The sequence below is a fragment of the Pan paniscus genome, chromosome 13 (genome assembly GCF_029289425.2).
Source record: "Pan paniscus chromosome 13, NHGRI_mPanPan1-v2.0_pri, whole genome shotgun sequence".
Classification (NCBI taxonomy): Eukaryota; Metazoa; Chordata; class Mammalia; order Primates; family Hominidae; genus Pan; species Pan paniscus.
This window is the reverse complement of record NC_073262.2, coordinates 118,212,964-118,285,052: the sequence shown is the minus strand read 5'-3', so window position 1 is coordinate 118,285,052 and position 72,089 is coordinate 118,212,964. Positions and strand designations below refer to the sequence as shown.

The window sequence follows — 72,089 nt, the reverse complement described above, 5'->3', positions numbered from 1 at the left end:
TTCTCTCTCCCTGCCCAAATTTCTGAACGTCTATTTCAGGTCAGCCTACTGGTAAGCTGCATGAACGTCACAACATTCTTTCACAGGTTTCTCTTGCATTAGAAAGAACAAGTAGTTTGAGTCACAGGTCATTTAAATCACCAGTATGTCTTAGAGCATCCATTTCCTCAAGTGTAATGGAGATGATAATAATACTTATCCTATTGACCTCAGAGTGTTGCTTAGAGAAGCCAATGGTTATAGTGAAATTGTCTGTAAATGCTACTGTGATATTCACATTCTCAGTTATATTACTATATTACCGCTATTAATAATGAAACAATGACTGAAACCTCATTTATTTCAGTTAGCGTTGCAATATGTGGTCCTGCGTTGCTCTGTCCAATATGGTAGCCACTAGCCAGTGTGGCTATTGAAATTAAAATGATCTTAAATTAATATTAAATGATATAAAAGACAATACCACAGTCACACTAGCTACATTTTAAGTGGTAATAACTACATGTGTCTAGTGGCTACTTTATCAGACAACATAAATATTAGAACATTTCCATCAATGCAGAAAGTTCTACTAAATAGCACTGGTCTGAAGTTTTAAGGGATGGAATTTCAATCTGCTAAAATACAGTATTATATACAAATGACTTTCCTAACTAGTAGTCTGTACTTGTGCATTAAAGGGGATTCAAATTCTTTTTACTAAGTTTGAAACTCAGCTGTGGTCCATGTAAGAGCAATCAAAAGCTCATGTAATTATTTTTTTAAAAAGTCAGTTTTCTATTAGCTCAATGCAACAAATTCTGAAGTAATTAAATGTTCTATACACCGTAAAATGTTATTCTCTAGCTTTGTTCAGTGGAAACTCATTTAAATCTAATTTACTGTGACTTGGAATTTAAGACTTAGGATGAGATTAATGAGCTGCTTTTGGTTACATCATCTTCATGAATTGTCCAGTGGAGTCTACACTGAAGTCACTCAGGACAGGTCAGCTTTATTCCCTTGTTGGCATAATGGAATGCTTGCTCTTTCCAAGTAACTTACCATATAACATAACAGATCACATGAGGCATGCAGCTGGCATTTCTCACCCACTGCCTTGGCCAGCTAGCATGACTGTTCAGATACAGTGTTTTATGTAGCACAGGATGCCTGAAGGAGAATTTAAGAACCAATGGGAATCAGACTCAGGTCATAAGGCTGATACGCAGAGATAGTCTCCTTTGCCTCATACTTATGTGCTGTTTAATACTTCCTTATTACCTGTTTAGATTATAAGTATATGAGGTGTCAGACATTTGTGAACATCGTTTCGGGTTACAAATTAGTGTCTTTGGTAACAACGCATGCTTTAATATTTCATATATATATATATATACACACACACACACATTTAAAATCCATAAATACCAATGCAAGATTTCTGACCTTTATGTTTTGACTGTATAACAGAAAACTGACTTCTACCAGAAGGGAGACTCAGATAATGTCCCTATCCATTTGTAGACCTCACGCTAGAGGTCCCGTTCCATTGAGTCTATGATCTGAGAGATCAGTGAGGGCCGAGCAGAATACTGGGTTCAGAAGGTGGAATACAAAAGGGACTTGATGTTGACTTGAAACAGGAGGTCCTGTTCTTATAGGGGCCAGGGAACCGAAGAATTCAATCAGGGGGCTTCAGGAGACGTTTGAACTAAAGAGGATATGGTGGAGAAACACAAGTAATAGGGTATTATTACAGAAGACTCTGCCTTATGAGCGAGGAAGAGGAAATGATGTGAGGAGATCAATGCAGCCTATGATGATGGTCTTGGCTATTACCTTTTGCTAAAGAAGAAAGAAGCATGAGAAAGGTATAGACAAAGCAGAGGAATCTGGCGGGATTCCATGAGAACCTGAGATGATCGTTCACTGGTGGAAAGAGAAGCCAGCACCAGAGAAAGAAATTTGAGGTTGGCAAATCTGGAGGCCAAAGAAGATAACTAGAAAGAAGTAATCTCAGAAAACTGACTAATACCAATGACAGTTCGCACTCTGAATACTGATGAGGAAAGGCCAGAGGTTAAAATCAGGGATAATTTCAGCTCTCTCATTCTTTCTTTCCCTTCCCTTCCTTTTCCTTTCCCACCTTCCTTTCCCTCCTTCGTTCCTTCCTCCCTCCCTCCCTTCCTTCCTTCTTTTCTTCCTTCCTTCCTTCCTCCTTCCCTCCCTCCCTTCCTTCCTCCTTCCCTCCCTCCCTTCCTTCCTTCCTCCCTTCCTCCCTTCCTTCCTTTCCTGCCTTCCTTCCTCCTTCCTTTCTTCCTTCCCTCTTTCCTTTCTTTCTTTATATATTTAGATCTACCGGATATTATACGTCATGGAGACATAATGATGTGAAAGTCATGAGAAGGAATAATACAAACAGTCCACCGTTAAGCTGGTAGAACAGCAGTTTTACACCGCTAGCCGGTTAGACCTCAAAGATTGTTGACTAAGTCAACAAGGGAAGGAAAGAAAATGTCATGAGAAACACGGATTCATATTTTTTGCAGTTCTATTCATCAGCAAAGGACTAAAAATACTGTGTTAGCCAGGATGGTCTCGATCTCCTGACTTCGTGATCTGCCCACCTCGGCCTCCCAAAGTGCTGGGATTACAGGCGTGAGCCACCGCGCCCGGTGGGCGCCTGTAGTCCCAGCTACTCAGGAAGCCGAGGCAGGAGAATGGCGTGAATCCCGCGGGGCGGAGCCTGCAGTGAGCCGAGATCGCGCCACTGCACTCCAGCCTGGGCGACAGCGAGACTCCGGCTCAAAAAAAAAAAAAAAAAAAAAAAAAGGGACTAAAAATACATTCTAAATTCTGCATAAATAGTTAACAATTGATTTTGTTCCCAGGTTGACCAGATTTAAAGAAAGAAGAAAAATCAACTTTAAAAAAACAAAACAAAACACCAGACCTCCTAAGGAATCACTTAAGCATTTTTGTTTTGAAGGAAAGATTCAATAGAGATGAATTTCTCCTAGTTAATAAGACACCTTGACCCAGAAAGAAAATTTTAATGAAGGCAAAAGCAAAACCACTCTGTCATAAAGAATACTACTAAACATTTAACGAAGTGTTATCTTGACAAATGTTATAAAGATTTGAGTATTCACTTAAAAAAAGCTGGGTATATTCAATTACATGTATACATTTCTTAAATAATTTTAGTTTTAAAGAAGCTGTGATGGTGATGTGAGATATCAAAAAATTATTAAGATTGTAGGATATATCTTGCTTGAAAGTAGAGTTTCTGAGATGCTCCTTTTAATTACAGAGCATGAAGTATTTTAAACACTGAGAAAAGTTCCAAGAATAATATAATGAACACCAAAGTAACCACAACCCAGATTATCCTTTTAAAAATAAAATGTGGCACAGTATGGAGATTTCTTAAAGAACTAAAAGTAGATCTACCATTGGATCCAGCAAAATCCATGGCTGGGTACCTACCCAAAGGAAAAGAAGTCATTATATCAAAAAGACACCTGCACACATATGTTTATCACAGCACAACTTACAATTGCAAATATACAGAACCAAGAGCAACATAAGTACCATCAACCCATGAATGGATGAAGAAAATAATAATGTTGTGTATAAAAAACTGCATGTGATATAGTGCTCCTGGTACAATGCTTTTTGTATAAAGTTCAAAAGCACATAAAACAAAACTTAATATACGTGTATGTGTGTATATATATAACAAAAAGCACCTAAAACAAATATATATAATATATAACAAAAGCACATAAAACAACATATGTAAGTTACATATGTATATATTAAGTTTTATGTATGTAATATATGCATATATAACATATAATTTTATGTACATGTGCATACATTTATATATATATATATACACACACACCCACACATCATGGAATACTACTCAGCCACAAAAAAGAATGAAATAATGTCTTTAGCAGCAACTTGGATGGAGCTGGAGGCCATTATTCTAAGGGAAGTAACTCAGGAAGAGAAAACCAAAAATCATGTGTTCTCACTTCTAAGTGGGAGCTAAGCTATGAATTTGCAAAGGCATACAGCATGGTATAATGGACACTGGAGACTCAGAAGAGGAAGGATGAGAGGTGAGTGAGGGATTTAAAAACTACGTATTATGTACAATGTGTACTACTGGGATAATGGGTGCACTAAAATCTCAGGCTTCCCCACTCTAAAATTTATCCGGGTAACCAAAAACCACTTTTATCCTAAAAACTATTGAAATAAAAAATATATAAAATAAAAATAAATAAAACATGGCAGATACAGTTGAAGCCCCTTCATCACCCTTACTGGTTCCATTCCTCTCTCTTCCTCCTTAGAGACAATTCTGTCCTGACATTGAATATCCTTCCTTTGTATCTTTATATTTTTACCACACATATTTTTAAAAAATCTATAAACAATATTAAGTTTTGTTTTATGTGCTTTTGAACTTTATACAAAAAGTATTGTACCAGGAGCACTATTTCACATGAAATTTTTTAATACACCACATTTTCTTTTCTTTAAGCTCGACATCTATGTATCATCTCTAGTTCATTTGTTTTAATTGCTAAATCATATCTCCTTTTGTATAAATCGACAACTCCTTCAACAACATACTTATTGAGCATTGTTGTAGGTACTTAGGATACAGCAATAATCAAAACGAAGATCCCTGTCCTGGAGGAACTTACATTCTAGTGAGGGAATTTAAGACAATTTTTACAATTAACCTAATAAGCAAATTATATAGCATGTTAGATGTTGTAAATTGCCATAAGAAAATACAGAGCTGATTAGTATGGTTTGGGGTGTAGAGGGTGGGATGAGAAAAAGTTGCAATTCTCAACAAGGAAGTTCAACATGGGCCTTGTATTGTTTTGTCTGGGACCATGTTTATTGGTAGAGGTGAGAGCAGGCATTGTTTTTGTTTTATTTCTGAGTTCTGTGAAATGCCCCTGAATTTTCACCTTTATATATGTTAGCTATAATGTTTAGATAATTCCATTTCTTAAAGGAAATTTTTCTTTGTTCTTTGTTTGCTGAGCATTTTTTAAAAAATTATAAACAAGTTCTTAATGTTACCAAATCATTTTTCCCCTCCAATTGAGATAATCACAAAATGTCTTTCCTTTCCTTTAATCTGTTACTGTAGTTGATACATACCTAGAGTTTCAGCTAGTAAGCTATTTTATCACTTCTGGAATAAACTTCTCTTTGTCATAATGATATTTTAAAATACACTGATGAATTTATTTTACATGACAATTAACATGATATTTAGATATTTTTAAATCTTTTTTCTTCTTTTGAGACAAAGTCTCGCTCTGTCGCCCAGGTTGGAGTGCAGTGGCATAATCTTGGCTCACTGTTACCTCCACCTCCCTGGCTCAAGTGCCTCAGCCTCCTAAGTAGCTGGGATTACAGGCATGTGCCACCATGCCCAGCTAATTTTTGTGTTCTTAGTAGAGACGGGATTTCACCATGTTCTCCAGGCTGATCTCGAACTCCTGACTTCAAGTGATCTGCCTGCCTCGGCCTTGCAAAGTGCTAGGATTACAGGCATGAGCCCCTGCGACCAGCCAACTTAAAAATCTATGCTTATGTATGAGATTGTTCCATAGATTTTGTGTGTGTATGCTGTTTGTGGTCAGTTTTTTTGTTTGTTTGTTTTTGTTTTGTTTTTTTGAGATGGAATTTTGCTCTCGTTGCCCAGGCTGGAGTGCAATGTTGCGATCTTGGCTCACTGCAACCTCCGCCTCCTGGGTTCAAGCAATTCTCCTGCCTCAGCCTCCCGAGTAGCTGGGATTATAGGCGTGTGTCACCACTCCCAGCTATTTTTGTATTTTTAGTAGAGATGGGGTTTCACCATATTGGCCGGGCTGGTCTCGAACTCCTGACCTCATGATACACCCACCTCGGCCTCCCAAAGTGCTGGGATTACAGGCATGAGCCACTGCTCCTGGCCTGTGGTCAGTTTTTACGTGAAAGTCATTAAAGACAAAATGAGTTGGGTAGTTTCTCACAGGAATTATCTGTTTATTAAAGGTCTTGGAAAACTTCCTCCAAAACAACCTGGGCCTTGTTTCATTTGATATGGATGAAGGAAAATATTTGGGTTACTGGTTTGATTTTTGTTCAACAGAGTATTAATTTCCTAGGGATGCTGTGACAAAGCACCACAAATTAGGCAGCTCAACACAACAGATGGTTCGTATCTTACAGTTCTAGAGACCGCAAGTCTGAAATCAAGGTGTGGGCAGGTCCATGTGTTCTCTGAAGTCTCTAAGAGAGAATCCTGCCTTACTCTTCTAGCTTCTGTGTCTGCCAGCATCCTTCAGGCTCCTTGGCCTGTAGCCGCATCACTCCAGCTGCACAGCTGTCTACTCCCTGTGTGTCTTCACACAGTCTTTGCTCTGTGTGTGTCTGCCCTCTGTTTCCCCTTTTTATAAGGACACCAGTCATATAATTAGGGCTCACATTAATAACCTATTACCTCTAAAAGACTTCATTTCCAAATAAGGTTACATTCTGGGGTACTGGGGATTCATATTTCAATATATCTTTTTGGGGGAACACAATTCAACCCATAGCAAATAGGCAAATAATTACTTAATTACTTCTTCTTTTTTTTATTTTTATTTTTGAGATTGAATCTAGCTCTGTCACCCAGGCTAGAGTGAAGTGGCATGATCTTGGCTCACTGCAACCTCTGCCTCCCAGTTTCAAGTGATTCTCCTGTCTCAGCCTCCTGAGTAGCAGGGATTACAGGTATGAACCACCACACCCACCTAATTTTTGTATTTTTAGTAGAGACGGGGTTTCACCATGTTGGCCAGGCTGATCTCGAACTCCCGGCCTCAGGTGATCGCCTGCCTTGTCCTCCCAAAGTGCTGGGATTACAAGTGTAAGCCACCATGTCTGGCTAGTTTTTGTATTTTTAGTAGAGACGGGGGTTTCACTATATTGGCCAGGCTGGTCTCGAACTCCTGACCTCAGGTGATCCTCCCGCCTTGGTGTCCTGAAGTGCTGGGATTACAGACATGAGCAACTACACCCAGCCGCAAGTGGTTACTTCTTTATTCTTACTTTCTGCTTCCTCTTTACTCAATTTGATGGTTTATACTTCTCTGGAAATTGGTTCTTTTCATCTAAGTTTCCATATTATTGGCATAAAATTGTAATTTTTAAAATCTTGAATTCAAATATTAGACTTTATTTGTTTTTCCTTTGGTTTTTGTTGATTGATCTTGCCAGAAGTGTGTTTAATTTGTCTTCTCAAAGAATCATTTTTAGATATTCTTAATTTCCTTTAGTATTTTTTGATTCCTTTTTCTTTTTTTAGAAAAAAAAACTTGTCAAAATGGCTTTATTTTGGTAGAAATGATATTCAATAAACTATACATGTTTAAGGTGTACAATTGGATATGTTTTGATCTATGTATTTGTGAACCTATGAAATCATCACCACAATCAAGATAACGAACTTACTCATCACTCCCAAAAGTTGCTCCCTGCTCTTTTGTAATTCTTCTTTCCTGCCGTTCCCCTCTCCACCCTCCCAGGCAGCCACTGATCTGCTTTTGGTCATTTAGAATACTATAAATTGAATTGTATTAATGTTTACTCATTTTGTCTAGCAGATTTCAAACAGTATAATAATTTGAGATTAATCATGTTGAATCTCTGTGTCTTTAACTTCTTTTTCATAATTTTAAGCTACTTGTTCCTTCATGCTTTATTCCTGGTGAATTCCTCAAGACAACTTTCCAGTTCACAAAATTGTCACCTGTGTGTAGATCTTTGTCCGTCTATTAACTGTTTTAAATCTTAACTATGTTTTTCATTTTAAAGATTTCTAGTTGGCTCTTTTCTCATCTACCTATTATTGTTTTATTTCTGCCTATTTGGTTTCATTATTTCTTGTTATTTTTTATTTTTTTGCATAATTTATCACTCTGAAGAGTCTAAGCATATGCATTTTCAGATGTTTTAATCATTTCTCCACTATTTTAATTTTACCTGAATTGAATTAATCTCCCAATAGTTGATGTCGTTGGCTATCTTTCTCGGCATTTTATTTCTTTTCATATATGAGCACTTTGGTTTGCCAAGTCTTCTCATATTACAAGTTCTTTCTCCTCTTATCCCGCTCCCAACATCCTCTTCCTATTTAGGAGTTTAGTACCAGCTTTCAAATGGTCATCTAAGACCTTTTAATCCAGAACCAGTTTAAGGAATGTTGGCAAGTCAGTTACCCAGCCAATGGGTGGCTTGCTTCAATTTCTGTTTGCTAGGCTGTATTTGTGTGTGTGCAAAAGGGAATTTGAAGGCATAATCTTAAAATGCCATATTGACCGAATTGATTTTTTTGTCAAATAAGTGGCCACTTTGAAGATAACTGTTTTGGAGAGGTGATGATATAATTATTTTCAGAATCAAGTCAATATTAGAATTTCTAAAATAAATTATTTCTAGAATTCTATGAAAGTAATTTTCTTTTGCTCATGAACTATCTCCAGAGAACTTCATGTTTTCATTTGCCTCTGTAAGAACAAGATTTCCAATTTCAGTCTTGGTAATTTTGTTTTATAAACCATGGACGAGAGGCCTTATCTATTTCAAGACAATACTGAAACTCATGATATCCAGAAACGTGTAGGGCCTAGTGAGAAGGTCAATTACAAGCATATCTATGTCCACCAGAAATCTATTCGCTGTGAGAATTTTCACTGGAGGATTGCCTGGGCAGGGAAAAGTTTGCTCGGTATTTCTTATTTCTCTAGAATTGTCCTAGAATTAAAGCCAACATGTGATAGACATCACGACGGAGCTCTGAAATGGCAGCACTATACACCCAGGGCTATCTGGGAGTGCAGAACAGGGTGGTAGAATTCTCTTTAAGAGTGGAGGGGCAGGCCTGTTTTAATCCAAGTGCTTCCTTGGAAAAGCAGGTTGCCTGGAATCCAGTACTGTGTCCCTGACTGGGGCGTTTTTCATTGATTCCACAGCTGGAAAACTCCCAGGTATGGGCTTGGGGCCACTGAAATGAACAATTGCACTTAAAGTTTGACTGAGCTTGCCCAGTGATAATTCCCTCTAGACAAGAAAAGTCGTATGAAGACTGCTTGCTAAACCATCCCAAGCTAGGTCCAAAGAAATACAGAAATTTAATTTTTGAACATTTTCATCTGAATTAAAACCTCTTGGGTGATACATTGGAAAACAACATTTCTCTACAGTGAAAATGTGTTTGGCAGCCCCTCTATATACAAAGTTCAACTTTAGGGCAAAGAGAAAAAGATATGATGTAATCAGGTCAAATTATTGGTTACAGAGAAGAGTTCCCTGGTTTGGACCTCGTCTGTTACATGAAATAGATATTAGATCTTTTATACTGCCAGTGCCATTTTAAACACAGCAATTCTTTATTCTAAATGTTTTCACCTTGAAGATCTCTCCCCATGGTTTCTCATTTGTTTAGATATTGCTATGTAAGACACACAATAACATCAGTGAAGGCAAGGTTGACTCCTATTCAAAGGATTCAAAATAAATAAATGAAACTAGTTCTAGAAATATAGGGGTATTTTCTAAATTCCTGGGTAAAGAGGAGTAGGGGTGAGAGGGAAAGAGGTAGAGCAGGGATCCCTCCAAATAAGAGTTTAGGTGACAGAGAGATGAATGTGGAGATTCTACTTTTCCTCTCTTTTCGCATTTTCTCTTCACTTAATTGAAACTTTGTAAATCTCAAAACTCATTCGTTCAGTCTTTCCACCTAGAGCACAAGGCATAGACTAACATTCATGTTTGCTGGGTATGAGCTGCGTATGTTTTTGACAACTTTTGAACCACATGAAAAAATCAGAGCTTTCATTTAAAAATCAAGATTTTTAACTTCTCATAAAAAAAATCAGATCTAGCAGGCCAGGCATGGTGGCTCACACCTGTAATCCCAGCCCTCTGGGAGGTCGAGGCAGGTGGATCAACTGAGGTCAGGAGTTCGAGACCATCCTGGCCAACATGGTGAAACCCCGTCTCTACTAAAAACACAAAAATTAGCCGGGCATGTGGTGGTGGGCACCTGCAATCCCAGCTACTCGGGAGGCTGAGGCACGAGAATCACTTGAAACTGGGAGGCAGAGATTGCACTGAGCCAAGACTCGCCATTGCACTCCAGCCCAGAGTGAAACTCTGCCTCAAAAAAAAAAAAAAAAAAAAAAAATCAGATCTAGCTATGCTGGGTCCATCATTCAAGGCAGCAACTAGTGGCCTTTAGGTAATGGAAGAAGTGCTCCACTTAGCCACAGTTCTAACCTTGCTTGCTTCCCTTGCTATATTAACAGCTGGGTCCTTTAAGCATTTGCACTAGTAATTCCTTGTGTAAAACATAGTATTTTCTGTGTTCTTATTTGTTCATTCAATAAATATTAATCGAGAATCTCTGTTCTAAGAGCTGAGGGTAAAGCAACGAACAAATAGATAAGTTCCCTGCCCTCAGAATGCTTACATTCTAGTAAGGAGGGTCAAATAATAACAAATAAAATATATTAAATGATGTTAGATGAAAAGTGTCATGAAGACAAATAAAGCATGATGTGCCAGACATTCTTACATCCACTTGGACACGTAGGAGGATGACACTTCCCTGCCCACTTGTAGTTTAGTGTGGCTTTGGCCAATGAAATGTAAGTGGAAGTGATCTGTGTCATCTTTGGGTAGAAATCTTTACTTCATGGCCTTGACTGTCCACCACACTTTCACTTGCTATGCAAAGTGTATTGGTTTATACTGATGAGGATTTATGAAGGAGGACTGCCTGGGAGAGTTGCTCAACTTTCGGTAGATTTTTCATAGTGATAAACTTTTTTTTTAAGCCACCAAGATTTGAGGATTAGCTATTATGGCACTATAACACAGATTATTCTGACTGGAAGCACAGTGAGGAGTCAGGAGTGATAGGAATGGGGTGCTGAAATTGTAGATAGAGCAGTCTAGGAGTTCCTCTCTGAAGAGGCAATGTTTGAGAGGTGACTTGATTGAAGCGAATGGATGAGTTCATGGACTGTGTAGAGGAAGACCATTCCGGGCAGAGGAAACAGTACAGAGCTGTGTACATTCTTAGAATATCCACTTGGAAACTCAATGATTTTCAGGTTTTACTCTTCTCCCCAAGGTTTTATTCATACTAGAGTAAATGGGATAGTCAGTAATTAGTATTGCTAGCATTTTGTTCTCCACCTAGAATTTTGTGTTAGCTGTCACCTACTTTCCACCTGATTTCAGCCCATAGTTAGAATTGTGGAATCCATCAACGCATTCGTGTCGATTCTCAGCAGCAGCAAAGGCCATATGGCCTTCATCAGTGTGTTCAGATCTGAGCTTATTCCCAAAGAAAAAAAAGAGGCAGAATAATACGCTCTATTTTATTTTGTTTCCATTGGCCTGTCATGACTCTGTTTCAGAGAAACGTAAAGTAAATCAACTCAAAGATAGACAACTTAATGTGTTCTTCAGCCGTGAAAATTGTCTTGAATGTACACACTTACTTTTCTCTCAATGTGTTATACCAATATTTCAATGATACTACGAATAGGCACTCTGTTTCCTTATTTGTCAGTGCCATTCAGCTATTCAGTTTATAATAATTTAAATTCTAGTTTTTTTATTTAAACACATAAAAGCAAGTGCTTTTTATGTTCTATTATGCAACTCACCGTGATAAACTATGATTTTGCATCCTTTAGTCCCCAAATTAAATATGAACTGATGATCATAATGATTAAGATAAAATGGGTAAATCCTTTTTAGCTTCCTCTTTCTATTATTTACTATTTTCTTCATTCCTGAAAACACCAGAATTTAATCATTTCTTGATTTTACATTTTTTAGTGTTTAATTTGCATTCTTGGAGCCCAGGAATTGTCTTCTACAAACTTTTCTTCCTAGTACCATGTAAACGTACACAGGAAACGTTCAGAAAACATCAGCCAAATAGAAGAATAAGGAAATTCCTTCACTGACTAGATATTGGTGTTTGATTCTGTCCTGCTTTGTACTCAATGGCTATTTCGGGGTTTCCATTGCGGAAAACTATGTGGAAAATTGCAAGCCACGAGACAAGCCTCTAAGCTACTCCAGGATCATTGAGGACTCTCCATGGGTTCTTATTGTTAAGGAGTTTAACCCCTCAAGCCACTGCATTTTTACTATATGCCTTGAACTACAAGATGTGTTAAGATTTATAGGATAAGGTTCTCATCTCTAAAAACTCATGGTCTCGGTGGAGAAGCAGTATTTACACACATGGAGAAGTTGAGAGTGCTTGAATGTGGAGTATAAAGTGCGCGATATTGACAAGAAGCTCTATGAAAGTTCAGGAAGAGGAGGAGCAAGTGAGGATGGAGATGGACTTTGCAGAATGGAGGAGAGGCAAAGAAACGGTTAGAAACAATCTACATAATGAAAAGTCACTTTTGGGGTAAGGAAATGACATGAAGTTACCTTTCTCTTAACTTTTGCCTAACTCTTAATCAATTATATATATTTAAATCTTAAACTGGGCCAGAAAAGGGGCAAAGTTAAGAATCTTTTGAGTTCCTTTATTAATTTCTTGTTAGTGGTCAAAAAATGAAAATAGCCCTAAATAGGGAAAAAGAGGGAGTGAAGCAGGCAAGATGTTAAAATAGCATAAACATGTGAAGCAGATGGAGAAAATGTGGCCCTATACATGCTTATCAATAATGTTTCACCCAAGAGAGGAAAGCAGGGATACAAGAGAATGATGAAGGTAAGTAGACCTGTCTGGATAGTTTTTCCATATGGAAAGTAAGAATACTATGATCTCATTGTCTTATATTTAGATTTCATCCTGGAACGTTAAACAATATTTTGTGAAGCAGAGTACACTAAAATGAATAGCATAGTTAGTGCTAACTTATTTTAGCATTATAATACTACAGACTAAAATAAAGGTTGCACTTTTTCTTCCCCCCTTATCACATGGTCCAGAGGTTCACCTGAGTATACGAGAGTTTAAAAATAAAGCAAATTCTCAGGCTGAGGCTAAGATTCCAATAATGACATTATTATTTAAATTAGGTCAATTAAATTATTTTTCTTCTAACTTTTCCCTGATGTTGGAAATAGTAAGGAAGTTGAAGTTTTCAAAAGTGAGGGGATATACAGAGAGAGGGAAAAAGAAGAAGAGTGAATTATCTGGAGGGCACCAGAGTAGGACACTGGGCAGTGGGAGGACACAGGTCACCTTTGGTAATTGGTCCCCAAATGTGGGAAAGTGTTGAAGAATATCTTTATCTACTTCATAATTCGATTTATAGTAGGACTGACTTCAGGACAGTTAGAAGAAGGGTTAATAAATGAAAACTTAAATATGAGGTAGGCATAAGGCAAATCCCTCCGGTGGTATCTGTCACAGCTTAATGCATAAGTGGTCTCTCCATTGGATAACTGCCAGGGGAGGGAGAAAGGGAGAGAGGGATAGGTAAATTGGAAAGGCTGGCCTCTTGGTTCTTTCTACTAGTCTTATCATTTTTCTGTGTACATAGTGATGGATTCAGAGCATCACAAAATCCAGGAACATAGAGAAGGAAGGGTAAGTGGTAATATGGGCAACAACTAGGCAGCAACTAAAGAATAGTCAGAAACCAGCCTGCCAGTCTGCAGAGCAAAGCAGGTGTGCTTTTGTCTGGCCTGAAGCTCAGAGGCTGCTGGCTTTTGGCCCTACTCCTTTGCTCAGAGATGGGAGGGTGGACCAAAAGACTTTTTGACAAACTATTTTACAAATCTCCTACTCTTCTATAGTTTACATATATTTCTCTTGCTAACAGCTTGAATATATTAAAATTTTTTTCAATATATCATGTAGCAAATGGTGAAAACAAGTCACATAAAACCCATAAATTTTTGAGGACAGACACTGGAATTTGTGTAGGAGAGACCCATACTTTGAATTGCTTGCCATCTGTCTCCACCTATGTGATCTCACCTATACTTCAGACTTGGTAAAACCATAAGTAAACTCACCGTTTTCTTCCCATGGTAGTTCTGTCTACAAAGTTCCCTGTTTCTTTAACGATAATACCAACTTTATCACCGCCTCCCCCCAAAATGGAAGTGCTGTTTAACATCACTGTTATTTTCCCTGTACCACTTCCTATCAGTTTCCAAGTCCTATGGGATCTTCCTCAATACATCCAATATGCTGCTCCTTCTCATCTGTCCTGTGTCATGCTACTGTACGACTTTTCTAAAGGAACAGTTTAAATTGTGTCACTTTGCTGCCCAGTTCTCTGTTCAAAAATTTGCCAAGATTCTCCATTGACCATTAGCTCATTTATATTCTTTTCTGTATTTTTACATGGTATTTAATGACAAACACAGGAATTACTTTTGCACCAAACTAATATTATTGCCATACTTCCAAAAATATTGTAAACCTCAAAATACATTGTTATTTTCCTTTAAACATTTAACTGATTTTTGATAAATTTAAGAAAAAAAGAAAAGTAGTCCTTTATATTTACTACTATTTTAAATATTTTCATCACCTTATATCTTCCTGTAGATCCAAATTCAACCTAGTATTATTCTTCTTCAATCTTAATATCTCTCTTTAGCACTTCTTGTAGTGTTGGTTTGCTTGTGAAAAAATTGTCCTAGTTTTTGTTCATGAAAATGTGTCTATTGCACCCTTATTTTTGGAAGATATTTTATTGATAATAGGCTTTAAAGATAACTTTTCATTGTCTTCTGTCTTCCATTATTTTCTGATGAAAATTCAGCTGATTTTCTTGCCTTTGTTCCCTTGTATATGATAAGTCTCTTTTCCTTCTTCTAACTTCTTTGAAAAATTTGTTTTAACTTTGTTGTGCTTAGTTGCATATCTTGCTGTAGTTCACTGAACTTCTTGGATCTATGGGTAGCTGTTTGTGATCAAATTTGGAAAAAATATTGTCCCACATTTTTCCAAATACTTATTCTATCCTATTCTCCTTCTCTCTTCTTTCTTGTACACCAAATACATGCTTTTATACCATGCGATACTGTCCCACGAGTCACTGAAGCTTTGTTATTTTTGCAAATTTTTTTCATTTTATGCTTCAGATTGAATGATTGTATTGACCTGTCTGCAAGTTCAGTGATCTCTTTTGTCATGTCCACTCTATTGTTAATCACATGCAATGAATTTTTAATGTATGATATTGTATTTTTTTTTAACTCTAGGATTTCTGTTTTGTCCTTTCCATGGTTTTTATACGTCTCCTGAATTTTTCTTCTTTTCACCCATTATATTATTTTTTTCATGTAGTTCCCTTAGCATATTTCTAACACTTTCAAGTCTTTTTCATCTAATTCCAATGACTTTGTCATCTGTGAGTCTGTTAATTTTGACTAATTTTACTTTGACTCTAGATAATATTTTCTTATTGACTTATATGCTTAGTAATTTTTAATTATATACTGAACATTGTGGTTGGAATGTTGTAGAGATATGAATTCTGTCCTCTTCCTCTGCAAAGGAGTTGAGTTTTGTTCCAGTAAGGAGTTAAATTAATGGCATATTATCTTGAACCAATGTTGGTTTGCCCTTCAGTCCTAGAGTGAATTTCTTAGCCTTAGAACATAGTTTTTACTCCTAAGACATGGCTCTTCTGTTTTTTATTGAAAGTTTAAAATTTTTACCAAGCTCCTTTAACCTCAAACTCTGTCTCTCCTGCATTGGGCAGCTACTGAAATATTTCTTAGATCTTCAGCATTTTAAGAGTTGTTTTTCCTGCCAAGTTTCCTGGAGTCTCACCTCTCATATGCATAGTTCAGCAGTCAGCCAAAGATTAAGTGAAGTTTATATTGCAGATTTTGGAATTCCCTTTCTATGACTCTTTTTTCTCTGAGATTTTTTTCCCTTAATTTCCAGCCACTATAGCAGTCCCAACTTTGTTCTGACTTCTATAATAAGGGTGTGGTTTTACTTCTAGTTCAGTGGGGCTAAGGATTGCCCCAGTAAGAAAGCCAAGGGTGGATCTCACCCCTTATGGGTGAGATCCAATCATCTCCATTTTTTAGGATCAAATCATCTCCATTTCGGCCTGCTTTTGACTACTTTCTAGCATCTTCAAAGAATTGTTTTTAATATTTGCTTAGAGTTTATCATTGTTTTCTTGGGAGTGTTAGTCCAATATTAGATACTCTGCAAATACAGGACTCCAGAACCTCTCTATTGGCTATGAAAGAATTCTGAAGCATTAGCCTGGCTTTCTAGATCTTTCAAGAATAGTCATGATGGTTAATTTTATGTGTTAATTTGACTGGGTTAAGGGATGCCCAGATAGCTGGTAAAACATTATTTCTAGGTGCACCTGAGGGCGTTGCTGGAAGAGATTAGCATTTGAATCAGTAGGCAGCATAAAGAAAGATGATTGCTGTTGTCAGCATAGGCAGGCATCAACCAATCCATTGAGGGCCCAAATAGAACAAAAAGGTGAAGAAAGAGCAAACTTGCTCCTTCTGCGTGAGCTGAGATGTCCATCTCCTCCTGCCTTCAGAAATTAGTGCTCCTGGTTCTTGGCCTTTGGAATTAAACTGAGACTTACACCAGTGGCTTCCCTGGCTCTCAGGCTTTCAGTTTTGGACTGGAACTACAGCATCAGCTTTCCTGGGCCTTTCGCTTGCAGACAGCAGATAGTGGGAGTCTTCAGCTTTCGTAACAGCTTGAGCCAGTTCCTCATAATAAATCTCTTTTGGTATATCTCTATATTTATCCTATGGGTTCTGTTTCTCTGGTGAACCCTGACTAATACATTCCCCAATCTTTCTTTTTTACTTCATCTTCTACTTCTCTCTTCATTCATACTTAATTCCTATTTGACATACTCAATGTTCCTCCAAACTTTGTATCTGTGTCTTTGCTTATCTTTTCCCCTCATGTCTTCTATCTCAACACATCCAAAGTCTATTATTAGATTGTTTATGAAATAATAACACCTTTCTTCCTCTTCTATGATAGACTCAGGAGACAGGCACAGGTTATATGGTCTCCTTTATTATTGATAAAGTTAACTGAAGAAAGAGGCATTAAGGATTTTTTTTTATTGCATAACAAAAGATAGATCAAATCAAAGGGTCATGCAGAGAGACTCCTACTCCAAAGGGTCATGCAATAGAAAACAAAATGGGCTAAGCCAAGCATGCTCAGTTTCTGCTCTTGAACTTATTATTTAACTCTCTGTGGAAGGTGAAATGAGTGGGGGGAGTGGTCAGAAGTGTTATTCTAGCTGAAGTTCTTCCACAGAAACATGAAGAAAGGAGAATAAACATTCCACCCAATACCACCAAATATTAAGCAGGATCCAATTTTCAGTTATCTTTTTGCAAATCCTTCCCTGTCCCCTTCTACTTGGATGTAATATCTCCTTGCTGTGAATGTTCATTTTACTTTACTTAAGCTTTTCTTTATTCTATTTTTCTCACTGTCCCCTTTCTTCTTTTCTAAGATCTCCTTAAAATTAGGTGCTATATATTATTATTCATACCTTAATATCCTCAACTATTAACATAGTAATGGAAAGATGGCAAGCCCTCAAAGACTATTTGTAGAATGAGAAATGAGTAAATAAAATGACTCATGAGGAAAAAAAATTGGGGCCAAGATAGTGGACGACAGGCAGCTCTTGTATGCCACTCTCAAGGAGAGGAAACAAATGGGCTAGTGAACACCAATCCTGCAAGCTGAGAAATCATGTTGGGATCTGTCACGGCAGCAGGGGGACATAGAGAGCAGAGAGGAGAGAATCTGGGCACTAGACTGTCTGGGCTCAGTAAGGAGCTAGGAGAATCTGTTAAACATGGGAAAGACTGAGTAAGTGAGAGCCCCTTGGGGGATTCACACTTTCCACAGGGACCTGTGCAAGACTCAGAATGGAAGAATACTCCTGGACCCCCTGAACCCCTCCACCATGCTTCTAGGCTAAGGCAGAGAGTTGCATGTGCAACTCAAGAGTTCAAGGAGACCTCTACAAGCCTTGGGCCCTGGAGCAGACCAGCACTGGTATCGCAGCCCCAGTAGAGGCCATATATTTGTGGCACCTGGGAGCAATAAAATTGCTCCACCTCCTTCACCAGATGGGGCTCAGTGCCAGCTTCTGACTCAGTGGTCCTGCTATGGCCTGAACTTGGCCAGCAGCTGCAGTCACCTGTTGTCCCAGAAAGCACCCAGATGGCAGGGCTGGCAACTCCACCTACCCCCTCCACTGGTAACCAGGTGGGCAATGCCTCCTAGAGCTTCCAGTTCAGCAGTCTCACATCTGTCTGAACTTAGCTGGTGGACACAGACTTCTGCTGTTCCAAGTAATACCTGGATGGCAGGATGGGAGACTCCACTCAATTCCACCTCTCATAAGCAGGCAAGGTACATCTGCTAGAGCTTCCAGCCCAGAAGTTTTACTTATGCCTGAATTTGCCAAGGGGTGCAGCCTCCTGTTGTCCCAGAAACAAGCAGACAGCAAGGCAGGAAACTTCACTGACTCCTGTCTCTCATAGCCAGTATGCCCACACCCACCAGAGCTTTTAGTCCAGCAGTCCTGCTTCTACTTGAACTCTGCAGGCAGGTGCAATCTCACATTTCCTGCAGGAAGCACTCAGACACAAATTAGGGCCAGCCTGGCAAGGATACAACCTGTCTGTCAATTGTGACCCCTGCCTGAGGGAGCCCCATGGACCAGAACACCCAACAAAAGAAATGCGGGCATGAAGACAATAACTGGAGGGGCTCCTCCAAGATCCAGGAGCAGACTAGAACCAAATCCAGTCACTTGAACCCACCTTATACCATAATCAAACCCCCAAAGGCATCAAAGAAGATAAAAGCAAAACAAAACACACAAAGCAAACAAACAAAAAAACAACAGGACAGAAACTTCAAAGATTGAAGGAACATCAGCTCACACATATGTGAAAGAACCAGCTCAATAACTCTGGCAACTCAAAAAGCCAGAGTGTCTTATCTCCTTACAAACAAACAACCCCAGCAATGGCTCTTAATCTGGCTGAAATGGCTGAAACATTTGAAACAGAATTCAAAATATGGATAGGAATGAAGATCATTTACATTCAGAAGAAAATTGAAACCCAATGCAAGGAATCTAAGGAATATAATAAAATGATACAGGAGATGAAAGATGAAACAGCCATTTTAAAGAAGAACCAAACTGAAGTGATAGAGCTGAAAAACTCACTTCCAGAATTTTGTAATAAAATCACAAATATTAACAGCAGAATCAACCAAGCTGAAGAAAGAATCTCAGAGCTGAAGACAAATTCTCTGAAATAACTCAAGCAGACAAAAATAGAGAAAAATCAAAAAAGAAGAATGAACAAAACCTCTTAGAAATATGGGTGTATGTAAAGAGACCAAATTTATGACTTATAAGCCTCCTTGAAAGAGAGGGAGAGAAAGGAAGCAACTTGGAAAACATATTTGAAGATATCATTCACAAGAATTTACCCAATCTTGCTAGAGAGGCCAACATTCAAATCCAGGAAATGCAGAGAACCCTTGTGAGGTAATATACAAGATGACAATCCTCAAAACACAGATATCAGATTATCCATGGTCAAAATAAAAGAAAAAATGTTAAAGACAGCTAGAAAGAAAGGGGCAGGTCACCTACAAAGTGAGCCCCACCAGGCTAACAGCAGACCTTTCAGCAGAAACCCTACAAGCCAGAAGATATTCGGGGCCTATTTTTGGCATTCTTAGAGAACATAAATTTTCACCAAGAATTTCATTTTTAGCCAAACTAATCTTCATAAATGGAGAAGAAATAAGATCCTTTCCAGAAAAACAAATGCTAAGGAAATTTGTTACTAACAGGCCTGTCTTACAATAGGTCCTTGAGGGTGTGCTAAATATGGAAAGACAAGAGTGTTACCAGACACCACAAAAACACACTGAAGTACATAGACCATTGACACTATAAAACAACCACATAGTCAAGTCTGCATAATAGGCATCTAACTACACAATGACAGCACCAAACCTGCACATATCAATATTAACCTTGAATGTAAATGGGTTAAATGTCACAATTAAAAGGCACAGAATGGCAAGTTGGATAAAGAAACAAGACCCAACTATATGCTGTCTACAAGAGACCCATCTCACATGCAGTGACACACATAGGCTCAAAGTAAAGGGATGGAGAAAAATCCACCAAGCAAACAGAAAACAGAAAAAAATAAGGATTGCTATTCTAATTTCAGACAAAACAGACTTTAAACCAACAACAATAAAAAAAGACAAAGAAGGACATTACATAATGGTAAGGGTTCAATTCAACAAGAAGATCTAACTATCTTAAATACATGTACACCCAACACAGAAGCATCCAGATTCATAAAGCAAGTTCTTAGAGATCTGCAAAAAGACTTAGACAACCACACAATGATGTGGGAGAAGACAACACCCCATTGATCGTCTTAGACAGATCACTGAAGCAGAAAACTAACAAAGATATTTGGGACCTGAACTCTACATTTGACAAAATGGGCCTAACGGACATCGGACATCTGCAGAACTCTCCACTCAAAAACTACAGAATATACATTCTCATCTGCACATATCACATATTCTAAAATTGACCACACAATCAGCCATAAAACAATTCTCAGCAAATTCAGAAAAACTGTAATCATATCAAACACATTCTTGGACCACAGCACAATAAAAATAGAAATCAATACTAAGAAAATTATTCAAAACCATCCAATTACATGAAAATTAACCTGGTCCTGAATGACATTTGGGTAAACAATGAAATTAAGACAGAAATCAAGAAACTCTTTGAAACTAATGAGAACAAGGATACAACATACCAGAATCTCTGGGACACAGCTAAAGCAGTGTTAAGAGGGAAATTTATAGTGCTAAACACCCATGTACAAAAGTTAGAAAGATCTCAAATTAACAACCTAATGTCATCTCTAGAAGAACTAGAGAAACAAAAGCAAAACAACCCCAAAGCTAGCAGAAGACGAGAAATAACAAAAATCGCAGCTGAACTGAAGGAAACTGGGACACATACACAAAACATATAAAAGATCAAGGAGTCCAAAAATTGGTTTTTTGAAAGAATAAATAGGATTGATAGACCACTAGCTAGACTAATAAAGAAGAAAAGGGAGATAATCCAAATAAACACAATTAAAAAGACAAAGAGCACTTTCCCACTAACCCCACAGGAATACAAAAAACCCTCAGAGACTACTACAAACGCCTCTGTGCACACAAACTAGAAAACCTAGAAGAAACTGAAAAATTCCTGGAAACATACAACCTCCCATGACTAAACCAGGAAGAAATTGAATCACTGAACAGATCAATCACAATTTCTGAAGTTGAATCAGTAATCAAAATCTTACCAACCAGAAAAAACCCAGGAGCAAAGGGATTCACAGCTGAATTCTACCAGATGTGTAAAGAAGAGTTGGTACCATTCCTACTAAAACTTTTCCAAAAAACAGAAGAGGAGTGACTCCTCTCCAACTATGAGGCCAGCATCATCATGATACCAAACCTGGTAGAGACAACAACAACAAAAAACTTCAGGCCAATATCCTTGATGAACATAGATGCAAAAGTCCTCAACAAAATACTAACAAGTTGAATCCAGCAACACATCAAAAAGCTAACCCACCGTGATCAAGTAGGCTTTATCCCTGTGATGCAAGCTTGGTTCAACATATGCAAATCAATAAATATGATTCACCGCATAAACAGAACTAAAAACAAAAACCATATGATCATGACCATGATTCAGAAAAGACTTTCAACAAAATTTAACATCACTTCATGTTAAAAACCCTCAACAAACTCTAGGCATTGAAGGCATCTCATTTCAAAATAATAAGAGCCATCTATGACAAACTCACAGGCAACATCATACTGGGCCTGTGATGTTGGCCTAGTATGAATGGGCAAATGCTGGAAACATTCTCCTTGAGAACCAGAACAAGACAAGGATGCTCACTCTCACCACTCCTATTCAACATAGTACTGTAAGTCCTAGACAAAGCAATCAGTCAAGAGAAAGAAATAAAACACATCCAAACAAGAAGAGAGGAAGACAAACTATCTCTGTTTGCATATAGTATGATTCTATACCTAGAAAACTTCATAGTCTCTTCCCCAAAGCTCCTAGATCTGATAAAAAAAAAAACTTCAGCAAAATTTCAGAATACAAAATCAATGTAAAAAAATCAGTAGCATTTCTATACACAAACAATATCAAGCTGACAGCCAAATCAAGAATACTATCCTATTCACAATAGTCACAAAAAGAATAAAATACCTAAGAATACAGCTAAGCAGGGAAGTGAAAAATCTCTACAATGAGAATTATAAAATACTGTTCCAAGAAATCAGAAATGACACAAACATGGAAAAACATTCCATGTCCATGGATAGGAAGAATCAATAATGTTAAAATGGCCATGCTGCCCAAAGCAATTTACAGATTCAATGATATTCCTATCAAACTATCAGTGACATTCTTCACAGAATTAGAAAAAAACTATTTTAAAATTCATATAGAGAACCAAAAAGAGCTTGAATAGTCAAGACAAGACAATTCTAAGCAAAAAGAACAAAGCTGGAGGCATCAGTTACCCAACTTTAAACTATACTACAGAGCTATAGTAATCAAAACAGCATAGTACTGGTAGAAAAATAGACACATAGACCAATGAAACAGAATAGAAAACCCAGAAATAAAGCCACACACCTACAACCAACTGATATTTGACAAAGTTGACGCAAACAAGCAATGGGGAAAGGACTCCCTATTCAATCAATGGTGTTGTGATAACTGGCTAGCCATATGCAGAAGATGGAAACTGGATCCCTCCCTTACACCATATACAATAATCAATTCGAAGTGGATTAAAGACTTAAATGTAAAACCTAAAACTATAAAACCCTGGAAGATAACCTAGGATATACCATTCAGGACATAGGCCCTGACAAAGATTTCATGACAAAGACACCAAAAGCAATTGCAACAAAAACAAAAAGTGATAAGTGGGATGTAATTAAACTAAGAGCTCCTGCACAGCAAAATAAACCATCAGCAGAGTAAACAGACAACGTATAGAATGGGAGAAAATATTTGCAAACTGCATCTGACAAAGGTCTAATGTCCAGTATCTATAAGGAACTTAACTAGCAAAAAACAAAAAACCCCATTAAAAAGTGGGCAAAGGATATGAACAAACACTTTTCAAAAGAAAACATACATGTGGACAAAAAGCATATGAAAAAATGCCTTAATATCAATGATCTTTAGAGAAAGGCAATCAAAATCACAATGAGATACCATCTCATACCAGTCAAAATGGCCATTATTAAAAAGTCAAAAAATAACAGATGCTGGCAAGGTTGCAGAGAAAAGAGAATACTTATACACTGCTGGTGAGAATGTAAATTAGTTCAGCCATTGTAGAAAGCAGTGTAGCAATTTCTCAAAAAACAAATAACAGAAGTATTATTTGATGCAGCAATCCTATTATTGGGTATATACCCAAATGAATAGAAATTATTCTACCATAAAGACACATGCATGCTTATGTTCATCACAGCACTTTTCACAATAGCAAAGTCATGGAATCAACCTAAATGCCCGTCAACAATAGACTGGATAAATAAAATGTCATAAAGGTTGGTGCAAAAGTAATTGTGATTGTTGCCATTTGACAGTAATAGCAAAAACTGCATTTACTTTTGCACCAACCTAATACATATACGCCACAGAATACTACACAGCCATAAAAAAGAACAAGATTATATTCTTTGCAGCAACATGTATGGAGCTGGAGGCCATAATTCTAAGCAAACTAACACAGAAACAGAAAACCAAATACTGTATGTTCTCACTTATAAATGGGAGCTAAACACTGAGTACACATGGACACAAAGAAGGGAACAACAGAGACCAAGGCTTATTCGAGGGTGGAGGGTGGGAGGAGGGAGAGGATCCAAAAACTACCTATTATGTACTATGCTTATTACCTGGGTGATGAAATAATCTGTACACCAAACCCCCAAGACGTGCAATTTACCTATATAACAAAACTGGTCATATACTCCAGAACCTAAAATAAAAGTTAAAACAAAATCTTCCATTCACTGAAATAAAACAGTGCATGTTTAACTGTTTTTAAAATTATATATAATATATAATTTTATATAATATATTTATATATAAATATTATATATAAATATATAATATAATATATATTATATATTATATATATAATTTTATATATATATATGGCCTATCTCAAATAAATTCAAGCACAGAATGATTGAATAATTTTGAAAAGAGTAAGCGAAGGCATCATGGGAATTACAGAATACATTTTTGTTGAAAATAGCTAATTGCTTCTCACTGGAGAAGGTATTAATGACATTACCAGCATTCTGATGTTATGCACAACCATCATCTTCTAATCTACAAGGCAAGAGTCTGCTCTAGGAGGTGTGCTTAGAACGGAATTCAAGGGACATCTGAGAGCACCTCCTTGGAGCCTCAGACCAGCCTCTCTAGAGGTTTTAAAACATCTTAAATTACATAAGAAATTAGAATCAGGAAAGTGAATGAATTAAAAGAGGGAATTGGAATTCCTCTGGAAGATTAATTTGAGACTCTTTCTCGGCTATGTTTTGTCAAATTCTTAGTTTAAGAAATAACTATTCTTCTTTACATTTATCCTTAGGCACTATCAAAGAGCATACTGGGAGAAGAGTTTTAAATTAAAAAGTAATTTTTATATTGTTCCCCGACAGAATTATTCCATACTGCATGCCTGTTAAATATTTTTAGAAATTTTAAATACTAGATATGATTCTTATTTTTGTACTTAGGGAAGTATTCTGGTCCAAATAAAGACTCACAATTTATTTTTGTTTTTGTATTATGAAATCATATATACAGATGAACAAAATAAGGAAATAATACTTTCTAATCACACCACCACCAACAGCCACTGTTCATATTTTGATATAGCTTTTTTCTTTTTTCTATGTGGCCATATGTGTATCTATCTATCTATCTAAATATCTATCTAACTACAAATTCAGAAAAATTATAGAACACGCTCTTTGTTTAATTAACTTTCTATTTTATATTAGTTTAAGATTTATACTTAAAGCTTAAATTTTTTAAGTTGTAAAGATAGTGGAGACTTCCCATATAGACCACATTGTTACAGTATACATTATTACTAACTGAAGTCAATGCTTTCTTTATTCATATTCCTTTACTTTTTACCCTATATTCCTTTTCTGTTCGAGAATCCCATCCAGGATACCACATTACATTTAATTATTGTGTCTTTAGACTGCTTAGATTATAACAGTTTCTCACACTTCCTTGTTCTTGATGACTTTGACAATTTTGAATAATAATGGTTAGTTGTTTTGTAGAATGTCCCTCATTTGAGATGTTTGTTTTTTTCTCATGATTATGCTGGGGTTATGAATATTGGGGAGGAGAACCCCAGAAATGCCATTATCATCCCAACATATCAAGGATACATACTATCAGCATGACTTATTACTGTACATGTCAACCTCGATCATCTGGCTGAGGTAGCTTGTCAGTTCTCTCCACAATGAAGTTACACTTTTCATACTGTGCTTTTTGGAAGGAAGTCACTGTGTAGAGCCCACTGTTAAGAAATGGGAAGTTATGTTCTACTCCTTAAAGTGGGGCAGTATCTACATAAATTATTTGGAATTCTTCTTTACAGATAATTTATATATTTTTTATTCTCTCTCACTTATATATTCAATCACTTATTTGTAACAATATTAACTCATATTTTTTCATTATTATGGGTTATAATCCAACACTGTTATTTATCTTTTTGCTCAAATTGTTCCAGGTTTCGCCATTGGGAGCTCTTCAGTTGGCTGCTGTGTCCCTTTGACATGCCCCATTGTTGTGGGTTTTCTTGAGCAAGTTTTACTTTCTGGCACTTATAAGATGCTTTAGACTTATATTCTCCCTGCCTGACCTGAAATCAGCCATTTCTCCAAGGAGCTCTGGATTCTTTTATTGGAGAATGGTATTAGAAATCAATATCTGGGCACTGAGTGGGCTCATTGGTACTTGAATTTGTTGCTTTGAGGCTCTCTCAGCTAACAGAGCAAGAAAACATGTATGTGGTGTACACTAACTGGTGTATGCAAACATGTCTATAATTATTTCTTCCTATATATTCATTTGTATCTATATTAAACTAAATATGAGTTCATGCTGATATCTCCAACTCTAATCCAGTACATGAATCATTCTAGACTTATTTTCTTGCTTCTCTGTAAACTCCACTCCAATAGTGAGAAACCTAGTTTCCACCATCTGCCATTTATTTACTTAATTGTTCAATTCTAGGATGCACATATGGTGGTTTCAGAATTGTTAACCCCTATTCTCATGGGCAATAATTTTACCAATTAGAGTACAGTGCTTATGTACAGTTTTACTTTCCACTCATTCCAAAAAGTTATTTAGTTGGGCACTTTTACCCCCACTCTCTTCAGTGAGGTCATTTTATATATTTCTAATGGAAATTCCTTTGTCATAGTCTGCATTCCAACCCGGGATCCCCTGGTCTCTTAAATGACTTTTGAAAATTCACACGCTTTAAGTTTCACTCTTTGTGCTGTAAAGTTCTATAAATGTTGACAAATGCAGTGTTAAGTATTTACCATTGCAATATCATACAGAAGAGTTTCACCACCCAAAAAATAGCTTCCCATGCTTCACCTATTCCACCATCTCTCTTCTAAACCCCTGGCAACCATGGATCTGTTTGACGTCTCTGTAGTTTTTGTTTGTTTGTTTTGTTTTTACCCAGAATGTCATAAAAATTGGATCATACGGTATCCAAACTTTTCAGATTGGCTTATTTCACTTTGAAATATGCATTTAAGATTTACCCATATTTTTGCATGGCTTGATAGCTCATTCCTTTTTATTGCTAAACATTATTCCATTATATGTATATGTCACAATTTATTGATCCATTCACCTATTAAAAGACATATTAGTTGCTTTTAGGCAATTATAAATAAAGCTGCTACAAATATTTTTGCATGTGGATTTTTCATGTGCATGCACATATTGTACACATGGACATATATTTTCACATCAATTGGGTAAATAATTGAGAGCCTGATTGTTGGATCATATGGTAAGACTATGTTTTGCTTTACTGCTAAGCTGTCTTCTAAAGCGGCTATATCATTTTGCATTCCCATCAGAAATGAATGAGAGTTCCTGTTGCTTAGCTTCCTTGCCAGCAATTTGTATTATCAGTGCTTTGGATTTTGGCTATTCGAATAGATGTGTACTGGCATCTCATTGTTGTATTAATTTGCATTTCACTAGTCACAAGTGATGTTAAGCATCTTTTCATATGTTTATTTTCCATCAGTATTTTTTTTGTGATGTATCTGTTCAGATGTTTTGCTCATTTTAAAATTGGGTTTTAGTTTCTTATGGAGTTTTTTTGACTTTTTTTGTATTTTGGATAGTTCTTTATCCAATATATGATTTGCAAATATTTTGTCATTTTACCCTCTTTGTAGTGTCTTTCATAGCAGGACTCTCAATTTGCTTTTCTTTTCTGAACAATGTCATTCCATTTTTTCATATTATTCTATAAAATCACTTTTTAAGGACTGTAAATTATTCTATTATAGGACTGTACCATACAATGTGTTACTGTTGGACAAATATTTAGATGGCTTCCTGTTTTTCCTTTCTTTCAAGAAGAAAACAAAACAGTGATGGATATATTTGTAACTAAATATTCTCTTAAGTATTCACTTGAAATAAAATTCTTTAAGTGAAACTTCCGTATCCAAAGGTATCGCCTTTTAAAGACTTTTGCTAGGACAAATTCTCTTTTTCCTTGATCTGCCATGCTTATAAATTATTTCATTCCCTCTTTAGGTCAGAGTCAGAGGTAGGCCACAAGTGCATTTTGAAATATCAGATGCTTTGATACCTACTGTGTTAAACACACATAAAGCTGAGACATCAGAAGTATTCGGCCTCAAGTGAAAGCTGGATTCTAACCTTTATAAGAGTGACACCTCCCCATTTGTTTCAGTTTGCACTCTAAACCTTAATTTAGGCCTCCTCTAGAAAACCTGTGTACCAATCTGCCCATCCCCCAGTGGCTCAAAGTGAAGGTGTGTAATGAGGCAAGCTGGATGCTGTATGTCCAGTTATTCAGATTGCAGAGTTATCTGGGGTTCCGGGGAAACTGGTAGCAGCCCCATGGTGCCACCATTGCCTTCCCTCCTGTCTCAGCCTGGGTTAAGTCCCTCCACTGCATTCCTGTGCCATTTGATCTTAGACTTACTTTTTTGTTTAAATTTTTAATTAATTATTATTTTTTATTATACTTTAAGCTCTGGGGTACATGTGCACAACGTGCAGGTTTGTTACATAGGTATACATGTGCCATGTTGGTTTGCTGCACCCATTAACTTGTCACTTACATTAGGTATTTCTCCTAATGCTATCCCTCCCCCAGCCCTTTTTAATGTTTCTGCCTCTATGAGATTTTGAATATCTTAAACTGAGCTACCTAAAAATGTCATTTTTTTTAATTTAAAATATATAATCCATGAAAACAAATGTTTTTGAAAATCCACCACTTTGCCTGTTCCAAAACAGAATTGGGCATCTCTCTCCGGGAGTAAAAGAATCACCCAGGTTTCCGCTCTGTTTTTATGCACCCAGTGTAGTCTGTAAATTCATACCCAGACCGAGCAGTGGAGAGAGTAAGCTGTAGCAGGCATTGGACTCACTGGCCTAGTGCTTACTTTAGCTTTGTAGACTTGGTTTTGTGCTGCCAGATGCTGCTGCTAACCTTTGGCTTACAGTAGTTTTGACAAACATGGAGGCTGTTAGTCAAAGGAACTCTGTCTCCCTAAGAATGTGTTGCGACACATTTAATTCAGAGCCACGTCAGTTGCAACAGATCTTGTGCTTTAACAAGTACCTTGGATCCTTGAGAGAATAAACTAGTCATGGCTTTACAGGCCTTTTAGGGAAAGCTACTGCTGTGCTCCGTGCTCTCTGGTGCTTGGGAATGCACAGCAGCGCTGGATGCCAAGAATATAAACAGCCAGAACAATATGTTCAGCATTTAGGAAATACAGCTGGACCTAGCAAATGTATATGACAGATAGACTCTGGGGCCAAAGAAATTTCCTCTGCACATTTTACCCACTTAAGTAATGTTAAACTGAAGGTCCTAGTATATCGCCCCATCATGACAGGTCTTTGAATATATGCTAATTAAAGGGCATGTCTATTCACTTCATTTGTGTCTCCTGTGTCTTTCTCTAGAGTTGTTTTAAGGCAGAGTATCATATCGCATCAAAACTGCTCCATAAGTCCTGCCACTCCACGTGCAATGCCATGAACTTGAAGAAATTGCTGGTAAGAGAAAGCAAATGCTGTGACCAGGCAAGTAAATGTTGTCAAAGTGTAAAACTACCCTGAACTTTTGGATCCACAGTACTTTCCTTCCTTCCCCCTCCCTCGTCCTCTCTTTTCTTTGAGTATAAGTGGCCACAGCAACACATTTCCAAAGCTTAAACTTAGAACTTTTATCTGGGAAGTTTGTTTGGACAGTATTCAAATATGAGTGATAAAAATATACAAAGGCTGGCCAGGTGCGGTGGCTCACACCTGTAATCCCAGCACTTGGGAGGCCGAGGCAGGCAGATCATGAGGTCAGGAGTTTGAGACGAGCCTGGCCAATGTCGTGAAACCCCGTCTCTACTAAAAATACAAAAAAATTAGCCCGGCATGGTGGCAGGCACCTGTAATCCCAGCTACTCGGGAGGCTGAGGCAGGAGGATCAGTCAAACCTAGGAGGCGGAGGTTGCAGTGAGCCGAGATTGCAACACTGCACTCCAGCCTGGGTGACAAAGCAAGACTGCATCTCAAAAGAAAAAAGAAAAAAAAAAAAGAATATACAAAGGCTATTTATGATTTTTAAAATTTGAATTCAAGGAAAGTATTGTTGCTTCTCTTAAAAGTTTTCGCTTAAGAACATGTTTTCATCTTCATTTTCCCTCATTCATCCTGAGGTCTTCAGCCCTCCCATAGCAAGGGAATATAAAAGAGGTGGGACAGAAAGAGTGAACAGGGCATCCTAACAAAGATGCGTTTTCCATTTTCCTCTGTATCTTGCAGCCTCTGTTACTACTGGGAGAGAGAGGAAGCTAATCAAAAGTGGAATGAATTTGTACTGTTTATAGGGCCTCTTTCCCACACCCTTTACACACCTCACCTTACTTAATTCCATGACAATATAGTGAAGTCTATATTTTTATTCCGATATTACAGACACGTATACTAAAGGGCTCAGAGAGTAAGTAACCTGTTCAGAGTCACAGAGCTATAGCCGGGATTGGAGCCCAGGGCTGTGTGATTGTATAGAGCACATTATGTGGTCCCTACCTACATTATGCTGAGTCCTTTTGCCTGCAATTAGGCTGAACTGCTGTCAAGTCAGCTGGAAATCGTGGTTACAGCTGTAGGCCATAGTCACAGGCAAACAATAAGGAGGCAACATCTTCTGGGAGCTGAATTTGCAAAAACCTATGAAGTTATGGCAACTGCAGCCCTGAAGACAAGGCCCAGGTAGTACCCAGGCAGATTCAGAGAGAGCTGATGGAGAATAGGTATGAGTCTCCTACCTGGCCATTACTGTTTGGGTAGAACTTCCCTTCTCCCTCCTTCTGAAAACAAAAAACAAACAAAAAAAAAACTTGAACTCCACACAGGTTTTTTCTATTGCAGCTGCTGCAAACCAATGGGCTTTGGGGAACTGTGCTTCCCTTCAGAAAGGAAAGAGTATTTAACGATGAAAAGGAAGGTAAGAAAGAGGGATTTATGTGCCAGGAAATTTACATCATCTTTAGATGAAGGAGGGCTTGAAGGAAACATCCCAGCATGTAAAAGAGAAATGAGAAATGAGTACTTTTTAAAAAGTATCTATGTTCAACATTTCACAGGCATTGCTAAATCCCTTATTTTAAAAAATTATTTTTTCCCTCATATTAGCAATGTCACAATAGTCTCTATCACTGGAATGACACTGTATCATGCAAGGGGGTGGCAGAGGAAAGCACAGGCAGTGATGGATATACAGATCAACATAATGTGATGTGGCATCCCTTCTCAACCACAAATACAATTACCTTCAGGGTGGCAGAACAGCCAAACTGCTTCAGTAGATTACTAGGATATTGCCTTGCTGCTCTAAATCCTAAGTCTATTTTCTGGGTTTCTATATATTTGTGGGGAAATGAATTTCCAGTTAAATCTTTGTTATTCTCTCCCTAGAGCCAAAAATTGTGGGTGGGGCAAAGACTTATATTCAAAACAAATTTTATTCCTTGATGCTATCACTATCTTTCTTCCAAGGCCTCTTTGTCCAAGTAAAATTCATTAAACACCATTTAAGTACAATTCATTAACCACCATTTATGGAATACCTCCAATGCATCAGTCACTGTGCTAGACATTAGGGATAGAGACAAACAACACACTCCATGCCCTCCAGGAGCCCGTGTTTAGTAGAGAAGAAGGACAACTGAACAAATAGTCACTACATAAAAGTTCACTGGTCAAGGGTTATACAAAGTATGATGAGCATATCTGGTATGTACGAGTATCTTCCAGGCAGGGAAAATTTCTTATGTTTTCTGTTGCAAAACAAATTTCCTCTGTTAAAAAAAAAATAAGTTGGCATCATTCAAATCGTCAACCCAAATTAACTGGTCTCTAAGTTATTGATGCCCTGTAGCTAGAAAGTCTTTAATTCTGTTACTGAAATCTACTGAAACATAGCCAAGTCTAATATAATACAACCCAAAGGGAAAATATCACATTTATCTAGATATGTAATTGAAAAAAATCTGTATACTTAGAAACTATGATATTTTCACTGCATAACAATTTGGGGAAATCACATCAGGCCACATATTTAGAAGGTATCCCATGGCAACCATGAGAAGTTGCTTTGGTCTCACATAGCTGAACATAAAAATGAATCCTGGCTTATCAGATGTCTGGAAGAAGGGGCAGCAAAAGTTATATCTCCTTTGAATTATTAAATTAAGTTCCTCTCTGGGTCTCCACGAGCTCTGGTGAAGCAAGAAAATGCATGTCCTACTCTTGGTCCCATGGATGTAGCAGACGTTCTTCATGCTTTTTTTTTTTTAAGGAATGTGTCTTACTTATACTTAGGGGCTTGTGGTTCAGCAGAGACCACACTGGACTGGACTGAACAGACAACTGAAGGGCTCTCTCTACCTTTCAGCATCTCTGTCTGCCTTTCTGACTACCTAAAAATTACTGCAACCTCTGATTCTGTTTCTAAGGTGGATTTTCCCTACTCATGCTTCCTAGAGATTTGGTGAGGATTTGTTGAGTCATGGGACATTTCAGCTTGCCAAGGTAAGGCTTCATTGTGGCTTTGTATGGCCCTTCTGGGATCACTGATGTCCCTGGGCCAGGTTCATTTGTATCTGAAGGAGGGAGGAGTTAGTTTGGAGGCACAGTCTAAGAGGAGAGAAGAAGTGGAGGGTGAAGAGGAGGGGACAGCAACTGATCTCTTTATGGCATCTTATACAGAGTTGGCACCTTGGCAATAAGGATATTGGGGACCAAAAGCTGATGCACCACTTTAACGAGATACTTTGTAAATGTAGGGCAGGGTGGAGGTCAGAAACACAGGCAGGACTTCCAAAGGCTGTGGGCACTGTTCCTGTAAGGCTCAAGTGACAAGGTGGGAGACAGGATTGGGTGGAGGCCACAGTTCTTCCATGTTGAAGAACTCTCTAGCATCCTGAAGACTGCCTACCTAGAGACCAACCCAGCGATGCTGGTGCTTTCTTGGTAGACTCCTTGGAGAGGCAGTCATGAGGAGTCTTTGTGGTCAGTGGACAACTGGGGACTGGAACATGGGGAAGTTGGGTGGTTACAACTGTAATTAATAGACCAATCTGTGGCCCACATGAGATCCACCTGAAAGAATTCTTGCCCAGCTCTGTGCCTTCTTCCTAAGATGTGGCACCCAGAATGGCACCAAACATGCCTAGTGAGGTTTGGATCAAGAGTAAGCTGGCTTCTCTGCTATGTTTTCAGTAGCCTTCCTGATAACACCCAGCATTTGTTTAGCTTCTTTAGCTTTAGCACGTGTTTCCACCAGTGTCCCTTAACGGAGAGGATGACTATGTCACTGAAGAAGTGGAGGGGCTGAAAATGGACTCAGCTCTTGGCCCCTGTAGAGACTGCAAGACTCCGTGCACACCGTGACAGTCGGGGCTTCCTCTGAGCACTGCGCCGTTCAGCCCTATTGCGCAACCTGCCACGCCCTGTTACTGTAAATGGAACACCGGCTGTGAGCTGGTCAAGGCCCTGCCATGACAAGGCCACTTGCATAGGACTCCAAATTAAAAAAAAAAAAAAAAAAGGCCTTTCTTATTGACTGAAAAACTGGTTGTGTTTTTCATATTTTTCACTTTCTGGAGCTGAATTATTAATAGGCAAAAATTAGGTGGGGCTTCATTGATATTCTCACCAGCTTTTACAAACCAAGAATCGGAAAGTGTGCCTCGGTGAGTTGCCTTTTGTTAGCAGTGTGGAGATGCAGGCAAAAGTGATCAGCGTGGTTTGTGTTTGCAGCCGCCCCTCCCCTCTCTTCAGAGTCTCTCCTTCCCGACTGCAAGGTGCGTCACACTGACAAGGCGTTTCAGCCATGCAGCTAATTAATATCATGCCGAGGCTCAATGTGACAGGTCCTTCAGACTCATAAATCAGAAACCACTAACAAATGTCGTTCCTTTTCTGATCTCTTTCTCTTGCTTTTTAATATGTTGATTTACTTTCAGTATGCATAACCAAAAAAGAAAGAAACCAATAAAAATACTGATGAAAATGCCGGGTGCCATGGCTTGAATGCGTTTTAGACTTTCCAAGCCAGCAAGACAACAGCCAGGAAAACAGCAAAGAAAAAAAATCACCCTTGCCTTTCAGGGTATGGACATAGGAGGAAAACAAAACATCAGATAGTGGTCTATCCTTTAGAGACTATGAGTCACTCCCCAGGGGCTGTATCAAAACAGACCCAGTTACCTGGAGAATACAAAAAATGGCCTGGCCAAAGTTCAAACACTAGAGTGACCAAACAAAAGGATTCCCAGGGAAGAAGAGGCGCTAATCAAAGCTCTGACTGCACGCAGCCCTGATGAAAAATGACTGTGGAGAATTCCCATTAAGGATATTTGAAACCACAGTTCTTATCTTTCCCTCCTTCCCCTTCTCTCAGCTGGGGACCTGCAGACTATCTATCTTTTCCCTCCAATCTTATCCATGTACCGGAGACAGACTGTGTTCACTTAGGTCAAATGTGGTCAGGGTGGAGGGGTCAGGTTACAGCTCCCAGCTAATGAAAAAACTGTCGCTTCAAAGTTTCCTGGTTTTCCAGTTCTCTCAAGAAGATCCACATCCAGTAAAAATAATTCTTAAATTTACCCTACTGATGGGAGCACCTGGAAAAAAGGATTTTTTTTTAAGCCTGAATATCAAGTTTGAAAAAAGCCAATTATTAGCAGCCTGGAAGAATGCTTTACAAGATCTTGAAGAAAGACAGACTTAAAGAAAATAGTGGAATATTTTTTCATTAATTCATAGCCACAATAGTCCTATTCTTAGAGAGCTTTCTTTTCACAGCCATACTGATTTTTCAAACACTAATTTCCTCTTACTAGTTCTGCTCCTTGTGGAATTTATTAAAGAAAAGAAGAGTAGAGTCTTCTATTTATTGTGTGGTTGCCAGATAAAGTATCTAAACATAAAAATTAAAAAATTGCTTAGATTACATAGACACAGGCACTTAAATTTTAAAAGATAATGTTTAAAAAGATAAATTTATCAGTTATATTCATGGGAATGAACATTAAGCATTCATCAAAAAGATTTTAAGAAATAACTGGGAGTAAGGGGGAATAAGAATATAAAATTAAAAAGTATTTCTCAGAAAAGCATAGCACAGCATGTCTGTAATAGAAGGAAGCAAAATAAAATGTTACACATTTTAAATCAAGAAAGTTATCAAAATGTCTAAATCCCTGCCCTAAATCACTGAAATGATTATGTGCATCCATTCTTTCTCCCTCAATGGAGAACACTTGCAAATACATAGGTCCTTTAAAATGCTTTGGTGAGGATGGATACGGTAACATTGTGTCAGAGGCGTGTGAACCAGAGCACTTCCATCTTGAATAGGGGCTGGGTGAAATATGGCTGAAACCTACTGAGCTGCATTCCCAGAAGGTGAAGGCATTGTAAGCCACAGAATGAGCTAGAAGGTCAGCACAAGATACAAGTCATAAAGACCTTGCTGATAAAACAGCTTGCAGTAAAGAAGCTGGCCAAAACCCACCAAAGCCAAGATGGTGAGGACAGTGACCTCTGGTCATCCTCACTGCTATACTGCCACCAGCGCCATCACAGGTGACAGATGCCCTGCCATTGTCAGGAAGTTACTCTATATGGTCTAAAAAGGGGGGGGCACTAATAATCCACCCCCTGTTTAGCATATCATCACAAAATAACCACAAAAATGGGCAACCAGCAACCCTCAAGGGTTATTCTTTTATTCTTCTACTTTCTTAATAAACTTGCTTTCACTTTACTCTATGGACTTGTCCTGAATTCTTTCTTGCACGAGATCCAAGAACCCTCTCTCGGGGTCTGGATCGGGACCTTCTTCCTGTAACAATTGGGTGGACTAGGTTATGCTGCAATAACAAGCAACCCCAAAGTCATGGTGACTTAAACCACAAAGATTATTTTTTGCTCCTGTTATATGTCAATCAAGATTCAGCAGGGCTGTTTTGTTCATCACGCTCGAAGAATACAGGCTGATGCCAATGCTGGCTCAAGAGAGACCTGGGGAGTCTCTTCCCAGACCTGGGAAGATCATGATCTTCTCAGAAGTGGGAAGGGACACAGACCTGTTCCATTCACACTTCATGAACCAAGTCATGGCCAATCCTAAACATCAGAGTGTGGAAAGTGCAGTCCAACATGAGGAATATCTTATGGAGTGGGCAATATTGATGTCTGTCTGGAATGTTTGCATTGGTTCTTTTTCATCTGTGTTTTGACTTTCTTCTAACAGGTGTTGGCCTGTTTACAGATGCCAATAAAATGCTTCTTTGAATGTAACTTCTTCCTTTTGGAATTCCAGGCATCTTGCTATCTGTAGAAATCTCTTGGACTAATAACAGGGTATTGACAATGGATTTCAACGCATAATGCCTAAAGGCAGGTGCAAATTTGAAATTCCCAAGTCCTTGTTTGTCCTGGAAGTCAAGCCTCTTGCAAAGTTAAACGATTTCAGTTTTTTCTCTTCCTGTTTTTTTCCTGTTTCTTTCCTCTAATCATCTTTATCTCCCAGATCTTGTCCCATGGCCCCTGTTTTACTGACTAAAACAGAACTTGGTCTGAACTTTTAAAACATATTCTCCAAGGCTTCCAGCATACCATTTCTGCCATATTTTCAAGATCAATTGTGGATGACCGTAATAGAGCCAGACTCTGGCACCAATGCGCAGAGGAAAGAGTTTACAAATATTTATAAAGAAAAATGATTGAAACTAATTTTTTTTGTCAAAATGAAATTCAAGATGAAGACTACACCCTTCCTTTTAATCAGAAGGTGCATGAGGTTTAGGAGAATGCAATGAGAAATGAAATTCACAGGACTTGCTGGCTTCTAATCTTCCTTAAAAAATAAGAGAATTAAAAAGGGAAATTTAGGCTTTTTATCAGGCCAATTCAGATATGTTTTTGAGACGATATAATAGTAAATCACAGTATAACATTTACATTAACAAGCTCTTGAAAATAATTGTTATTGTAAAAACGATACATTTATTGTAGATAATTAGGGAAATAATGAAAGGTATAAAGAAAAAAGGAATCAGCCATAATTTTAGCCTCTAGAAATAATAATTGCAAGCATTTTGTGTTGTCCTCCCAGCATTTTCCCTGTGTCTGCAGTTTTTTTATACAATTAAAAAATATACTGCAAAGGGTATAACTATCGGTCCACAAATTCAGACATACTTGAAATATTAATTTCCTTCATTTTTTAAGGCTCAAACTGATTTCTTTCTTTCTTCTTTTTCTTCCCCCCTTTTTAAGAGACAGGGTCTTCCTCTGTCGCCCAGGCTAGAGCACAGTGGCATGATCACAGCTCACTGCAGCCTCAAACTTCTGGGTTTAAACAATCCTCTTGTCCCAGCCTCCTGTGTAGCTAGGACTACAGGTCCATGCTGCCATGCCAGGCCAATTTTTTAATTGTTATTTTTGTAGGGACAGGGTCTCATTATGTTCCTCAGACTGGTCTCAAACTCGTGGTCTCAAGTGATCCTCCCTCCTTGGCCTCCGAAAGTGCTGGGATTACAGGCATGAGCCACCATGCCCCATATAGATTAGTTTCTATTTTAAGACCTCACTTTGCCTGGGAACTGAAATTTAATCTTGGTCAATGTCAGACAACTTCCTTCTTTCTGGAGGTTTGTCTAAATTGACAGGGGCTGGGGTAATGGAGGACCAAGGCACAGGAAGGAGTGTACTCCATCCTTGAACAATCATTTACAAATGTATCTGCAAAGTTTCTTCTTCCTGTTTGCATTTTTTTCTTTAGTTCCTAAGCTTCTGCCTAGGAAACAAGGTCACAGGACCAAGCAAACTATAGCTCTCTTATTGAGGAACTCCCAATTTCTTCTGTCCTAAATCCAGTGGTACCTTTTTTTTTTTCCAAGTACATGAACATACAAGTTATCTACCTATTACCTTTCTGCTCCACATCCACCCTTTCTGTGCGTGCTCTGCGATTCTGGGACTGAGATTCTGGAAACTATTTTCCAGGCTCCTTTGCTGGCTGACTTTCTACTAATTCTGCAGCTGGATGCAGCAGAAGAGGATGGAAGGCAGAAGGAAGGGAAAAGTGGCTTCCTTCCCGATTACTGCCAGTCCTGTCAGTGTTGCCCAAGACTGCCAATTTGTTCCACCAGCAGCAGTTTCTTCGGACTTCTGCCTCAGTGTTTTCCAGCAGTCCCAATGAGAGGTGACAACGCGCTAGCAGCCCTCACTTACTCTTGGCGCCTCCTGGGCCTCGGCGTCCACTCTGGCTGTGCTTGAGGAGCCCTTCAGCCCGCCGCTGCACTGTGGGAGCCCCTCTCTGGGCTGGCTGAGGCCGGAGCCAGCTCCCTCTGCTTGCGGGGAGGTGAGGAGGGAGAGGCGCGGGCAGGAACCGGGACTGCCTGCTGTGCTCGCTGGCCAGCGCAAGTTCGGGTGGGCGTGGGCTTGGCAGGCCCTGCACTCTGAGCAGTCAGCCGTCGCCGCCGGCCCCGGGCAGTGAGGGGCTTAGCACCCAGGCCAGCAGCTGCGGAAGGTGCGGTGGGTCCCCCAGCACTGCCGGCCCGCCCACGCTGCTCTCGAATTCTCTCCAGGCTTCAGCCGCCTCCCCGCGGGGCAGGGCTTGAACTGTCAGGGAATGCAGCCCAGTAGGTCTCAGCCTCATTTTACCCAGCCCCTACTCAAGATGGAGTTGTTCTGATTCAAACGCCTCTGACACTAGCACCTGCTACATGAGGGTCCCTCAGAAGAGAAGAGCCATCAACGGCTGGGGAGGCAGCAGGAGCACTACCTCCACGAGGTCCTCTGCTGGAGCTTCTAGGGTCTGCTAAGCCCCACTTTCTCCCCATTGCTATCCCTCCCCATGAGCCAAACAGTTGGAAGCTGCCTGTTATTTCCTCCAGATTATTCCCTCAAAGCCTACTTTTGCTCTTTTTAGCCCTCCAACACCTAGAGAGCCAATTTCCAAAATTAAACCCACTCTATTGAAATACCTAGTGAGATTTAGAATTTCCTCAAGAGATCTGACTGACACTTGGAGGCGGGATTCTTGATGTTTTTCCTCAGAGGAAATCCCTCAATCAGTGATGTTTGCATCCCAGGCATCTGGCCTGAGCTCTTGAAAGGATTCACGCAGGTGAAAACACAAAAGCTAGTGACTCCTCTGCGATCTATTTCCTGCCCAGTCTCATAATGCTCTTCTCCTGCCATTATAAACACAGAACTGGGCTACATGCTTGAATGGAGGAGGGGAGGCGGTGATAGAAAAAGGGGAAAATCATTACTATCGCAAAAGTGCAATATAATTACCGTACTTTATATAAATATTGCATTTAAAATGTTTTCACAAGCATCCTTATATTCCCTTTCTCTGCTAAGCCCTGCCCAAATTGCAGATTGGTGGACAACATAAATATTGTTGTCGTTGTAAGTCGGTAAGTTTTGGAGTAACTTTTTTTTTTTCTTTTTTGAGATAGGATCTTGCTCTGTGTCTCAGTCTGGAGTGCAGGCGTGTGAGTACAGCTCACTGCAGTCTCAACCTCCTGGGCTCAAGCGATTCTCCCTTTTTGGCCTCCCGAACAGTTGGGACCACAGGCATGTGCCAACACATCTGGCTAATTTTTTAATTTTTTGTAGAGATGGGGTCTTGCCACATCACCCAGGCTGGTGGTGAGCTCCTGGGCTCAAGCAATTCTCTCACCTTGGCCTTTCAAAGTGCTGGGACTATAGGTATCAGCCACCACACCCAGCCTGGAGTACTTTTTTACACACCTACATTGTCTAGTACTGACCCTGTCGTGTGTGTGTGTGTGTGTGTGGTATGTTTATAAAAACAGATAACTTGCATTATTCTGACATGTCTTGGTTTTTCAAAGGTTAGAAGAATCTTGGTCATCCAGAAAGCTTGCTATAGCTGCCCAGCATTTGCCTCCTCCACAAAGAAGGACCAAAAGAACAAGTAGACAATCACATGCCAAATAAAATGTCTAAAGGAGAGCACTGAAGCTCAGCAAAAACGTTACAAAGACCCTCTGAGGTGCAGAAACTCGGGATGGCAGCACAAAAGAGGCAAGCAAAGCAGCCAGTCAGGATCAGCTCACAGTCAAGGGCGCCCCGCCTTGAGTAGGAAACGTAAGCAGGAGATGCCCTGCAGGCAACATTCCCACCACAAATGCCTGCAAGCCTAGCTGTAGGAGAGCCTCGCAGTGTTGAGCCCAGTGCGGGAGCTGCCTGGAGTCTCTGTGACTACATTACTCCAGAGAGGCCACTGGGTCCCTCCTTAGTCCCTGGGACCCAAGCTGCTGCAGCACAGTATCATTTTGAGGACAGAGCCACTGCCAGAATGCTTCCTGTCCTGGGGCCTGGTAACCCCTGCATGTCCTCATCACTGGAGCCCCAATATCATTCCACAGTTGTATGAGGAGTAAAAATAACTATAAATAAAGATAACTCAAGAATTCTATAAGCAAGCATACACATGAAATTCATTTTATAAGAGGAAAGCTAACTCCATCTCTCTTGAAATATGGAATAGGTTCTTGAAGCAATTCTAAATGCTGACCTGCTGGAATGATGGCTTCATTGCACAAGAATTCTGCTTAGTTCATTGAAGTCTCCTTGAAGAAGTCAGTCTGAGAATGGGGGAATTCCATTGTTGGTCAGAAGAATTCTTTGGTCACTATTGGAAGTGGGTTCAGTTTAGGGTGACTATTGATCAACAGGATTCATGGGTTTGCTAAAACTCATTTCAGGCAAGCTTTGGAAGTGCAGTTCGCTTGGTGCTTATGGGGTTAAAAACAGGAGGAAGAGAATTTCACATTATTGGAGGGCCTGAAAGGAAACTGATTCCCGCAAGATGCTCAGACAAGATCAAACCCAGCCCCTTTTCTGGTTTGGAATTTCTCTGGGCTATAAAGGTAGAAGAAAAGGCCCTGCATGGGCCCACTCTAAGTGCTTGGAGGTTTTAGATAATTTTATTAAATTGTAGCAATCTTAAACAGAACTACAAGGTTGCTTTTAAAACCAGATCTCAGATTTCTTTGAGCTAACAAATGGTAAAATGTATCTTTAGTATTAGAGTGAGATAAAGGTAGTTATAACTTTTTTTTTTTACTTATTTTATGTTAACGTATGCAACAAAGGGTACAAATTGTAGGTACGCAGCTCATTGAATTTTTATGTCTGCACATGCCTATGAAACCAACACCCAGAGTAAGATGCGGATAATTTTCTGCTCCCCTGAAAATTCCCTTGTGCCTTTTCCTCATCAGTACCTCCAAAGGTAACCACTATTTTGATTTCCATTACCATAGATGAGTTATACTTGTTTTTGAAAAGATTATTTGAAATGTGTAATATAAATAATAGCAGTTGCTTATCTTACAGAAATATCACTGAGAATTCATTTCTTCTCTCCTTCATTTATTCATTTGTTCAAAACACTGTCTAGTACCAACATTGTCCACTGGGCATTGAGAATACAATATTGAAGAAGAGTCACTGCCTGCCCTCTGGAAAAATCAGAGTATTTGAAAGAATACACACAAGTAAACAGGCAGCTATGGCAAAGTGGGTAAAAGCTGCAAAACAGGGAAGTTTCGCCAAGTGTCAGATGCCAAGAAGTGTCAGATGCCAAGAAGAAAGGGTGCACGACATAGACTTGGGGGGGGTCAGTAGTGGTTTCTGGAACGAGTGACATTTAGACTGAAACTGGAAGGATATGAGTAAGGGCTAATCGGACCAAGATGAAGAGATACAGAAGCAGAAGGAACAGTAGGAACAAATGCGCAGAGGCAAAAGAAAGCTTTGAATATTTGAGGAACTGAAAAGCAAAACAACAAAAAATAGCCATCCCTTGACTAGACAAGTGACCTGGGGTCAGATCCTGAAGGGCTTTGCAGATCACTTTTCCGCTTGTAGACTTTGTACTTGACTTTAAGGGCCATGGAGAGCCACTGAAGCATTTTCAGCAAGGGACTGTCATCAGCAGATTGGTATTTGTTTTGAAGTAGCACATGTAAGAGAAAATAACAATATGGACAAATAAAGAGTTTGAAAAACAACTTTGCTTTGATACTTTAGGATGAAATATCTGAGATAGCAGCGCTCCCCCCCATCAGCCATTTTTAATGACACTACTATTTGAGCACAAGTTGCAAGAAAATTTGCAACAAATAGGCTTTTTCTGTAGAACATAAAGCAGGGATGTTTGAACGATGCGTTATTTGAATTCCATCTTAGTAGGAAGCCATCCATAATAGGAGGAAGTTGAGGAATAGGCCTAATGGCACTGTTCACAGTGGCACAGGTGGGGTTTGCATCTGCCTTCAATGTTCCTATGATACGAATCCTCCACTGCAGAAAATTCCTCGTGGAATTTTCTATTTTATGTGTTAAACTTTATCGAAATCTTTTCCTGATGTTTATATTTCTGTGATAATCATTATTAAACTGAAAAATGCGGAAGAAAAGTCTCAAAACCATCTTCACTGACCTCTCTAATTTCCACGTCCCCTTCTTTGAAACCTGTACTTTAATTAATGGTCTGGATAATTCTTTCAAACATCTGCCCTGTTTGCCTACTGCTTGAGTTACCCAAATGGATGTCTAAGCTGATGCGATTTAACTAGTCACTGAATTCCCACTCTACCATGTCATGTAGACACAGTTTAAGTAAAGTGCATGCTTTGCCTTCTTCACTGTGATAAATTGAAATGCAATGTTTTCATCAATATAGCGTTTATTTCCCTCTTTCTTACTTGAATGGAATCCATTTTTAAGCTTTTTGATTTTTTTTGTCATAAAAAAAGCACATAACATTCTTCATAATAGTATTGTTATTCAACTTTTTGTCATGGTTGAAATATTAATGCAATACTGAAGTGTCTATAAACCAGATTTATTACCGCACTGACAAAAAGTACAACTAACAGTTGGCAGGTGGATAACATCAGAAAAATCCATGCTATGAAAAGGAATTTTAGTATGAACTCATCAAAGTAACTAGTAATTTTTAACAGACTCTAGTGACATATATGCCTCTCTCTCTAACTCAATTATAAACCCTTTGAGGGCAAGTGTTATGAGTGAGTTGTGTTCCTCCAAAATTCATATGTTGAAGTCCTAACCTCTAGTACCTCAGAATATGACCTTATTTGGAAATGGGGTCATTGCAGGCCGGGTGTCATGGCTCACACCTGCAACCCCAGAGCACTTTGGGAGGCTGAGATGGGTAAATCACTTGAGGTCAGGAGTTTGAGACTAGCCTGGCCAACATGGCGAAACCCCGTCTCTACTAAAAATACAAAAAAAATTAGCCAGGTGTGGTGGCGTGCAACTGTAATCACAGCTACTCAGAAGGCTGAGGCAGGAGAATCGCTTAAACCCAGAAAGTGGAGGTTGCAGTGAGCTGAGATCGTGCCTTTGCACTCCAGCCTAGGTGACAGAGTGAGACTCCATCTCAAAAAAAAAAAAAAAAAAAAAAAAGTGGAAATAGGCTCATTGCAGATATAATTAGTTGAGTTAAGATGAGGACGTACTGGAATAGAGTGGGTCCTAAATCTAATATGATAGGTGTCCTTAAAAAAATAAAGGAGGGGAGTTTGAACATATGCAGGCACACAGGGAGAATGCTGCATGAAGCTTGGTGTTATGCTGCCACAAGCCAAGGGACTACCAGAAGCTAGGAGAGCGGTTTGGAACAGATTCTTCCCTAGTGCCTTCGGAGGCAGCATGGCCATGCCAACACCTGGATTTTGGACTTCTGATCCTCAGAACTGTTACACAATATATTTCTGCTGTTCTAAGCCACCCAGTTTGTGGTAGTTTGTTATGGGAGCCCTAGAAAATGAATACAGCAAAGATTACACTCACTCATTTTGTGTGCCCTACAGAGGCTCATGAATGTTGGCTGAATTCAAGTTGCAACTATAGACCCCAGCTACTTGGGAATGTGCTAGGATTGATTTCCAACGGCTTACACCTAGAGCAGACAGGCACCTGATCACAGTGTCCATCCACTCCCTACCCCACCTCCACTCTGAAAGAGGATGACAAAGAAGCTTCTTGATGCACTAGAGGGATCCTCACCCAGATGAGGCTGAAGCATCCACAGCATGCTTCACAAGGATACAGCGGCATGCTTCACAAGGATACTCAGGCCTAGAAATCTCACCCCACTCAAATCTGCTCCTGTTCTCCGGTTCTTGTAGACATGTGTGAGGGTCAGACAACTTCTTTACCAGCATTCAAGGAATGTCTCCTAAGTCTATCTTTCACTTAATCATACTGTAGTCCATCGTGACTCATGAGCATAAGTTAAAACTTGTCGTAAGTGAACCTCCACTTTGATTGAAGGAGGAGTAGACTAGCAGTGAATGGCCTGGGAATATACTAGAGACAACTACATAGCACTAGTTTTCACCTTTTGTTTTTGTTTCCACTGAATATGACACAGGCGTTGCTTAGATTAGCTTTGACTCAGCTGTGCACCCCAAAGAATGTCATTGTCTTATCTATTCCCATACCGAAGTTGCCACTCAGTTTTAAAGTTGGTAGTTTGTTCAAATATATATATATATTTGATTCAAATCAAATATATATATATATATCTTTGATTCAAATATATATTTGAATCAATTCAAATATATATTTGAATCAAATATATATATTCAAATATATATACTATATATTTGATTCAAATATATATATTTACTATATATTTGATTCAAATATACATATTTACTATATATTTGAATCAAATATACATATTTACTATATATTTGAATCAAATATACATATTTACTATATATTTGATTCAAATATACATATTTACTATATATTTGATTCAAATATACATATTTACTATATATTTGATTCAAATATATATATTTACTATATATTTGATTCAAATATATATATTTACTATATATTTGAATCAAATATATATATTTACTATATATTTGATTCAAATATATATATTTACTATATATTTGAATCAAATATATATATTTACTATATATTTGATTCAAATATATATATTTAATATATATTTGATTCAAATATATATATTTAATATATATTTGAATCAAATATATATATTTAATATATATTTGAATCAAATATATATATTTTATATGTATTTGAATCAAATATATATATTTTATATATTTGATTCAAATATATGTATTTTATATATTTGAATCAAATATATATATCTTTGATTCAAATATATATTTGAATCAATTCAATTGATTCAAATTGAATATATATATATTCAAATATATATATATTTGAATCAAATATATATATTTGATTCAAATATATATTTGAATTGATTCAAATATATATTTGAATCAAAGATATATATATTTGATTCAAATATATAAAATACATATATTTGAATCAAATATATAAAATATATATATTTGATTCAAATATATATCAAATATATACTAAATATATATTTGAATCAAATATATATTAAATATATATATTTGAATCAAATATATAGTATATATATTTGATTCAAATATATAGTAAATATATATATTTGAATCAAATATATATATAGTAAATATATATATTTGAATCAAATATATTTAATATATATTAAATATATATATTTGATTCAAATATATATTAAATATATATATTTGAATCAAATATATATTAAATATATATATTTGATTCAAATATATATTAAATATATATATTTGAATCAAATATATATATTTAATATATATTTGAATCAAATATATATATTTAATATATATTTGAATCAAATATATATATTTAATATATATTAAATATATTTGATTCAAATATATATTAAATATATATATTTGATTCAAATATATATTAAATATATATATTTGATTCAAATATATATTAAATATATATATTTGATTCAAATATATATTAAATATATATATTTGATTCAAATATATATTAAATATATATATTTGATTCAAATATATATTAAATATATATATTTGATTCAAATATATATTAAATATATATATATTTGATTCAAATATATATTAAATATATATATTTGATTCAAATATATATTAAATATATATATTTGATTCAAATATATATTAAATATATATATTTGATTCAAATATATATTAAATATATATATTTGATTCAAATATATATTAAATATATATATATTTGAACATATATACATGCATATGTGTGCATATATTCATATGTTGAACATATGTTTACATATGTGCATATACTTTGAGCATGTGACATAAAGTGTGTGAAGTACACAAATCTTAAGTCTGCAACTCAAAGACTTTTTATGTATAGATACAGTTGTGTCATGACCCAGATCATCAAGATCTAGAACATATCCAGCACTCCAGAAGATTTCCCTGTGTTCCTCCCCAGGCCTTTGCATGTATAATATTTAATAAACCTCAAATTCCTTTCTCCTAACCCTGCTGACAAAAAAAAAATGTTTTCTGCACTAAAACTCTGTGGCAGTTCACAAGGAATGTAAAATCTGGCTCAAAGCTTACTCTGCTGCCTTTGTATTGTCTGCAAAGAGCAGAGTTTGCAAACTGGCTGCCTGTGGGTGAAATCTGCTCCACATATGGTTTGTTTGGACTGAAATATGTCTTCAAAAAATGAGCCAAAATTTTAGGTTTAAGGCATTTTACATGATAACCCAAATTCAGAGGGAGGAGTGATCCTTCTCTTTAAAAATTAGAAAATGTCTTACATCCTCTGTCTCGGAAAAAAATCACCTGGAGCTGAGCAGTAATTGCCTGCTTGAAATGGGTAGAGTCAAGGAGCTCTACCTCTCTCCATCATGTATGCAATGTCTGCATGAGCATGCCTGCCTGCTGCCCTCATGCGTGTATATTACCTGCTTGGTCCTTGGGCCAGCCACAGCTAGACAAGATGGGAAATGTAAAGCAGACTTTTAAAGGAGACTGTTTATTCCCTGCAAAGGGAAAAGTACTCCCAACATATTTTTAAGGGAAAGTAGAAAATAGAATTGGATTTTAAATTAATACACCATTTTGTATAACTTTGTAGTAATTTGCTTTCTGAACTTACCTATTGTATTAGGGTTCTCTTAGAGGGACAGAACAAATAGGATATATATATATGTGTGTGTGTGTGTGTGTGTGTGTTATATAACTCCCATATATAACATATATATAAACTCCCATATGTGTTATATATATGTGTTATATATATAACACATATATATACATATGGGTATGTGTATATATACACATATACATACACACACACACACACATATATATATATATATATATATATAAACCCTTGGAGGGCAAGTGTTATGGGTGAGTTGTGTTCCTCCAAAATTCATATGTTGAAGTCCTAACCTCTAGTACCTCAGAATATGACTGAAACTGGTTATATGTATATATATATACACACACACACACACACACACATATATGTGGGAGTTTATTAAGTATTAACTTACACAATCACAAGGTCCCACAACAGGCTGTCTGCAAGCTGAGGAGCAAGGAGAGCCAGTCCGAGTCCCAAAACTGAAGAACCTGGAGTCCGTTGTTTGAGGGCAGGAAGCATCCAGCATGGGAGAAAGATGTAGGTGGGGAGGCTAAGCCCGTCTTTCTTTTCATGTTTTTCTGCCTGCTTTATATTTGCTGGCAGCTGATTAGATTGTGCCCACTAGATTAAGGGTGGGTCTGCCTTCCCCAGCTCACTGACTCAAATGTTCATCTCTTTTGGCAACATCCTCACAGACACAACCAGGATCAATATTTTCTATCCCTCAATCCACTCAAGTTGACACTAAATATTAACCATCACACCTATTACTTATTATATACCATTTTAAGTAGCTTTACATGGACACTTTTGCATGCATGCATGCACATGCACACACACACACACACACACACACACATCCACCCCAATATTAATATCTAACATCTGGACGCTGGCTAATGTTTAATTTTTAATGTAACCATTATGCTGGAAGGCATTCGTTTGTGGTGTAATCACAGCTTCAATTCTGGTGTTATATCTTTTCTACTTAACTAGTTTCATTAGATTTCGAACTGAAGAGTAAATTAACTCATCTTTTATGACCCTTTATATTGCAAGGTGAACTTGAATCATCTTATTAGATCCATGTTAGACATATGCTTGGTGTTGAACATTATCTCTACATATATATGAAAATCTTTATGATGGCATTTGAAAGTAGGACATAACCATTGTCTCTCATAAAAACCTAGGCACTTCTAAGTTTCATTATAAAAGTTCCTCATTAAAAAACAGTATAAAAGAGAATTGCCATTTTAAAGGAAAACTACATGAAATGTAGGTTTTGAATGAAGAGTTCCTTGGCTTTGCTTTTCTTCTGAGCAACGCTTCTCCTTTTATGTTTTGCATAAGCTCATAACAATTTTTCTTACAATCTTCTAGACTGTAATATCACTACTTTGCATTTTTCCTACAAGGTAAGCACCCATACCGTCAATATATTTTAACATCAAGGGCTTGGGAGCAGTTTCTTTCTGATACGTCAAATTATTTGTAACCCACTTCATAGTGATCAGAGATGGTTAACTGGTAAAACTGATTAATAGAGATAAAAAGCATAGCAGTAAAAAAAAATAACATGGAGGAAATAAAAATGGATTATTCATTTAGGATTTATTTAACTGTATTTGGAATTGTCATTTTACACACACATATAAACACATGTGCACACCCACAGTGGTTTTAAAATCTATATGAAAGGTCTTATGTCATTTTACTATATCCTGAAAAATACTTGCTAACTCAGTTTATAAGTACAAACATTGTTATTCAAACTCGAGTTATTACATGTTAAAATGACTATTTACTTAGAGTCTTGCTCTGTCACCCAGGCTGGAGAGCAGTGGCATGATCTTGGCTCACTCTAATGTCCACCTCCCAGGTTCAAGCTACTCTATTGCCTCAGCCTCCCATGTAGCTGGGATTATAGGAATGCAGCACCATGCCCAGCTAATTTTTATATTTTTAGTAGAGACAGGGTTTCACCATGTTGGCCAGGCTGGTCATGAACTGCTGACCTCAAGTAATCTGCCTGCCTCAGCCTTCCAAAGTGCTGGGATTATAGGTGTGAGCTACCATGCCTGGCCAAATGACATTTTTTTGAAAATAAAATTTTTAATAGCAGTATTAAATGTGATTTTGATCCTATTAGTTAGGTTTAGGGGAGGGAAGGTCCAGGTTTAGAGGAAGAGAAGGCAATTAGTGAGATGCATGCAAGGCCTTTAAGTCACAGACTCTAGAAGTAGATTTATTTATCATGGCACAGCCAAGCCAACGGGTACATGCCCTTGAAATTATGTCAGAAGTCTTGAACACATCAATCTGACCTCAATTTTTCTTTCCACACTAGTATGAATTTCACAGTAAGAATATCCTTCAACCCCTCTAGCTTCCTTCCCTATTCTCCACTCCTCTTTACAGCAACCGCCTCCAATAGGTTGTCGACACCAGCTGTTGCAACTTCTCTTTTCCTCTTCAACCCACTTCTGTTGGGCCTTCATCCTGGCCCACTCAATGAAACAGTTCTCAAATTCTCTGATGCAAAAGCCAATGATGAGGTCTTGCTGCCATTCCCTTCTGGAATTACTTTTCTTGACTTCCATCCACCACACTCTTCTAGTGTTCCTCCTATGGCAACCGCCTCTCCTTCTTAGTCTCCTTTGATGAATTCTCCTCCTGTTCTGAACCTCCCAACAGAGCAAGGCTTAGTCTTCAGACTTTGATACCCTGCCCCATGTCCCCAGGTCCACTTCTCTGCTTCTCTGCCTAAAAGCTTCCTCCAGCTCCTTTGGAGCCTCAAAGTAGCAGCTACTTAAGACCCTCAGGAGCATCCTTCAACTGGTGAATTTAGGAATTGGTGGATAAACACTGAAAGTTCTTATCTCTTGGCAGGACAATTCTCCAGGGTGCTCTACACAGTTCCTCAGAGGGTACCCAGTGGAACTGAACTCCAGTTTCTCTAAGTAGTAACCAGTTTATCAATGCCTCTGTATTCCTTTTATTGGTTTGCTTCCTTTCCTTGTTTCACTTCCCCTCTTCCTCACCTGTGTTTCCCGCCACTCAGTTAAATTAAAGTCATTCAACACCTTATATTAGGATTGTTTTCAGGAGAACTCAGAACTGAGATAGAACTTTTAGTGATGCTGACTCCTTTGGTGATTGGAAGTTTCTAGTCCTGATTCTTTAAATTTTGGCATACTTTGATAACTCCCAAATGTATGCATGAGCCAGGTCCTCTCTCATGAATCTGAGACTAGCATTTCTGACCTCCAGCCAGACATCTTTACTTGGATATCTGATAGGCAGCTCAATCTTAAACTCTTTTCTTCCTCTAAATATGCCTCTCCTTTATCTTCCTAGTCCTGGTAAATAGTGTCCCATCTTTCAAGTGGCTCAGGTCAAACTTGGGAGCCATCCTTAACTTCTATGCCTTTCTGATATCACACATCTGATCGCTCGAAGCATTTCTACTTTCTCAATATATCAGGAAACTGACCGGGTTTAAAAAAAATCTCTTTCGCCACTATTGTCCTGGCCCCACGACCGTCATTTCTGACCTGTGTTATTCATTACAGTAGCCTCCTAACGGCTCTACTGGCTTCCATACTACATAGTCCCCTACAGTTTGCTCAGGACATAGCAGCTAGGATGATCCTGTTGAAACCATGTCATACTGTGTGACTCTTCAGCTAAAAACCCTGCAGAAGCTGCCCATTCCACACCTGGAATAGTAGCTAAAAACCTTATGATGGCCTAGAAGACCGTCCATGACCTGGGCTCCTCATGCCTCTGACTTCACCACCTACCACTTTCCCTCCTGATGTTTCAACCACACTGACCCCTTGTTTTTCCTTGAACTCAACAAGCACACTCACATTTCACATCCAGTGAGGGTATTATTTCACAAAACCTTCGTTTCAGCCAAGATGTGTGTGCCTGGATGTGTTGGGGTCTACATTACATGTATTTCTTACTTTGGGTCATGCTTTTAAAAACATTTGAAAAATAGTAGCTTAAACATTCATCTGAATCATGTTGCCCTCGCTGATGAAGGATTGAAAGCTCCATTCATTTATGCATTCCATATTCTCTGCAGTAATCTTTCTAGTATGTGTAATACTGTTGCACACCAAAAACCAAAACAACAAAACATAATGTAAGTTTTTCAACTCCTAAGACATAAGATTGTAGTTAATTAGGCTGTTTAGATTATGGGGCACAGCCAACTTCCCTTGGAGGTCTTTATTTATTGGGTAAAGGGACTTTACAGAGGATTTTCTCAAAATTGTATAAAAATTTAAGTTAGCATCTTTTATCACTGAGAAAGTAGGTATGTACTGATATTGGCACATGGCCATTTAGAGTACCAGTAGCACAGATTAGTTGAAGACATTTAAGAGAAAATGACTTTCCTAATTAGAGAAAACATAAAAACTCAAGTAGTACTTAAAACTTTCCACTTTGATCATCATCCTGAAATAAGGAATTTTATTTTCTCTATGCACTTTTATTTAATCCACTCTCAGAATTTACTTGTGATTTTTGTAATGGTATCCTTACAAATTGCACAATAGGAAAGTGATCAGAAAAATCCCATCCAGAAAATGGAAAGAAACTAATGATTTGAACAGTGTTAGAAGGGAGGCTGAGCCTAGATGTTGGATGTGGGTTGAGTATAACAGGAAAAAAAAAAAAAAGCTGCAGGAAATCAGAATGAGAGCAGACATCAGAAGTTGAAGTAGGAAGAAAGTGATTAAACATTCTGCAGGATAATTTTGGTACCATCTTGGAGTTCGGTTGATATAAATAAATATGAGAGCCTTCAGTAATTATTATTATCATCATTACTGTACTCTTCCAGGAAATTATAGCTTATTTAGTTCTTTATTCTTCATATTAATGAAATGAAGTTTCATGACAACCCACTAAGAAAATAAAAAAGAAAATAATAAATCAGCCTGCAATTCTTAAAAGCTTAATGAAATCCAAACACTTCCCAATGGAAGATGACTCAGTGACACAGAATTGGCAGTAGTTTGTACTTAGATCATTGGTTTTTATTGGAATATTTCCGATTTTAAGGAGGCATCTGTAGAACCTTCCTTCCTCTCATAGTCTGCTTGGATTTATTTAAAGAGACCTGGATTTGAGTCATCAACTGGAAAAAAACAGTAGAAATATCCCTTAATTGCTTAACTACATTTTTCCAATGGGTGTTAAATTATGGTAGTTTGAATTTAAAATACAGACTAGTCCCATTCAAACAGCTTTTTTGGCACTAATAAAAAGGAGGATGAACAGCCCACCAATCTCAAACCTCTGTAAGGGGTGCACAACAAGATTTGTAATTGCGACTTTGCCATCCCCAGAGTTTGGTGAAGAAAATGTTACCTTTGCGTACATGCTCATTTTATCCCCTTGTCCTGGCTGCTCTTTAGGAAATGAAAGCTTTGAAAATGGGCTGCTAGTGCTTCTACATCTGGAAATATCTTCAAATGGGCAACACCTTGTCTGTTTGAGGGGATTTTTCTCTGTTAGCTGGCCCATTAGTGAGTCAGAAATAACTCTGGCTCTATGCAGGTGGTGGACCTACTATACTTCACTTTTGCAACCCAAGTACAGCTATTTTAGCATATTGAGCTAGATGTCCCTTATACCAATTCTCCCCCTAAAAATAATTTTTAAAAAGATTTTCTTTATCAAGAACTTAGAATATGTCATAAATGATCTTATTTAAGTTGTACAACAACCCTGTGAATGCCAATTTAGCCATTCAACACTTTCCATTAAAACCAGACAGGCACTGTCTAAACACTCAGAATATGGTGATGAGCAAGACAGCTAAAGCCCCTCAATAAACCCACATTTCAGGAAGTTGGATGTGCAAATTACAATGAAACCAAAGGAAACTATTATAAACTGTGACAAGTGTTATAAGACAGAAAATAATAGGAGAGGTTAGTAGGATCCCCTCTCAAAAGGTAATGGTTAAGTTGATTCAAAAGATAAGGAAGTCCTCATGAAGCCCATGGGTGAGAGGGGAAGAGCTTTCCCAGCTTGACGGTGAAGCTTTGCAAATGTCCTGAGGTGGAAAAGAGCTCAGTATATTTAAGGAGCCTAAAGAAGACCCGTTCAGTTTTAGTAAAAATAGCAAAGAGAGAATTGTTACAAGATGAAACACAATTTTTATTTTCGGCAAGTAGTCTGGCACTTATTGATAGATTGGTGTATTAGTCAGTGTTCTCCAGAGAAAAAGAACCAATAGGAGATGACAGATAGATAGATAGACAGATAGATGATAGATAGATAGATAGATAGATAGATAGATAGATAGATAGACAGACAGATAGATGATAGATAGATAGATAGATAGATAGATAGATAGATAGATAGACAGACAGACTAGAAGGGATTTATTATGGAAATTGGCTCATGTAATTATGGAGACTGAGAAGTCCCATGATATGCCATCTGCACACTGGCGAACCAGGAGAGCCAGTAGCAGAGCTCCATCTAAGCCTGAAGACCTAAGAACCAGGAGAACTGATGTTATAACTCTTAGTCTGGGGCCAAAGGCCTGAGAATCTGGGTGAACTGCTGTCCCAGAGTCCAAAGGTCAGAGAACCTGGAGTCCTGATGTCCAAGGGCAAGAGAAGATGGGTATTCCAGTTCCAGAGGAAAGAGAGAATTCACCTTTTCTCTGCCTTTTTGTTTTATCTGAGCCCTCAATGAATTGAATAGTACTTATCCACATTGGGTGAGGGCAGGTCTTTCTTACTCAAGCCACTGACTCAAATGCCAGTCTCTCCCAGAAACACCCTCACAGATACACCCAGAAATAATGCTTTACCAGCAATCTGGGTATGCCTTAGCCCAGTCAAGCTGACAAGTAAAATTAACCACCACAAGTAGGGAATGGAAGCTCAGATAAATAAAGCAGTATCCTCAAGACTGAGTAACTAGTAATACCTCAAGTCTCCTAAACCAGCTCTGTTTGATTCCAACATTTTCTACAAAGCTATAACTAGTTATAGCTTTTTAGAGTATATGGCCTAGTTTGGCATTACTTAAAATCAAAACTCACCCAGCAGTGATCCCTGTCGGCAAAGTGAGGCTTCCTAATTGCTACCCTGCGGAAGTGCCAATGGCCTCCATTTTGGGTTAGCTGCCTGAGAAGGCTGTCTACCACATGATGCAGGATGCGAGCTATCTGTGTTTTCAGTGGGGCTGAAGATATTATGGTATAAAATTTTACACTTCACAGTCCAAACTCATCAAGTATGTGATGTGATCATTAAGGAATATTAAGTCATTCGTGGGTAGGCCTTTAGTAGTTATTGAGTGGTACTATTTTTCTATTTATTAATGAAAATTATGTGTGTATGATCATATGTGAATATCTGTAAATACTTACACACAAAAACACCATCCAATATTATCTTCGTTTTGAACCACAAACACACGATGTATCTTTAAAAAGATACATTCAATCATAAAAAAGTTTAAAAATAAGATATTAAATTCCAATTTATTTAAATTTTTATCAAAGATCTATTTCTGTTTGCTAAAGGTAGGGAGTCTAAATATTAAGCCAATCAACTTATAGATGTTAATTTATTAAATATTCTCAATAATTCTATGCTGTGACACTTAGAATGTCTGTTTTACAGGTGAAGAAACAGGTTCAGTGGGGTTCAGTCCCCTGTTCCACCTCACAGAGCTAGGCAGGATCAGAATTCAAGTCTCCTTTGCACCTCACTCTGCTGATTTCCCCAAGACTTTTAAAAATTATTTTCCTCTTTTAGGGGAACTATTACACTGATGATGCATATTTACACTCCCATATTTCAAAGTTATTATCTCCTCACTGGCTCATGTCTAATGAATTATAAATATTTCTGAGAACTATTTTCAGATTGAAGGAAGAAGTCATTTGGGTCTTTTATCTAAACTTTCACCTGCCCTTAGAAATTAATTGCCTAGGATATGCCAATTTTCCTTCTTTCATCAGCCACAAGATGTAAAAATGTCTCTTACTCAATGCTTTTTTAGTGGAAGAAGGGAGAAAGGTGGCAAACTAGCATTCCCCTTTCAGTTGAATCATTTGAACTACATGTACCGATATGTGGCTTTGATTCCTCCATCAGAAATACAACACATTTCATTATATTTTCATGATGACAGCACTGAAAAAAATAGTAAGAGTTTCCTCTTTCTGGCCATTTATCTGTAACTGGTATTTTGTGTAGTATGTTTAAGAGAGAAGAATGTTTAAGAAGGAAAAGACTAGAAAAGTTATTTTATAATTTATCAATATACAAAGCTGACATCTCAAATTTTACAACAATCACCAAAAAAGGCATGCTGTTACTGAATTGTCAGAAGTATTTGTGTGTGTGTGTGTGTGTGTATAGGCCACCACTTGAACTCTAAGATCAGAGATTTCCTTGTAGATTAAAAGGAGCCCAAGGATCAAAAAGAAGAGATGTAGTTTTTATACTCTGTTCACAGTCAAGACATGCATGAGATTAGTCATATTTGAATATTAGTGTTTTGAGTTAAGCAGTACTACCAGATTTGGCATTGTTGGTCTAGACTAATTGGGATATAATTTAAAAACAGATGTTCTATGGCGGCATTTTACTCTCTTCCAGTAACACATTTTAGGAAGAAGCTCATATTTATCTTACCTAACTTCTGTCCACCCACCAGAAGATAGATCCTCTCAGAGACCTATGTCCTCCCAGCTACACCACTGAAGTGAGGGCTGGGGTGGAGAATTTAACAACATGACTCAGGGGCAAAACTAGTGTTTGTAACTGACCACAAGGCTTCCAACGAGTGGTCATGGGAAAGAACCTTATAAATGGAAAGAACAAAGGGCGCAAGTTTCACTAAATGTGAACCCAAATCCAGGCTGCTCAAATTTTAAATAAAATGGAATGGACTTCTCCAACGAATGTAATACAAAACCAAAGACCAGATGTTCTAATTTTAAAAACAGGGTTGGGGGAAGATAAATAAGCTTTGATACCATTGTGGAGAGAAGCCATATATAATATGGGCTCTGGCTGACTGAGAAAAGGAATACCCAGCTGAATATCCCAGGGTAGAGCAGAGTATAATGCTGTCATTAGGTCCCTTGAGTTATTGGGAAGAAAACCTATGTTTACAGCCAAATGCCCATAGCTTTATGGCAATAATGGATAGAGAGAATTATAGACATTTATATTTGAGAGGGGTCTTGCCCTGTCATCTCTTCTATCTCTTTTATAGTATCCCAATAGGTGAACATACAATTCCTTCAGAGGGGTCAGAAATCATGTTCATCCCTCACAAGGCAGCCCTTTCTTGGCCGTACAGTTGTAGTTGTTAGAATGCTCTTCACTAGTCTGAGTAAAAATATACATATCCATTGTTCATAGTATTGATGTATGAAATCCAAAAGCAAAAATTTACATATACTTCTATAAAACATGATAGCTACTCTAATATTTGAATATGTTTATCACATCTTTAGTCTTTGCTTCTCCAAATGTTATTCAAACATTACTCATCTGACATGCTTCCTATTTCACAGCCTCTTTTGCCTTCCCTTGAACGTTCTCTAATTTGTTAGTATTACCTTGATGCCTTCACACTCAGAATTGAACACTGTATTCTAGCTAAGCCAAAGGATACAAGAGGCAGGGGATGCTGAAGGCTGTGTTTTCCTTTCGTATCTTATTAGAGGTAATGTCAGAGTTAACTACACCAAATCTGGACCTTATGTCTAAAAGTGTAGGTTCTTCAACAATTCAATTAGTTTTAGATCCCTGTGACTAGTGATAGGGCCACAAGACAGAGGGCAATGCCCAAGACCTTGAAGGAAGTACAAATATTTCACCCCAAAATATACTTCTTTACTTATTTCAAGATGGCTGTTCAGAGCGCCTGCAAACAGAAGTAGCCCTGCAAAGCTGTCTTTTGTAGGGGTGTGGAGGAAGGGCAGAGGGGTTGATTTGCATCTGTAAAGAATCTGTATTGATGCAGCCAGGCTATCTCTGAGGGCTTCCCTTGTCCAGATCTAGGAAAGATTAACTGAGAGTTCGACACCTTTGAAGGTCTGAAAAAAACATTTATCATCTAGTCTCTCTAAAGGCTGCTGTCTGTGAGGTTTCATCTACATATGAAGAGACTTCAAAAAGTTCTTGGAAAAATGGACTTCAAAGATAAAAATTAAAAGTGTAAACTTTCTTACTCAACATAAGACGCATCAAGGTTAAGACACTTGCAAGCAATGATACCAGCCATTTAGTCCATTCCTAAAGAACTAAAGATCCTGGGAATTTCACCGTGTTAATGGAGTCCTTTTTCTGTTATTAACTGAAGAAAAATGGACACCCTTTGCAGATTCTTTTAAGATAAGGAAACAAAAAGATCTCAGAAGTAGCCAAACTGGGACTGTAAGGTGGATGCCTAATAATTTCCAATCAAAACTCTCACAAAAATGCACTTGTTTGATGAGAGGAATAAGCAGGAGCATCACTGTGGAGAAGGACTCTCTGGTGAAGCTTTCCTAGGCATTTTTCTGCTAATGCTTTGCCTTATTTTCTCAAACACTCTCATAATAAGCAAATGTTATTGTTATTTGGCTCTCCAGAAAGTCAACAAGGAAACTGCCTTGAGCATCCCAAAAGACCATTGCCATGGCCTTTGCCCTTGACCAGTCCAGTTGTGCTTTGACTGGGCTACTTCTACTTTAGTAGCCATTGCTTTGCTTCTGCTTTGTCCTCTAGATGGTCCTGGTAAGGACATTTCCATCTCCTGTTACAATTCTTTGAAGAAATGCTTCAGGTTCTTGACCCCACTTGTTTAAGATTTCCATTGAAGGCTAGGTGTGGTGACTCATGCCTGCAATCCCACACTTTGGGAGCCTGAGGTGGGTGGATCACTTAAGGTCGGGAGCTCGAGACCAGTCTGGCCAACACGGTGAAACCCTGTCTCTACTAAAATTACAGAAATTAACCTGGCATGGTGTCGCACACCTGTAGTACCAGCTACTCGAGAGGCTGAGGCAGGAGAATCGTTTGAACCACAGAGGCAGAGGCCACAATAAGCCAAGATCACACCACTGCACTCCAGCCTGGGTGACAAAGCAAGACTTAGTCTCAAAAGATATATATTTTTTCATCAAAATCTCTGCTCTTGTCTGCAGCTAATCTGGGTGTAATGGTTTTGGCACCCACTGAGAGGAAAGTTTGCTGAACTTTAATTTTTAAGTCAGAATTGTGTAAGCAGAATCAATTGAGATGTCTGTGGTATTGGCTGTTGTTTGTGTTGTTAACACAACACAAACTTAGAGCACAAACAACATTAATTTTCTTCACTTAGGGCACAAACAAGATTAATTTTTTCCTTGCAAATTGATGTTGATGGTCTACTTTTGGCTTCATCTTCAACATCATCTCATCCATTTTTAAAATGAGTTATCCATTTGTAAACTGTTGATTTCTTAGGGGCATTATCTCTATAAACTTGTTGTACAGAATCAATGATTTCACCATTCTTCCACTAAAGCATCACCATGAATTCATTGTTTGCTCTTTCTTCAATTTTAGCAGAATTCATGTTGCTCTAATAAGGGCTCCTTTCAAACTGATTCTTTATTCTTCTTAGTGCCTCAAACTAGAGCCTGTTCAGTCAGAACATGTTATAACAAGTTAGTGTGAGTTTACTTTGGTGCAAAAACGATTAAAACCCATGTAAAGTGTTTTCATAATACACATTTTTCATGAACTTTTTGGGTCCCCTCATAACAAGACCACCTTTGCTAGCCAGGCCTCCTCTTCTCTCCCTCCTAGAACCTGTCTTGCCACCATAACGTGATAACCTGATTTTGGCCATGCTCTGAGCCCTCATTATTTCTGTAACCTCAAGATGATATATAAGCTTTTGTACCCCAATGAGGGATTGGGATAATCACTTTGCGGTTCTCCCCGTGCATGTTAATATATTTACATGCCTTTTCTCCTATCAGTCTGCCTTTAGTCAGTTGATTTTCCAGCAAACCTTCAGAGGGTAAAGGGGGAGTTTTTTCCTTGGCCCTAGTACTTCACTCCTGGATTCTCAAAAAGTTACCACGTAACTATGGTGGAATGATGGGGTTATTAGACAGAGATGAAAAGAATGTTCTGGCTATTCTATAATCTTATTTAGAATACAAATTTTGTCCCCATAGTAATTTCTAATAACAGCCTTTTATATTACCTGTTTTGTAACTTTATGAGTTAAAATAGTTGTCCTTGATTTATATATAGAAACACATATGCATGTGTGTGATACACATATATACAGTCACTGTTTCTTAAAAATGGGAATATGTTCTGAGGAATTGAGTATACAAGTGGATGCACAAAACAGAAGAACAAAGAAAATGCAGTAAAAGCTATTCATGTTAAAAGAGAAAGCTGAGATTTTTATGCAATTTAAATATAATATAGTCCATACATCATATATATACCTCAAAAGAATGAGAAAATGAAATATATAGAGTGGGATTACTTTTCACACCAAAAACATTTAGATATATAATTATCAAACAAAAAATAAAATTTTGAAGAAAGCACCTTCAGAAACTCTATAATTAATCTAACCACCTGTCTGTAATCATCTCTTGCTATCCACAGACAACTGGTTCCAGGATCCCATTTAGATACCAAAATTGCAGATGCTCAAGTCTCTTAGCCCTCCATATCCAAGGGTTCTGCATTGTGAGATTCAGCCAACTATGGACTATATTTTCAATCTGCAGTTAGTTGAATCATTGGATACAAAACCACAAATACAGAGGGTCAACTGTGCATATATATAAATACATGTGTTTGTATACATATGTATAGTGTATATAGGTGTATGTGTGTGTACATGTGGGTGTCATACACATATATACACAGTCATATGTTTCTTAAAAATGGGGATATGTTCTGAGGAATTGAGTACACAAGTGGATGCACAAAACAGAAGAACAAAGAAAATGCAGTAAAAGCTAATACATGTTAAAAGAGAAAACTGAGATTTTATGCAATTTAAATATAATATAGTCCATGCATCATTTAACAATGATCATATGTCCTGAGAAATGCATTGTTAGGCAATTTTGTCTTTGTGCAAACATCACAGAGTGTACTTACATCAACCTAGATTGTATAGCCTACTACACGCCTAGGTTATATGGTACAGCCTATTGCTCCTAGACTACAAACCTATTGTTCTTAGGCTACAAACTTGCAAAGCATATTACCATGCTGAATGCTATAGGCAACTGTAACATAATTTGTATATCTAACACATCTAAACATAGAAAAGGTACAGTATAAATATGGAATAAAACATAAAACATGTTATACCTTTGTAAGGCACGTATCATGAATGGAGCTTCCAAAACTGGAAGTTGCTCTGGGTGAGTCAGTGAGTGGGTGGTGAGTGAATGTGAAGGCCTAGGACATTACTATACACTACTGTAGACTTTATGAATACTCTACACTTAGGCTATAGTAAATTTATTAAAAATATTTTTCTCTCTTCAATAATAAATTAACCTTAGCTTAGTACAACTTTTTTACTTCATAAACTTTTTAGATTTTTTTAACTTTTTGAGTCTTTTGTGATTACATTTAGCTGAAAACACAAACACATTGTATAGCCGTACGAAAATATTTTCTTTGTTTATATCCTTATTCTATACGCTTTTCCCTCTTTTTAATTTTTAATTTAAAATTTTTTTTAGAGAGACACAGTCTCACTTCATTGTCCAGGCTGGAGTGTGGTGGCATGATCATAGCTCACTGTAATCTTGAGCTCAAGTGATCCTCTCTCCTCAGCTCCCGAGTAGCTGGGACTAAAGGTGTGCACCACCATGCCCAGCTAAGTTCTAAATTTTTTGTAGAGATGGAGTCTGGTTGTGCTGCCCAGGCTGGTCATGAACTTCTGGCCTCAGGTGATCCTCCTGCCTTGGCCTCCCCAGGTGCTGAGATTATAGGCATGAGCCACCATGTCTGGTCTCTACAAGCTTTTCTATTTAAAAAAGCTTTCATTTTTACTTTTTAAAACTTTTATATTAAAAACTAAGCCACAAACACATACATTAGTCGAGGCCTACACAGGATCAGGATTATCAAAATCACTGTATTCCACTTCCACATGTGTCTTACCAGAAGGTCTTCAGGGGCAATAACATGCATGGAACTGTCATCTATCTTCTTTTTTTTTTTTTTTTTGAGACAAAGTTTCGCTCCTGTCACCCAGGCTGGAGTGCAATGGCACGATCTTGGCTCACTGCAACCTCCACCTCCCAGATTCAGGCGATTTTCCTGCCTCTCAGCCTCCCGAATAGCTGGGTTTACAGACACCAGCCACCACGCCTGGTTAATTTTTTTGTATTTTTAGTAGAGACAAGGTTTCACCATGTTGGCCAAGCTGGTCTTGAACTCCTGACCTCAGGTTATCCACCCACCTTGGCCTCCCAAAGTGCTGGGATTATAGGTGTGAGCCACCGCACCTGGCCAGAACTGTCATCTTCTATGAGAAAAATGTCTGCTTCTGGAAGAACCTGTCTGAGGCTGTTTTACAGTTAACTTAAAAAATATATAACTAGAAAGGGTACACTTTAAAATAATATAAAAAAGTAGAGTATTCTATAGTAAATCCATAAACCAGTAACATAGTTATTTATTAACATTATCAAGTATTATGTACTGTACATAATTGTAGGACCTATACTTTTTTTTTTGAGACAAAATCTCACTCTGTCACCCAGATTGGAGTACAGTGGTGCCAACTTGGCTCACTGCAACCTCTGCTTCCCAGGTTCAAGCAATTCTCCTGCCTCAACCTTCTGAGGAGCTGGGACTACAGGCGTCTGCCACCACATCTGGCTAATTTTTGTATTTTTAGTAGAGACGGGGTTTTGCCATGTTGGCCAGGTTAGTCTCGAACTCCTGACCTCAAGTGATTTGCCCACCTCGGCCTCCCAAAGTGCTGGGATTACAGGCATGAGACACCGCACCTGGCCCCCCTGTCCTCTACTTTTATATGATTGGTAGCACAGTAGGTTTGCTTACACCAGCATTACGACAATCACATGAGTAATGTTTTTCACTACAACATTATGATGGCTACAGCATCACTAGGCAATAAGAATTTTTCAGCTCCATTACAATCTTATGGGACCACTGTCATACATGTGGTCTGTCATTGACCAAAATGTTGTTATACAATGCATGAATATATATATATATATATATATATATATATATATGTTCTGTTTCTTATTAGGAACACTTAGGCTTTGTTATACCTTGCCCAGGAGTAATAGTAAAAAACCTATTAGTTACATAAGCTTCTTGCTAAATTATTACCTGGTGGTATCAAGGGACTTCCAGGGGCTATGTAAAGGTCACCCCCAACATATGGAGGAACTAATGCAATTACCATGTGACTATCAACCACCAAATCTAGGCAAGCCTCCAATACCCAATACTTGTGTAATTAATTTTAGAAACTAAGTGTTCCTATTTATCCCAGGCTGCCTTCATTTTGTTTATTTCAATCTAGTTTTCTGGTCTCTGAAGAGTATTTTGAATTTTAACTCTATTACATTGAGTATTGAATACCTGTCTTGAGATTTGAATTCTCTGAAAGTTTGGTAAACGTTTGTCCTCATTCAAATGTAACAGAATAGCATCAAAGACAATGTCTTAGAGCTCTCTTTCAGGCTGACACAGGTGCACAGCTCCTCACTTTGTGTTGTGCAGGTTACATTTAACCTCAATGATACTTGAAGAACTGGCAAGAAAGTTGCCTTGCTCCTAACTCACCTGAGTGTTGACTTAGAGTTCCTTAAGTTTCCCATTTACTTAGATCAAAATATGTTTCAATGGTCAACTGATTTTCAACAAGAGTGGCAAGATAATTCATGGGGAAAGAATAGTCTTTTCAATAAATGGTGCTGAGACAACTGGACATTCACATGCAAAAGAATAGAATTTTCACTCTCACACTCCCCACCCCAAAAAAATTAACACAAAATAGATCAGAGACTCGAATGTAAGAGTTAAATCTATAAGATTATCAGAAGGAAACACAGGCATAAGTCTTTGTGACTTTCGGTTAAACAATGAATACTTACACAAAAAAAATACAAAAACAAATGAAATTTTTTTAAAAAATTGAACTTTGTCAAAATTAAAAACTTTTGTGCTACAAAGGACCCTATCAAGTAGGTGAAAAGATAACACACAGAAGGAAAGAAACTTTTTTCAAAGTATATTGCAAAAAAAGAATAAGGTACTAATTGATAGTACTGATACATGCTACTACTTGGATGAACTTTGAAAATAGTGTTCTGAGTAAAAAAAGCCAGTCACAAAAGACCACATAGTAGGTTGGTGCAAAAGTAACTGCAGTTGTTGCAGTTACTAATTGCACCTAATATTTTATAATTTTATTTAGTTTAAATGTCCAGAATAGCCAAATCTATAGAGACAGGAAGTAGATTAGTAGTTTCCTGGGCTCATGGGGAAGGAAGAATAGGATATGACTATTAAATGGGTACAAAGTTTCTTTTATGAATGATAAAAATGTTCTAAAATGGACAGTGGTGATAACCACACAACTCCGTAAATATATTAAAAAGCATGGAGTTGCATACTTTAACAAGGTAAAATTATATGGTATATGAATTGTATCTCAATATACAATTATATTTTACAATCTAGAACAGTGTTTTTTTCAGTGAGGAAAAATATAGATTGATTGGGTTACTTAGCTATGTAACCCCTGAAAGTCTCAATTTTCAAAGAAGAGATTTAAAAAGTTGAATTCCAGAAGCCATTGGTCAGTATCCTTTCTATAATTCCAGAATAGAGAGTTTACAAACATTTCAGAAAAAAATGTGGTACACATTAAAAGCCAGTGTGGGTCCATGTTGTATCAATGCCATTTCCCTTTTGACAGATTTGGGAGATTGGAAGAGTAGTGTAGACATAATGCATTTTGACTTCAACTCATAGGATTCTAGAATGCTAAAAATATTTTAAAGATGAAATTTTTCTGCTTGAAGAACATCTCATTCTAGATAATACATTCGTAAATACTGAAAAAGAGCCATGGACTCTGCCTAATCAGGAGAAATTGGTATGGTTTCCCCAGTTAACTAGAATATGTGTGGCCTACAAAAAGCTGATGTGAGACTTGGATTGACGTAGGTGTAAGACTTGCATCTTTACCAGACATCACCTTTGTTTCTGAAGTCACTTAGTAGGTGACATCACTAATAATGAACAACATTAAAACAGAACATAAATCTGCCTATAATAGGCCATATGAAGCTGTTATCAAAACCACAGTCCCAGAAATCAGCTTCGAGAGAAAGTATTATCAGAGAGTTTTTACCTGGATGTTTTCCTCTTATTCTCTTTCTGTCTCTGATACTGCAGTATGCATTGAGTGTAAACAAAAAAAGGAGCAAAAACAAAAGCAAAATGAACAAAATCCTGGATATAGACTATCACAACTCTCAGCCACAGGGAAGAGTGGGTTCTGTAGTGAGGTGCTGGAACTAGCTTACCCTGGCTTGCAAGAGCCACTTGTGCTCAGCTTTTCCTCACCCTGTGTTCAGTGAAATCATTTTAGTAGCTTGAAATTATCTATGGTGGGAAGATTTACACCACAAAAATTGGCAAATTCTACAAATTTGGACTTTATTGCCCCTGGAGAGCCAGTTGTTAAGCATTTACCAGAACACCCCTCGCAAGTCTTTCGAGGTGGCTAAGGACACACAGAGCAACAGATGACATATGGTCTCTGAATGTAAACAGCATGCGAGTCATGGCACAAAGACACCAAATGAGAGCTGTACTAATAATACATGCCACTTTAAGCAACACCCATATTCATGATGGAGAACACTGGCTTAGAGTCAAGATTAAAAGAAATGTACCCATACTTTTAATTAAACAATAACAACATCCAAGTTATATGCAAGGTACGTATTTGGGTGAAGTAGCTTGTCTTTTGATGTATAATTACAGCAACCATCGCATTTGTTAAATGTTTGAAATTCCTTAATTTCCTAGAAACAACTTTGCACGGTCACAAAATTCAAGAATTCATTTGCCTTAATTCTTCAGGTTTTCTCCTTTGCCTCTGACTCACAGTGGCAGGCAGAACACTGTGTAGCTAATAAGAGAACTTTCTTTATAAATCCTAAGTACATAAGTGAAACAATGTTTGGGTTAATAAAAATAATTAGAATAGACATGTAAAGCATATATTACTCAAAATAGATTGTTGAGAAGACTGAAAGTAGATTTAGGTGGGCATGTGCTTATACATATGTACACTGTGGCCAAGAATTCCAATGGAAAAGCCAACATCAGTAGAATTGGATTTTGTTTCCCCAAACTCAAAGTCAGAAACAGCATGATCTGCTCTCTGTGAACAAACAGCATCCGAAGACTTCTATCCTAGAAAAGCAACATCTGTTTTAAGAAATCCTTTGAAGGAAAAACATATAAACATGTGGGAATGGCGTGGTATATATACTCCCTCGCTTAAGGAGTTGCCAGAAGAAGCAGGGAATCAAACCCCCAAGACAGAGGCCATTCAGTTATTTTGGCCAAGGCAGCACCAATTCCAGCCTCTCTGATGTTTAACACATCAAGAAAATGGAGGGAAATAAGGTTATGGCTGGAATCAATCTTGCCAGTTTCCTGGCATGATATCAAAGGTTGCTTAGTTGTACCTTTGCATATGAAAAATTAAAATTTGGAGGGAAAATTGAGGGAAAGGATTCGAAAGTTCACTTGAATCTTCCATGCAAAAATCTGTCCTCACAAATAAACAACAAGAAAGTTTATCAGGTCTAACATTGCATCAAATCTTCTAAGCCAGGGGTTCTCAACCTAGGGTCCTTGGATAGAATTGAGAGAGTCTGTGAATTTGGAATTTAAAAAGAAACATCTTTATTTTCCCTAACCTCAGATGAAATTACTATTTGCTTCCATTATAAATGTAAGCGACAAACCACAGGGACTGTTACTGTGATTCATTGGGAATAGAAATCACAGATTTTTTTTTTATTATTATACTTTAAGTTCTAGGGTACATGTGCACAATGTGCAGGTTTGTTACATATGTATACATCTGCCATGTTGGTGTGCTGCACCCATTAAGTCGTCATTTACATGAGGTATATCTCCTAATGCTATCCCTCCCCCCTCCCCCACCCCACCACAGGCCCCGATGTGTGATGTTCCCCTTCCTGTGTCCAAGTGTTCTCATTGTTCAATTCCCACCTGTGAGTGAGAACATGCGGTGTTCGGTTTTCTGTCCTTGCGATAGATTTTTATATCACATTGCAATAGTTGCAATATCTTCAAATACCACTTATCGTCATCACTATTTTGAAATTATCATAGTTTTTAAACTTCCCACCATTCCTTATTAGTTAAGTATTAATAAAGTACATACATCATCATGTAAAAAAATTGGTGCTTTGATGTTTTGAAAACTATACTTCAGTGTAATTAGCTTCCCTTATGACTCTGTCATTCTGTGTGTTTTGTTTTATATTTATTTATTTATTTAAGACAGGGTCTCACTCTGTCACCCAGGCTGGAGTGCAGTGGCATAATCTTGGCTCACTGCAACCTCTGCTTGCTGGGCTCAAGCGATCCTCCCGCCTCAGCCCCCCAAGTAGCCAGGATTACAGGTATGAACAACCATGCCCAGCTAATTTTTTTGTAGAGATGGGATTTCACCATGTTTCCCAGGCTGGTCTTAAACTTCTGAGTTCAAGCAATCCACCCGCCTCTGCCTCCCAAAATGCTAGGATTGCAGGCCTGAGCCACCAATACCAGCCTGTTTTATTTTAATCTTTAAAAAATATCGTTGTGAAAAGAGGTCCATAGGCTCCCCTAGATGGGCAAAGGGGTCGATGGTACAGAAGTTAAGAACCACTGTAATCAGAAGTGAGGACCCCTGGGGGCTATAAAGTCTTTCCTGAAGGTGTCCTTCCCCATATTAGAAGGAAGAAAAAAGCAAGAGTCTTGCCATACCCAGTTTCAGTTATAATCTCATTTAAAGGCTGAAGATAAGGGTTATCTATACAACACTTCCACTCTTAAAAAGAAAGGAAAAATGAAATAAAAACAGCAATGAATGCGTGAAGGAATAGAAAGACCATTTTAAAGTGTGACACCTTTCGTTTTAGGACTGATTAGATAATACCAGGTCATGGAGTACATGCCAGAGGTGGAACTAGGGATATGAATTATCTGAGGCTAGGGCTGCGAGCAGGAAGCCAGGACAGCCCTGTGGCTTGTTGACTTTGCTATTACTATACCTTCTTGTGTGATCTTGAACAACTGACACAACCTCACATGATTTAGCTTTTCCATTTTCTTGGCCCCATATTCTATTCAGCTGGCTGTGCAGAAGTCCCAAGATAAACAGCTTGCTAAAAGAGAGACAGCATGGATGATTTTATAAAGGAAAGACAATGCCAAGGATCTGCTTCCAGGCCATCAATGACGGCTCCACTCCTCGCTTCAGTCCCACCCGTAGTCCTACATTTATTCCTGGTTTCACTCTAGTTCAATTTTCCACTTGTTGTTGGTCCACTGTTTGCAGCAGTCAGAGAACCTAGCTCTACCTCAAAAAGCCATCCCATGTGTCGCACTGAAGGAAGAACGTTTGTCTTCACTGTCCTCATTGTCCTTACAACATTGCTTTCCTCACTGGGACCTTCATTTTCTTCCTAATAACACATAACTGCCTGCCCCCTGCCCCCATAAAACCATCCATTTATACTGGCGTGCAGCTGTGTTTCCAAACCTGAAAAATGCCAGAACCTTCTTTAAATTAAAAAGTTCTCACTTCCCCCAAAATGGATGCCTTACAATTGCCAATTACCAGTGCAAAAGAGTTCTGACTTTATAATTAATAAAAATATTGTATTATCACAGGGATAAAAATACGAAGCTATATAAAGAATATACAAGAGAATTCACGTGGGTCTGCAGACTTCTGTTTGAGAAATACCAGTATACAGCTTTAAGTGTTGTCTTTCAATGATTATTTGAATTTTGACAAAGATTAAAGTTGTAAGCAAATAGAATGAAGCTTAGATAATGGGATTTTGCCATTAGGAAGTGAGTAGGAAGAAGCAGTGATGAACTAAAGTTCTTCTAAACAGTTCCAGAATTACATGTTAATTACCGATGTGTCTAAGGCTGGCCTTGCTGAACTTTCCGATTGAAGCAACGCAAGGTAACTTTTAAAGTAAGCCTACCATATTGAATTGAAAGAGACCAGAGGCCTCCTTAGCTACCCCAAGGTCATGACAATTACAGTATCTGTTCCCTCAAGAGCAAATTTAGGGTAGTCAGCAAGATTCCTGTTGTGTCAATCTGGCACTTACTTTATTTTTAAAGATAATTTTCAGGTTATCCATGAAATCTTTGGGAATAACTTCTGAAATCATTGACCAGAAATCAACCATCTTATCCACGGTTCACATTTTAAAAACTGGCTTGGAAATTCTTCCTGGAATAATCCTGGTCATCACAGTTTCCACCATTGCCTTTCAGCAGGAATAAAGTGGTTTTTCTATAAGCTTGCTTCCCATACATTTACATGTTTTTTTCCATTTTCAGGCATAAAACCATTTTTCCCCATCAAACTATTTGTATTAACTGGATTTCCACCCGTAGGCACAGGAAAATGTAAGGCTTAGCACAAGTGGTAAAGCCTTCCAAGCATAGTAAAGAGAAGAAACGAAGGCCACAATCAGAGAAACAGGAGTTGTAAAGATAAGACTTCTGGGCCCATCATACTCACTTCTGAACATGTTTCTGCCTGGCTGTCTGGAATCTATGCTGATCTACCGACTATGTATGTGGGATTGGTGTACTTGTTTACACTCAGCTATACTTCTCAAACCTTGCCTGCACTCCTATTTTATGATGAAAATAAAGATTTTTGCATTCAGGTAACTAAAACTATCAGGCAGGCAGGCAGGCAGGCCAAAGCCAATTTATTTATCCCACTCAACAGATGGACATAAACCAACAGGTATTGGAAAGAGAACATTGCTCATACAGCAGCCTTGCATGGCTTTTAAGATCCTGAGTTGTACCTCCTATCACAAGCCAGGGCAAAGGAGGCACTGGCTGCCAAGGTTCTGCCGGAAGGTAGCCACAGCCTCAGCCCTGCCACCAACCCATCTAGCAGCTGGGACTTCTGGGTGGTCAGCCAGCAGTGCCTGCCCACTGTGAAGGTAGGCAAGGCATAGGTAACTGTGGTATCAAACAGTAATAAGTCATAGATTGGTGGGCTCTCATTGCTGAAAAATCCACTATCTCTCTCGGGATTAGAATGAAGTTGGTATCAGAGTTTGGGCGTCAACTGGCATATGACCACATGGTTTAAACTATTTATCCTTGCTTACCAGAATCACTTCACTTTTAAAATCCAGTTATTTTGGATCCCAAAGGGATGTATGCGTGTTCTTCACAAATTTAGGTTCTGAAATGTTTTGAATTCCATCAACTCCTTCTAAAATGTAATAACTTATATTCACACATTTTTTTCCTGCAAGTACCTGAAAGGTAAAACATTTTTTCTAACCACGAATCCTTTACTTGTAAATAGCATGTTTAATGGGCACTTAAATCTACCTATTTTGCCTTCATTCAGATTCATTGCTTTTTACACATCAACACAGAATCCGGTGACAGTCATAACATCAAAGAAAGCTTTACACTTGTAAGTGTTTTAGGCTTAAATTAAGTTGTGCCAAAGGTAAACTAATTTGAACCCATAAAGCTTTACTTGAGAAGAAAGTAAAATCTCATACTTTTATTTTCTTGGTTCAGTGAACTGTTTATTTTCTTCCATTAAAGTGCATTCTACCCCCCTTTACCCCTTTCTCAACTATGTTGCCAAACACATCCTAATAGTAAATCTATTAATCTATAAATTATGTATAAATACAAATGTTGATATAAATATTAGAATAAATATAAATAATATAAGAAATCTTCATTTACCTATCACCCAGCTTCAACAATTAACAACGCGCTGCCATTTTGTTTGATCCATGCCCAGTAACTTCATTTTTTTTCTCAGTATTTAAAGCAAATCCCAGGCACCATTCTATTTTTCCCATCAGGATAGATGTATCTCTCAGTATTAAGAACTTCCTTTTTCAAAACATAATCACAATACTAGCAATATGTTCAACAGAAGGAACAATAATTCCTTGAAATCATTTAATGTTTAGTCTATGTTAATTTTGCTTTTATTGTTTCAAATATGTCTTTTATTGATTTATTTTCATCAGGATCTAAACAAGGACCACACATTGAATGTCACCCATATGTCTCCTAGAATCTTATCTATAATATTTTCCCCTTCCTTTATTTTACTTTGCCCATGCTGTTAAAAGGTAAACTAAGGCACAAAATAATTTTAAAGAGTATATTTGAACAAACAACAATTCATAAATGAGGCAGCTTCAAACTGTAAGTGCTTTGGGGTCTTCCATGAGGGATCACAAGAGAAAGGCTTTTATAGGCTGAACACAGAAATAAAGCAAAGAAAATATGTGATTGGTTACAGTTATACAGCTGCCTTATTTGGTCTGTCCTACTAGAAAGCCCCTAATTATATGTTAGTGTGTGGCTTCTGGTTGATTAGCCTTAAGTTTCATTTTTCTTTAGTACTGGTATTTACAAGAAATAACCCAAGTTAAGTCTTGCTTATCTTTGCAAATCAAGCAAGGTTAAGCTCACTTATGAGGCCTAACTGGCTTTGTCTGCTTGAAGATTCTTCAGGCCTGGACTCATTTTAATTTACTTTAGCAATGCCATTTATTTGTTTAAACAAAAGGGAGAGTGGGATGGAGGGAGCTGTTGGTCCTGTAGGATTTCCCCACATTCTGTAGGATTCTATCTGATTGTATCCTTACGGAGTCATTTAAAATGTTCCCATATCCCATCTATGTTATGTAAACTGGTAATTAGATCTAGTGATTTAATAAAATGCACATTCAGTTTTAAAGGTTGTACTGTATACTTCCTATTGTATTACATCAGAAGGGGCAGAATGTCTGATTATCCCACTTATAATCATGTTAAGACTGATCAGTTGGTTCCAGTGTCATCCTGATCCATCCTTTATTAAACGTCCCATCAACCTTTCACCTAATGGTTTTAAGAACCTTGAATAATAATTGCCTCAATCCATTATTTCTTTAGGAGTTGCAAAATGATGATTGTGTAATTTTATTATTTCTTCTGCATTTGTTGGCTGGAATTCTTCTAAAGAGATTTTTTCTTATCAACTATTTAGTTATCTTGAAATATAGTGTGTGTACAGGAGAGACAGGCTAAATGCTTATTTTTTTACCTTTTATTTTGATATTTTCAGAATTAGTTGGTGTTGTAGCAACCGTCAATGGCTAATGTTTCATTTTGTTTTATTTATATCATTAAAGACTTACGAAATTTTAAAAATTTAAGAAATTTTAGTTGTTATCTTTATAATGTTCAAATTGTCCCAACTGTGGCCAGTGGAAATCCTTCAAATTGCATCCTACATTCTTTTGGCACAACCCTGTCATCTTTAGTAGCTTTCCTGTCTTCTGTCATATGAACCAGGATTGAGAATATATTTCCAGGCCCAGACTTAGAATTAGCCATTTTTCTAAAAAGCTCTGAATTCTTTGAGTAGAAAAGCGTTTATAAAGAGCACAATATGAGTACAAGGCATTTATTGCTACTGAATTGTCACTCTTTTACAACTTTTAAGTGTGTAGGGCAAGGAAATAGGAAATGTGCATTTTTAGAAAAAAATGAGTTCACGGTGATAATTCAGATTCAAATTGAACATTGTAAGATTTATACTTAAAAG

General features: G+C 37.8%; 1 long non-coding RNA gene across 1 annotated transcript; it reads left to right on the top strand.

Annotated features, from left to right (window-relative positions):
* Positions 1-37,870: 37,870 nt before the first annotated feature.
* LOC134728757 (uncharacterized) lies at positions 37,871-42,121 on the top strand. The gene is made up of 2 exons (XR_010109538.1): positions 37,871-38,430; positions 39,938-42,121. It is a non-coding gene; the product is annotated as an uncharacterized LOC134728757 (long non-coding RNA).
* Positions 42,122-72,089: the final 29,968 nt, after the last annotated feature.